The sequence below is a fragment of the Spea bombifrons genome, chromosome 5, assembly GCF_027358695.1.
Source record: "Spea bombifrons isolate aSpeBom1 chromosome 5, aSpeBom1.2.pri, whole genome shotgun sequence".
Lineage (NCBI taxonomy): Eukaryota > Metazoa > Chordata > Amphibia > Anura > Pelobatidae > Spea > Spea bombifrons.
The window spans coordinates 10,570,654-10,642,742 of record NC_071091.1 but is presented as its reverse complement, the minus strand read 5'-3'; the positions used below and the strand labels follow the sequence as shown (position 1 = coordinate 10,642,742).

Here is a 72,089-nt window from a genome sequence, read left to right as displayed (position 1 = left end):
TCCAGAGGCATTGGAATGCTGGACGTTTCAGATGAAATGACCTCAAAGTTTACTCGTCCACTCGATTTATTGAAAATCTGTCCAATAGAAAGCAGAGATCTGGGAATGGCTTTGGAGTGGCTTTGGTTCATTGACTGTTTAGAATGGTAAATGGAAGACTCATTGGGGGAAAAAGATTTGCTGTTGCTTCACCCTGTATGAAAGGGTTAATATTGGGGAACGGTATGTCTCCCCAGCTTCCACAGCAGTCTCTCAGCCATGTTACCTGGAGCTGTAGACATTATATTGTGTGTGAAGACGATACACTGAATGCAGAAGAGCGGATATATTGTGCATATATTGCTCGTTTTACTGATTTGTGCGTGTGCCGACTTCATGTATAAATATAATTAATTGATATATATTTAAAAGCAGCATTGTTCTCTAAAGCTTTGCATGGACGTCCATAGCTCTTTGCACCAAAGTTGTGCATTATAGACCCGATCCATTAGTGCACGTCCCAAGTATATGTAGGACTGTGAACTCTGGAGTGGTTTTTAAGCTGGGGGCAATAATCTATCATCTAAAAAAAAGGTGTCAGGACGAATTAATGATTTTTTGGTTGACTTGACCTATCTGGAGGCTAAACAAGTCAAAGTAACTACTGATCATATACTCCGGTGCACCTGGAAAAAAAGCCTTTTGACTAGTAATCTACTAGCATCGTTATGTAAAAGGATATTTGGATATTTGGATTGTCTGGGGTATTCAGTTTCATATATTTTTCCCCCCAAAAAAGTGATTCTGGCACAAAGTTAAAAAACTTATATCACCGTAGGAATAAAAAGATTGGTCCAAAAAAACACGAACGTTCAATTGGTTCCAAACTTCACTCTTTATATATAACCCCCTAGTATTTAGAGTATGGCCTCAGATCACCAGTGGAAATCAGTGAAAACCAGTGGAAATCAGTGAAAACCATGGCCCCCAACAGCCACCTCGCGGCGCTCAGATCTAAAGCATCACAAGGTGGCCACATGAGAATGACTTCAACAGCACAGACCTCCATATCAGACAATCTTCTCATGAAGCTGAAAATCAGGACTGCCCTGCACAACCTAGGACTGTTTGGAGGTATGCGGTATACCTGCGTATGTTTTTGGTCAGTAAAAACACTAATGGGTGCTAATAATAAATGAATTTCATGGCATGATAGTATGTGTTACATGTAGGCTAAATTATCTAGATATATGTCTGGTATAGGTATATATATATAAGGATTATAAGGAGGCGCTATGGAAAGAGAGAAATGAAAATAGATATAAAGTTTATTATAAACGGGCCAAAACCGCGATTTCCAGTTTGAAAGAGAGCCACGGGAAGTGTAGCCTTGCGATAGATTTTGTAGAACACGGTGGAGGGCGGTCTCCGTTGTAAACTGGATTAGGGTTTAATACAATTATCGGAATGGAATGAAGTTTTAAAGTGACAATTGTGTTCCTGGCGTTAGGCTGCGCCGGGCGTCCCTGACCTGTCTCTAATGATCTATTAACGTGTCTACAATGCCAGCTTTACAGCCAGAGCTGCCAACCGCAGAGGGATACATGAAACATGTGGGAAGGAACGCAATGGCCGTGTCAAAGTCTTCATTTTCTGAAAAGTAACAAAAAACAAAAAAATTTTGGCATCAAAGGGGTTAAATGCTTCATTTCTGCCCCAAGGTGTCACTTAAAACGTTTAACCCCACGTCTTCTTATTTCATATTTCTATCCTGACCCGCGGGGGGGCGGGGATCCGATTACAAACCACCAGAACGCTGGGAAAACAAATAATGAATATGAAGCCCCCGGCCCCATGTTTTTTTTTATTATATGATGTATGATGGGCAATGGATACAATATTAACGTAATTCATTCACTGCAGGCAGCCAGCAGCTGGCAAATTATCATGATTTAACCCATTATACGCTGGCAGTCATTGCATAACACAGATCTCAACATTTCAAGTGGCCAAAGGTGGGCTAGTAGTGGCCGGGCCAAGGCTTTATCAAGGCGTTTAAGTGCTTCTTACACAAATAATGTATTTCACTAAAACAAATGTATAAATATGTAATATTATGAGTCTTACGGTCACAGCCACATGTCCACCAAACATTCTGAGCGCCTAGAAAAGCGTGACGGAGGACAGAGGGACACAGGGATTTGGGTCCAAAAGAGGGACTGCCCCTCTGTAAACAGTGACACTTGGGAGGTATGATCTAGTGGGTTAATAAAACACAAGGGATGCGACTGTCCCGTCAGCAGATGCAGATAGCAGGTAGAAGATGCATGTAAGGTTTATTGGCGTGCAGCGCTATGGTATATGTCACTGATGAGTATGTAAAAACTTTACAGATGCAGTAAGATTATATTAGATTAGTCTGGTCTTGGTTCTCAGTAGAGACGGAGTAGCCACAGATCCAATAAACAAACTAGAAGAGAGGAGCATTCAGCGCCAAACTCTATTATACCGAACTATGTGTCTTTAAACCGAGGGTTCCGGTAACAAACAAACATCCGGGCGGCGAGAGGAATGAGTGTTATTTATCATTCACGGTAATATAGTTCGGTACCTGGTTGACCCATATTGTATTATTGAAGAGAAATTACAATTGTACACTTTTTCAGGGCTGATATGGATAACAGAAAGTTCCAATTTCCATACAAATAGATATGGAATCATGAAAAGACAAAGCCCAACAATACGTATTCGATGGACTTGGTAGGATCAGTAATCAGAGAGTCAGCTCGGGTATCTGATTGCTGTTGATGTTCCGTGGAGATCCCAATCACAAGGTGATGTGACGGGCAAACAAATACAAAGCATTCTCACGGGGAATGACCAATCAGGAGGACAGTAGTGGCAAAATATATTCAGTAATGGAATCTGACAGCCAATTACTATAGACTACAACTCTCAACATGCTCATCCTAGCAAGGGTCAGCATTGCTCTATCTATCTATCTATCTATCTATCTATCTATCTATCTCTCTCTCTATCTATCTATCTATCTATCTATCTATCTATCTATCTATCTCTCTCTCTATCAATCTATCCATCTATCTACTGTATCTATCTATCCATCTGTCTATCCATCTATCATCTAACTATACATCCGTCTGTCTATCTACCTACCCACTGGATAGACGGCTGTCTATATAGACTAGACTTGTGCATTCGTCTTCGGGCGAACATGAAAACGAACACGAAGAGTGCGTTTTCGTGTTCGTTCCGAAGACACAAAGAAGAGAAGAGAGCGGCGGTAAAACGTAGGCGAAGATGAAGACACACACCACGAAGATCTTCGTGATCGTCTTTGTCTAATAATCTCCCGGTCCCTTCCCCATCTAGCCTGCCTTATCTTCACGGCATCGCGGGAGTTGATGGAAGTGGAAATCCGCAGGTTCGCCATCAGGGGTTACAGGGCAGTGCAAGTGAGCCTATTGGTCGCCTGCAGGGACCTCCGCTGGCATCAACCAATTGGTTGATGTCAGAGGAAGACCCTGCAGGTGACCAATAGGGTCACTCGCGCAGGCTTTTTAACTCCTGACAGCGAACCTACAGATTTCCGCTCCCATTAACCCCTGCGATGCTGCGTTAGATAACGGGAGCAGAAATCTGTAGGTTAAAGGGCCATGCAAACAACCAATAGGCTCACTCGCACGGCCCCTTACCACTGGTTGCAGAAATAAATGAATAAAACAACCTGGGACCGTGCTGTAACAGTTAAATGTCTGTACCAGCGACCAACAAAGTTGCTGGTACGGACATTTAACTGACACAGCGGGGACACCGCTGGTCTCCCGACTCTCGCGGACATTAATTCTGTCGAACTTGCAAACTTTTTTTTTCTATTTATTTTGGGGGGGGCTTTGTATTAAACTGTTAGACGAAAAGATCATGGGAATATATTTTATTTGAATAAATGCAAATGAGCACACTAGCAAATATGGCTAATATATTTTCGGGCAGAATGCTGTCATCTATTGGTAAGATACATTGAGTAGCATAATAATTTTGGATTTCAAGCATATGGAACAATGCTACTTAATGTATCTTACCAATAGATATATTAGCCATATACGGCAGTGTGCTCATTTGCATTTATTAATTATTCAAATAAAATATATTCCCATGATCCTTTCGTCTAACAGTTTAATACAAAAAAACCCAAAATAAATAGAAAAAAAAAGTTTGCAAGTTCGACAGAATTAATTGCTGAAATGGAGCTCCAGAGACACCATTTCCAGTACTGTTGAACATGTTTAACCCTTCCCACAATTAGTTCTTTGCTGCATTATTTTGTCATTTGTTTTTTTTTAACCAGGAATATTTTATTGTCAGGTGATGTCAAAGCTGGCACTGATTGGTCGTTGCCATGGAAACTAAAAATACTTCTGAAATGAAACAAAATTTGGATATCTGCTTCTGGAAAGAACAAAATGCTGAGGTTTCCTCGCTCGACATACTAGAAAGTTCACTTATCCGAGGAGGACAACGCCATTAAAACAATAGTGATGTACAGCGAAGAATGAGATGCAGGTTTATTTATACTGGGAAGATTTTCATTCATCTCACATAGTTTGTAGTTTACAAAGTCCCCTGTTATGTTTAATTATTGCATGTAAATGGAGTAAGTGGTTTAGAACATTCCCTGATTGTGTGACATTAACGTTAATTCAGAACTAAACAATTATCCAGAATAAAGCTTCTTTTGGGGTTTTCTATTCATTAGTGCATTTTTAGTAACCTGTACTAAATCATCACTTCTGATGTGAAGCTAACTTTGTTATTCATGGGAAGCACCACTTCTTATAAGATGATTGCACATATTTTCATTCACAGATCTACTTTTTGTTCAAGCTGCCTCATTCCGGAAAATGTTTTCACAAAACACTATTATCGCACTTGTGTTTTTTGGCATTTATTCCCGTTATGCCACCTGCAACACGTTGGCAAATCAGCCCCTTGAATTGATAGTTATTGCAGCATCGCCTTGGCTTGTAAATTGTGGAGAAGAATGAGGAGCCGAGCCATCTCAAAGGCCTCCTTTCTAGGAGGTGAACATTTTTAAGGACCATCCCTCTGTTCCAGGTGAGCCTGATTCTGTGTGTTAAGCCCAGGCTTGGGTCAGCATCTCACTTGGCTCGGCTTGTGCCGGGCACCGTCAGGTCGGCCACCATCTTGGTGGGAACCAGGTAGATTGGAGGTGAAGCCCATGGCCACCTCAAATATCAAAGATTGCCCTCAGGCCTGACATTGAGCTACCCAAATTAAAGCTTTCAGTGCAGATCCTGAGTATCCAGGTGTAATAATTAAATGGAGGGAAAGTAAAAGTTTTTCAAGATGCTCTAGGGTTGGAGGTGGTAGGAGGCCAACGTGAAACCCTACCAAGATTGACTGGCCCGAGACATTGTGCTGCCTGGGACCAAGAACGAAATGATATCCCCTCAAAAAATACAAAATCCACCAAAATCCATCCAACCAACCCACTCGTACCTGTTATGTTACAGCACATACATTTCTCTGGTCTGGGGATCTACCAAGTGATGCTCGATGATGAGGAATGGGGGCTTACGAAAGCCATGTGCGTCAGCTTACAATCTAAAGGAATAATAGGGGTATTTGTAACAAAAGGTGGGTGAAAAGAGGTAGTAGTAGCAGCTCTGTTGTGGCAGTAATTAGGGATAAGTGGTTTCAGGATGCAGAAGAGGATGTATAAATAAAATGAACGGAGGGGAGGAGGGCAGGTTTAGTGCCGGGTTTCGGTGGTCTGCAGGGGGCTTGTGAGGTTTCAGGAAAGAGAGATGAAAAGGGGGAATAGTTTTAGGTTAGAAAAATGCACAGGGTTATGGCCGTAGGAGGCGAGAGGGGAGGGAATCATGACAAAGAAATGTATATTCTAAGGTAAAGAACATTTGGCCAAAAAAGAAACAATGTCCCCAAAATACATGTTTGGTAGATATACAGGAAGTCGTGCGGAATTAATAAACTTGCGCAGATCTGGCAAAGAGACCTGCCATTTTTAACCTGGGGCCAATGTGCCGGATTCAGCCTCTCACACAGCAGAGCGGAGCTCAGACCATGAAGCTGTGAACCTTATTGTAAAAAAACAACTTGTGTCACTTCAAAAATTCAGGTGCTGCGGACCGTCCGGCACTCCTGGGGTTAATAGCCGCCGGCCGTCTCTATTTATAAAGGTGCCATTTGCGGCTTTGCTTGCCATCGGCATCCTGTTACCTGACTGTTACTCAGTGCGTTCGGACAGCTCTCTGATCACTTCTGAATGCGTACGGAAATGATCACCGGCTTGCATTAATAGCAAACATCCTTCCTGAGCTCCATCGCCATTGTTAGCAGAGGTGAATGTCATAGAGAACGAAGGTTTAGCTATTATTCCCCGTGTAACATGCGCAACAAACTGCCTTATCTGCAGAAACATTTCCTGACCTGCATTTTCATCCCACCCTGGATGTATTAAACAATTTCCTGTGTTTTAGCATTCCCTCTCTCTCTCTCTCTCTCTCTCCCCTCTCTCTCTCTCCCCTCTCTCTCTCTCTCTCCCCTCTCTCTCCCTCCTCACTCTCTTGTCTCTCTCTCTCCTCGTGTTCTCTCTCTCTCTTCCTCTTTATATATATGCCGGTATATTTACTTTTATATTATACTCTGTGCATTAAAAAAAATTATCTTCCATTATTATTTATGTGGAACGCCCCAATTGTATTATTCTGAATATTTGGTATGAAATGGGGAGGATGTAAGGAGGTATTAGGGTGGGGGAGGTGGGAGGTGGGGAAGATATTGAGCAGCACCCCTGCGGATGCCCATGTCTGGTGGTTACCTCTCCTGGTACATTGGGAGAGGAGCTGGGATGATGGAGGACAAGCTGCGCTGTGATGGATGAAGTATTACCCCGAGCTCCGGTAATGAACGGTGATACCCGGAGCCTCCAGATCACATCCCACACACGGTCAGCATGCGCACCAAGGACGATGGGTACGACTACTCTCTCTAGACACCCCAGTAGAGGAACCTGCAGCGCCTTCACTTCTGTGCTACGAGTCGTATGATGCGGAATAATACTAAATAATGGCTAATGTTTCAACAAGTATGTGTAGTATGGCCACTGGCTCCAGATCGGGTGCTGGTGTGTGTGTGGCTGCGGGCTCAGCGTAATAACATAACATGCAGCCGCGCATGTCCATTCATTCACCACACTTATATCATCAAGTGGCCGCAGGTCTTAAAGTGACAGTCCCTGCCAACATGTATGTGCGTGTCAAATAATATAACGCATGTGTGTGAGTCACAAACATGCCTGTGAAATGTTCCACGTGTGGGGAAGGGGTCACCTTAACAAAGTCCGCACGGAGATTCCGTTACATTGCGTGGCATCACCAACAGAAGGCCTTAAATTGATAAAAAGTATGCGGCATTTAAGCAGATTGTAGCAGCTATACTGTGAATGAATGGGTTTTATGCCAGTTTGAGTTTCTCGATATACAATTTTGGTTACCAGATTTAAGAATAAAAACATCATCCTGAAAAAAAGGCAAAAAGTATCAAAATGGGGAAAAAACACTTTCAGAAATACACATTCTCTGATTGCATGCGTTATGCGTTTGAATGACATTTCGGATAAATCGCAGACTGGTTTTAATGGAATTTGATTGTCTGGAGGAAATAGCATTATCCCAACAAACCTAAAACAGAGCCGTGCGGAGCATATAAAACCCACGCTAAAAGAGAAAACACGGGCGGTAAACATCTCCAAACAACGGGGGGGAATAATACGAGCAGATACAGTAATAATAATAATACGAGAGATACAGTAATAATAATACGAGAGATACAGTAATAATAATACGAGAGATGCAGTCAGGGCCGGCCCTATAATGGGGCAGACTGGGGCAATTGCTCCAGGCGGCACTTTAGAAGGGGCGGCACTTTGCCGCCCCAAGCGCTTTTTTTTTTTTTTTTTTGAAGCGGAGGAGAGAGAGAGAGGGGCACCGAGTGGTTTTCGCTTACCCGCTCGGCGCCCCTCTCTCTCTCTCCTCTGCGGCGAGTCTCCCTGTTCGGTCCCGGTGCCGGCTTGTAATGCAGAGCGCCGGAAGTGACGTCAATTTCTGGCGCTCAGCATTACAAGCCGGCACCGTGGCAGAGCAGGGAGACTCGCCGCAGGACTGTTTAAAGGTAAGTACCGGGGGGGATCGTAGATTATGGCGTCGGCGAAGTTTAAAATGCACCCCGGCGTCGGCGGGGGGCGGCGTTTTAAACTTCGCCCCCCCCCGGCGTCGGCGGGGGGGGGCGGCGTTTTAAACTTCGCCCCAGGCGGCGTTAAGTCTTCGGCCGGCCCTGGATGCAGTAATAATAATAATACGAGAGATACAGTAATAATAATAATATTACGTGAGATACAGTAATAATAATACCGGTAATATTACGAGAGATGCAGGAATAATAATAATAGTAATATGAGAGATACAGTAATAATAGTAATAATATGAGAGATACAGTAACAGCTCGAGCAGATACAGGAAGAAGGATAATTACAAATATTTGGTAATTATATACATGGGGATATATTTATGGATTTATTGAATGGTAATATTTGCTTTTAAACTCATTGGGAACATGAAAGATACGATTCTGAGCACGCAGTCTCCGGGCGCATGTATTATAGTGTGACGGATTGGGAAAGGATTGATGGGAGTGGGAGTTTAGCCAGCTGCCTGTGATGAGTACATGCAGTAAAATGGAGAAGGTCGGTGTCCCTCTCATTGGTTGCCCTTTCCCCATAGAAAAACACATGGAAAGCAGGCACCCCTCTCATTGGTTGTCCTCCCTTTAGCTACTGGATCCCTGTTCCTAGCATATACCATAATCTACCTCTTCTGATCAACTGCCCAGTACGTTGGTTTATTTGTTGCCCTGTTACATCGTTACCTTCCGGCATGTCAAAAGGCCAAAGAGGGATACTTCTGATTTGGAGATGTGGCTTAAATTGTTATTTTTAATATTATTTAACCTTTTATGTGACTTTTGGACACACAGAGCCTATTTATAGCTGTTTATAAAGTGAAGAAAAATATTTAGAAGCAGTTTTATGGCTGCAGAACACTATGATTTCATTTCCCAGACACCCGGGGAGGAAAAACGAATGGAAGGGTCTGTTTGGAGGTAAATGTGGCAGACGTTCTTTTCCTTAGTTATACCTGATAAAAAAAACCAAACACCTGGACACCGCTGCACTTTATGTTTGTTGGCATCTTCAGAATGTGTATTTTTTATAACGCTTGTCTGGAATGCTTTCCTTTTCATATCGCGATGCGGTTGTCCTGATCTTACGATTGGTTTATACTGCCACCTACAGGCACCGTTGTGACAAGGATCGGAGGGGTGCAGAGGAGACTCTGTTCTCAGAGGATATTGAGAAGGAATCAACGGCTCCCTCACTGGTGGCTCCTGTAAAGCTGAGGGCCCCTGATCGCCACATCAGCCCCAAACTGGGTGGATGAATCTCTGGAGTTCCTTCTTATAAGAGCGCAAGTTACCGATCCCTGTAACCCGGGTTCTGCATAGAATTTCCGAGCCCTCGGCATAAATATCCCTTCCATCTTTAACACATTCGCTCTCACCTAGATAGTCTTGAAAGCTTGCAATCCGTTACATGTCAGCCAATAAAGAGTTTTTCTTCACCAACTTGTTAAATGTATTGAATGTATGGAATAGTGACCGATACTGACCCGATCTGTTGTCTACTTTTAACTTGAGAGATAAACAAATGTGGCGGAAATTACACAGAACTCCGAACAATAGAGAAATTAGCTTTCTCTCTTTCTATGGCTAACACGGAGCAACTCGGTATCTTAAAAAAAAAACCCATGATATGGCCACAAAGATTGGGGCCCCCTAAACAGCTGCCTAATCGTAAACAATTATAAGGGTGAAGGTCTGAAGATTCTCCTACTTTGTTCCTCCATTGAATTCAGGATAATTTTCGGTTAGAAAGCCATTTTGATTTGTATGACTTCCACGCAGTTTGCAGACTCTGAATCCTGAATCTGTCTCAGTATCATGCATGTAACACGTTAAGAGTACCGTGTGTACACAGAGGGATCATGTCTCTGCAGTGACACTAATAATCCTGCGATACAAAAGCACTACTCAGCTCTTACTATTTATCATCATATCTGCTCTGCTTAGCAAAACTAAAACTGACGGAACCTCCCTCCGTGTTTAGACATCCCCCTTAACAACAAAACAATTAATAGTATAAACGGAATGATACTAAGACGAAAATATTTTCATCATCCGTCAGACTCGCAGATGGTGAAGTGCGATTCACCGTTCCAGAGTCCGGCGGCCGTGCGCTTTACACGACTCCAGGTTATGCTTGGTTTTGTGCACAGTGATCTTCGGCTTGCGTGCAACTGCATGGAAACTCATTTCATGAAGCTCCCGACACACAGCGCTTGTGCTGATGTTGCTTCCAGAGGCAGTTTGGATCTCTGTAGTGAGTGAGGTTACGGAGAACAGATTATTCTTACGCTCTTCAGCACTCGGTGACTCCACTCTGTGAGTGCACGCGGTCTACCGCTTGGCTGAACTGTCACTGCTACTACTAGACGCTTCCACTTCACAATAGCACTTAAAGGGGCCAGGGCAGAAGTTACATGAAATTACTTGTGGTAAAGGTGGCATCCTTTGACAGCACCAGGTTTAAAGTATCTGAACTCTTTAGTATGACCTGTTCTACTGCCAATTGTTTGTCTATGGAGTTGGCTGCCAATGTGGTTGATTGTATACAAATGGGTGCAGCTGGAACACCTAAACTCGATAATTAGGATGGATGTCCCAATACCTTGAGAGAGAGAGAGAGAGAGAGAGAGAGAGAGAGAGAGAGAGAGAGAGAGAGAGAGAATACTCCAGGTACTCGAGGTCTCAACAGCGCTCTGTACATCGACCAGAGATCTTCTCTCTTTCTATCGCTAATACCTCTCCCTATATAACCCCGCATTCTGCTCGCAGCTCCTGCTGCTCTATTGCATCGTCCACAGCTCTAGTTTACTTAAATCATTAGCCATTTGGCTTCTCCCTCCAGGAACAGACCTTTGTGTCATCAGAAAAAAAGACAGACATTACCAGAGTAATACAGTAAAGGAACTTAAACATGCAGAAAACTAGACTGAGGACTGACTTTACCTCAAGAGAAACGGGCAGACTAGACGGGCGGTTATCTGCCGTCACATTCTATGTTTATATGACGGAGGTACATATAACTGAGGAAGCACATATTTTTTTTTTTTTATTGTTTTATATAGCGCCATCAAATTCCGTAGCGCAGTACAACAGGCACATATCTATATAGCAGACACCACGTGCAGACATTTGGCAATATATGTTTTGACATACTGGAATAAAGAGTCTAGAATCCCCGCTATGAAGAGTTGGATCCGCAGGGTGGGAGTTGAAGTCTACTACGCAAGTATACCAGAGCTTGCCATTGCACGCAGTATCAAGTAATAAGCGTCCATTTAATTACTAATATAAGCAGTGTCCTTAATTGGATTCTCCAGAGCCCTTAGGGATTTCTTAAACTTACGGCACAAATCCAGGTCATTCGTAGCATTTTTTTTTAAAAAAATAAAAAACATAGGCAAGTCAGCCGCTTGGTGTCAGCGCTAATTATTGTTTACTGATAAATCATCATTTTTCTATGCCAGCGATCATGGCAGTATGACTAAGTACTGGAATAAGAAACCCTGCAGCTTTCAGCCGTCTGGAACAATAATTACACTGTGTTCTAACACCTCCGGGAGTCTATCCGGCTTTATCCTCCGCTGCGAGGCTTCTCATTGGTCAAGGGCTGCACAGTAATCTGTATTCTAGCCAATCCCCTGCTTTGTTCTCTTGCATAGATGCGAAACAGTGAATAAGTGCCGGTGAAGGTTCCACCGATGGATTAATTGGGGTTAAAATGAATTTTAACCTGAGGAGGAGGAGGGGGAAAAAAACACAGGATTACTTTATCTTTTTCTATAAAATGGAGAGATACTAGAGGATGAAGAAAGAATATTAATTGACTCAAAAGGTTACTATGGAGAATAATCAACAGACAAGCGCTGAGTACTACGGCCGTACCTGCTTAGCATTTAAATTCTGCTGGCTAAGCCTGATTTGGCTTCGGGTATTTATTTTGCTTCTAAGGAAATCAGTAGATAACCTAATTCTTAACCGAGGATGCCAAAGGGAAGAGAAATCAATACGCTATTAATCTGCAGCTTGAAGGTTGTTTGCATTTAATGTTTTTGAAAAGCAGTTACATTTGATTACAGTTTCCAAGCCCAGCTAAGCACCGTAACCTTAATCCGGCCTTCAGTAATGCAGGACGGGACCGGCTGCGCTTCACCTCTTAACCATTCAAGTACCAGTGGGGTAAACATTACGTTCTGGTTCTTCAAGGTCTTGCCATGGATGTGTCTAAACCGTCTGGAATACCAAGTAAAAATATAACATATAAAAGATGAATATTTTTATGTGACAATTCATTTTGTCAGTTTAACCTGAAAAATATCTATACATATACATAATCTGCGGAAAAAAATAACAGCAAAGGCTATCACACCTCTAATATATATATATATATATATATATATATATATATATATATATATATATATATATATATATATATATATATATATATATATATATATATATATATATATATATATATATATATATATATATATATATATATATATATATATAGGTATATGGGTAGTAGAAGCATTATCAATTAAACACTGATCTACAGACACCAGACAAGCCCTTTACTTTTTAAATGGGTGGGGGAAAAATAGTCTTGGCTGGCAAAAGTTCATTAAGTAGTAAATATTGAGGACACAACAGACAGCGCTGCTAAGGAGACTACAACATCCGAATTTTGGGGGTAATCTCCCAAAAGAAGAAATGGCAGTTAGTGGACACCTTTACGAAGAGTAATTCTAAGACTATCTGTTAAATCTGGGTCAACACTATTTCATTGGTTTCCATGGTGATTGCTCCAGAACCATTCATAAATATTGCGCATAGCAATCATTAGGTGCAAACATAAAAATGTATGTACTTACGCACAGTATGTAAGTAACCATACCATCTACACATATATATACACACATATACATATACACATACTCTGTATGTTATCTGGAGTGTGGAAATCAGAGTTGTCGGTCCAGGTTTCTGATCCGCGTGTTAATCTCTGGGAGCACATATTTGGTCTCACACCTTTTGGGAGCAGAATAGGGAGAGCTCCGGGGGTCCAGCCATGGGACCTTCCCAGAAAGGTATACCGTATTGGCTCGAATATAGGCCGCACTTTTTTCCCCCACTTTAAGTCTTTAAAGTGGGGGTGTGGCCTATATTCGGGGTCTAGCGCCCGACGCCCGGGACATGCAGTCCCGGGCGCCGGGCAGGCAGCGGGGTTAAGATACAGATCCCCCGCAGCAGTGCAGGGGACCTGTATCCTACTCTCCGATACGCTCAGACAGCCTCCCCTGCCAGCACTTCCCACGGGGGAGGTGCCGGCACGGGAGGTTGTCTAAGCGCATCGTGCGGACCGCATCCCCCCCCCCCCCCGGACTTACCGGAGCAGACTCCCGGGTGTCTTGCGGAGCCGGCGGGGGACGTCTACGCAATACGCGTATACAACTTCCAGTGCCTGCACCGGAAGTTGTATTGTGTAGACGTCCCCCGCAAGACACCCGGGAGTCTGCTCCGGTAAGTCGGGGGGGGGGCAGAGGAGGACAGTGGTAGCATATCTCGGGGAGGGAGGACAGTGGCAGCATATCTCGGGGGGGGAGGACAGAGTGGCAGCATATCTCGGGGAGGAGGACAGAGTGGCAGCATATCTCGGGGGGGGGGGGACAGAGTGGCAGCATATCTCGGGGGGGGGACAGAGTGGCAGCATGTTTTTTTGGTGCTTTTTTAAAGAAAAAACTTTTTCTTTAAAAAAGCACCAAACTTTTAGGGTGCGGCCTATATACGGGGGCGGCCTATATCCGAGCCAATACGGTATATTTATTTTTTGGAGGCGATGACCGCTCAATGTTCAACAACATAACCAGAACCTAGTAAAGGCCGGCATGTTTCTCTTAAAATCACTGTACCACGTGTGGTTTTATAGACACCGGAGAAAACACAACACACAACAGGCACTGCTCTCCAAGAACACACAGTTACAATAACACACATACAGTTACAATTACAGAATCTTCAGTCACCAATTACTGTAACAAAATCTTCCAAATTCACTTTTATTTTACAAATTGGTTTACACTGTTAATATATATAAAAAAAAATTTAATTGACATATTTTGTTCTTTAATGCAATTACCAATTCATAGATGGGTACCCTTTACCAACAGGTATAGCAAAATATAAGATAACTGTATTTTTCTCTAAAATATACTATACATTTTAAATAACTCATTGGATTGAGTGGTTGAAGCCTATTAAATATTTCCAGTACCTTTTCTTTTTGTTTTTAAACGTTTACCAGCAAATAAAATATCTCAGAACTTAAAAAGCTGCCCGAATCTAATATTTCGAAAGATATGGAATAAAAATCACTATGGCCGACATACCGACTATGTTATATACAACGGGCCAAAGGCGGCACACATCCCGGGGCGTCTATTTACAGCAAACGTTTATAACCACAGAAGTCTGTCGATAAAAATACAGAATCCGTGTGTGATTAGGAACCTCGCCTTGCTGCTAAGAAAGAAACGAAAAATAATGAGAACTGATTTGCTCAAATAGTAACAGAAAACATTATTAAATTATCCAGGCTGTGATTTCAGTGTTTTAATACTAATGTGCAGTCCTGCGCAGCCAGGAGGACGTGGGAAAGTTTATTTAGCCACTTAAATAGTTAAGGAAGAAAAGAGTAAGGAAAAAGCATTCCATATCATCAGAAATACATAGAAACGGAGCGTTGTTAGTAATAGCTGAAGGAGTTTTACTGCAAGTCAGCACATATTCTTCACGCTCCAGTAAAGATACATACACACGTTCACTAAAATTGGCAACTGTTTCCACAAAAAGTACCAAAAACATCAATTTCAAACAGCAAATATCGATTAAAAGTTCATTTATGGCGTGAAATTAGTAGCTTTATTTTCCAGTAACTCCAGTGCCTACATTAGACTTTCGGTATCCGTTGATAAGCATCTGCGCACACACCTCGGTATACGATAACGTCGAGGGAGGAAGAAAAATCAAGTTGGAAACACGTTAAAAATGTTAATGTCCAAATGAAAGTGCAAAAGAAAAAAAAAAAGTCAAGTGGTTTCTTGGTCCACAAATGAAATATAGTGAAAATTGGGTGAGATGGTCGCGCGGCGGCTCTTCCAGGTTTCACGGCTGGTCTCGGCGTCCAAAGATTGTGTTGTATTCCAGTAGAATTAATTCCACTATCTGGTTCTGGTACACAGTGTGAATGGCTATATTACCCGTTTCCTTTTCCGGTTTCAATAAAGTCGGTCCAAAAACAATTGCTAAACTTTGATAAGTCATTCTGTTCTTTCCCCCAGTTTCAACGACGCTAAGGAAGACAAAAAGAATTTTAAAAAAAAATAGTACATACGTAGTTTACTTCTTTACCTCCATGCAACACTAAGAAATTGAATCAGAGGAAGATGAGAACCATTACATTCTACTAGTCTATTTATTCTCCAAGACCTTAAAAACTTGATTTGATCCTTCGGCTTTCCGTATGTCCCGTATACCCTGGAGTGAGTGTATGTTAGCATATGGTGTTAGGGAGCGGGTGTTTGTGAATGGTGTTAGAGTGAGTTTGTGTGTTCATTTATTCATATAGATGCATAGTGAAGGTTAGGGTAATTTTAAAAGGTTTGACACGATATAGCTTATTGGGGGTGCCCAACAATCCTCCACCCAGGAGGAACCCATAGGTTCTTGTTGGCCACCAGGTGTGCATCCGGGGTTACAGAGAAAAATCAATTCTGATGAAAAACGGTTAAAGTTGGGCAATAAAGCAATGGTATTACATTGGTTGTGGAGGTGACAGCACATACTTGCACCAGGATCACCCTTTAAACATAAACCCGTTTCAGATATGATGCAGAAGTTATAACACTTCATAAAAAGAATATCGATTTCTGTTTTCACAAGGAATGAGTATTGATTATAACACCCCATAAATGAATTGAACCCTAACTCTAGCTGAAATCTGTCTATACAAGTTCAATATCATACATGGTTACTTCCAAAAAACACCTTTTTTTGATGAGCAGAATAAACCTGCCTGCCTAACTACAAAACTTCCAGGGAACTCAATGACATTTCTATTTGTGTTTCAATCCATTACACTTACTGCTTGAGATGCTTGAAAAGTGCCTGCATTGTGTCTTGGTTTGGCTTTGGCAACTGCTTAATTAAATCTTTGACTGCTTGGACACGGAGTTTGGGCTCTTGCTCTAAAAAAAGAAGATACTTGGCATGAATGATGTCTGTAAACACACAGTACAGAATAAGTACAGGACGGACCACCTTTGTTTGATTCCAGGTATATAGCGCCCTCGTGTGGCAACATTTATAACTGCCGGTGTCAGGAGGTTCATTCAACACCTTGGGGTTTATTCCGGATGGAGTTTGCAGGAGAGTTGAGATTTCAGCTCCCTGAATTAACCTAGGCTAACTTATCTGCAAGAAAGCATATGACGACCCTGCATAATGTATAGTTCTATGAGTCAGGTGACTTTCTCTGGGTCAGACCTCATCTAGGTGTTTGTGTAGGCGAGGAGTTGGAGACCACACACCCAGAAGGATATTGACATTTCAGAGAAAGTTCAAAGGAGTGCAACCGAAATGGTGAATAGAATGGATGATAAAAAAAACAAACAAACCCCATCAAGGCTCTGAATATTTACAGCTCGTATAGTACTTTAATAAGCATTATTCTATGGCGGGAGTGTCGGGGATACTGAAGTGAAACCAGGCAGACAAAACTCTTCTACACAGTCTCCTAACAAACCCCGGTATAGTAATTTGAAGACACTGTGGTGCTAGTTTACAAAAAAAAAAAAAAAAAAAAGTTTGTGGACAAAAACAACAACGTTCTAAAGTAACCTAAAAGAACCCAAATGCGAGTACACATGCAGAACAAAGCATGTTAAGTAAACTTGTACTTACTGATCGCATCTACAAAGTCATTAAAATAATTGTAGGTGAATAGTGGTTCTGGCAGTTCTCTGAAGAACATCTTTAACGCTCCAGTGATTACATGAATATCTTCCCATTTGCTGTCATTCAAGTCTAACTTTTCATCTGTAAAATAAATGTAAAGAACAAAAATATTGCAAATAGGTATTAAAAACGAGGAGGATTCTGAATATTACGGACTAAAGGTTAGGAGGTACTTAGGGACAGAGTCATCGAGGACCAACTGCCATGTCTGAATAGCAAACAGTCAATCGTTGTTTAAGAATATATTGTTTAAATCCAGTCTTTTTGCATTTACCCCACTAGACACCATTCCGGCCAATGTAACCAGAGAGGAGATAAAAGCCGTACAATGTAAGAACGCAAACAACCTTCCTCTGTGGAAGAACTCACCGTGCGTCACGGCAAATCTCAGCTTCTGTATCACGGCAAGATTTCCACTAACTCTGTATAAGCCATCAACTTGCAGTCCTACCGCAAAACAGAGCAACGTATAAAAATAGATACATGTTTCTTTACAGAATGAACACGTGCGTGTACGACGGAAAAAAAATAGAGTTTACACCTTTTTGTTGCGCAAGGGGCTGAAATCCCACCAGCAAGAAAATCTGACTGGCATTTTCTGGCAATTCAGCCGACATTATATTAAACCGCATATCGTGTTCCGCCATCTTTCAGCAACAAGTTCACGTTAATAGTCATTGAGGACTAAACTGCAGCCAAAGTATTACAAAGTATTACATACCGTGTTCTTCCACGTGGTCAATGCACAGCTTGACAAAGTTTGGCACTGCGGTGTTCTCTCTCTGACAAAGACTCGCGAGACTAGAGCCAAACACAGGGTCTGCAAACACAACATAAATAGTTAACATTCGATAAGAAGCTGCGAGATATAAAATGATCCTAAGGGGCATCGTGTACCCAGTTTGCTGAGAACCAAGACCCCCTCATAGAGCGGTGCTGGGTACACGTCCCCCTAGGTCTTGTTACAGGCCGTTAGATGATAATGGAAGTTCTTTTCTACAGATAATGGCTCTTGTACGGTTCATCAAAAAGCCGGGTGCCGCTTAATACATAAAGCACTAAATAAAGACTCAAGGCTGGTACCTTTTGCCCATTATATATACCACGTGGAAAGTCACTTCTAACAGCAACACACCTTTGTGTAATGATTACCTTTTACACACCAAAAAGCGCGGCAGAGATTTGCCGTTTAGCTTTAAAGGGTCCATATATTTTAAAAATAACTTTCTAGTGAATGCCGCCATCATAAAAAAAAAAAAAAGTTTCAGAATACTTTAAGGCGATTGTCACAGTCTGGTCGCTCTAAGAACGGGAAATAAATTAGAACTACCAGAGAGGCCGTAGTTCTTAAAAAGTTTAGCGTATGTTTAAAACACATCTTAATTCACTCCTCTGAAGCACGGATTAGAAGTATAAATATATATATTTTAAATTTTCAGCCATTAGACCAATATTGTTACATTTATGTAACTGGAGATAATTACTCTGCTAGATTGCCGGCGTTGTGAGGCGTGTGAATGACGTGACTGCAAAACAAGGAAGAACCTTGACCCTTTAGAAGCCACGTACGTAACGGATCGAGTTACCGAAGCTCAAAGTTTGCCTTCCGCAGACAGGATGGAGAGTTCCGGAACTTTTGGTTTCATTGAAAGGCGCAGTAAATGAAGAAATATCGTAGTGTAATCATCAACACGATTTAATGACTAAATACAGGACGGATGTCTCAACGTATATTTGCACAATAAAACGAGTAATTAAAACCATGATGTGGCTTACAGAATAAAAAGGGGGGTTCTCACCACATTTAAATAAATAACGCAATGTAAAAAAATGGTGAAGTAGAACAGCCTACAAGTAAAAGTTTTTAGTAGTTTTGCTACTAAACGGAAGGAATTAACTTGAGGCCTGTTGGTTTTCCCAAATCTGATATTTTACAAAGAAACCTACCTTGCCCACGGACCAAGTAAAGCTTATGGCTTTGGGGCAGGTTCAAAAAAATATGGAGCTGAACCAAAAACCCTGTACGTGCAAATTCTATGTTTTATGTAAAATACAATTCTAGGTGCAACACGTGGAAAGACGTTCTGAGACGCGTGGCTTTCAAACGAAGCCGCTCCGAAGCCAAGGCGTCTCAAGAAAATTACCTTTAATGTAACCTTTCTCTCGCACAGCTTGCAAAGTCGGCCGTCGAGTCAGAAACTTCTTTAGTTTCGTTTTGGTCTTCTTCTGCTCTGAATTATCGATGCTGCCCGAAGGTTTAATCGCTTAAGAAGAAAATACATGAGCTACAATGAATATACATTCTGCGTAGATTTATTACAGATCCTACACGTTATACGAAGGAACTTAAACACCGTGCATATAGTTACTTGGAGACAAGCAGCATTTTATACATTTAACTAACATCAGAAAAACATTATTCATTACATGGAAAGATATCTGACACAAGAGCAACTTGGAGTGAATTTAGAAGGAATTAAGGTATTTATTCACTAAATGATGAGTTTGAAGGAGAGTTGTCATTTCAAACAACTGGCTGCGTATAATGGAGGGCAAACTACGGTGAGCTTGAAACTTCAGCTTTGCTGTAAACATTCACCTTATTGTATAAACCCCAACATGTTCATAATATGGAACCTGACTTTAACCAGAGAGGAGCATCCCCCGAAATTCTGCAATATTGGATTTCCACTATGAACAGAGGTTACTTTGTAAAGGATTTTTATGTTTCCATGCAAAAAATGTACACTAGAAATATACATTCCCGACACATCGCCGACTACATACACCGAGCGCCCGAGAGCAACTAGCACTGCGGAAGCTTCGTTCCATTGCTCTTAAAGGGAAATAGATTAAGTTGTAATTAAGGGATGTGTATTGAGATTATATAATGTGCATGACGTGGACTCACATCGGTTTTTCTTAGAATCTCGGTCATGCTCCTTCTCCTTGTCATGCTTTTCTTTGCCGTGTTTCTCTACTGGGGAATCGGGCACATTCTCCTCGCTCGCTTCATCCGGCTCTCCTACCTGAAGACAAAAAGGGGGGGACATCAACAAACAAAATAGTAAATTATCGCAGTTGGCGGATGAGGATTTCTGCTAGAAGCCTGTTTTGCTTTGACGGGGTTATAAAAAGGAGCCGCTAAGCAAGGATGCCGGATCCCACCTAAAAGCACAATTCATGCATGTAACTCTTTCTGTGCCACAGAAGCGGAGACCAGCCCCAGCGATCCACGCTCTATAAAGGAGCCAATCGCAAAAGAACATGTATAGACTAGACTAGAACAGTGCTATTCCAGAAATCAATATTCAGAACGAATACGCACGCTATAGCTATTCAGAATCACAAGCATTAAACAGTCATTACACTTTTACATTTATTTTTGCTTTATTAAGGAAAGAAAGGCAATTTCTATGCTCTCGGTTTTTATATGCAATTATTGTTAACATAGCCAGCATGTCAAGGCCTGGCCACTTAATCAGCTTTCAAATGAGATAAATTATCCTCTATTGCTCCATCAGCTGAGAGCTTCCATGTAGTCAACGGTTTAGTCTCATTGTGAGAAGCGCAGAATCGCTTAAACAGGAGTTAAGATATTCTGCACTTATTATAAGTGTCTGAGAAAATCAGCGCCGAGCACTTATTTATACGCCGATAGACCAGCGGTCACAGGCAACAAATCTTCTATCTTATAATAGCGCAAATTTCTGAAGGGCACTCGAAATAATCTTCTTCCACATAAAACATTCAAATATATTTTGAGTTTAGTGGCCGATTAGGGGAAAATGTATTTACATTGATGCCCAAAACACCGTAGAACGTAGAGACGTTGTGGATCTGTCCAGTTACTTTAAACCAGAACACGTAACGTACCGGAATGCCTATTGTGTTGCAAAGCGCCGTGTACCATTCTTTGATCAAGCCATCGTTGTCAGATTGTAACAGCAGATCCGTCCCCGTGTGGGTTTTCAACTGTTAACAAAAACGCTTAGATTTATTTACAATAATCGTGTTTATGTGACCCAGCACAGGGCTGGAGCTTCAAATGAGGCATGCAGCCCGGTATCAGACGCCTCATACAGGAGATTGTGTGCGGCAACTGAGAACCCCGACCCCCCCCCCCCCAGCAACATCGGATATCCACAAAATGTCAAATATTTTTGATCAAATTTAATTTTTACTTCAATATATTTAAACACTTTTTTTTTTTCATGAAATTAAGGATTTCCAGGATCAAAGTTTTCATGCCTACCCTCAAAATATATATATTTTCGTTATGTACTTTAGGTGTTCCTTGTGCGTAATAACAATCATCGGCACTGATGCGTTACCTGCGTCTGGTTAATTCTTACCTCTAGGACATTCTTTTTACTGGATTTATCCTTCCCAGCCCACTCCAGAGACGCTCCTTTTAGGTCAACTGTAAATTCCGGTTTGGACTGGTTACCACCAAACTTCTAGATATAAAGGGGAAAGGTTCATTAAAAACGATATAATAAAAAAAGCCCTACAGACTCCATTTCTAAACCCAAAATCCAATATAGAAGAGTAAACCTGCGCTGTCTGCACATTACATTACATGAACGACCGGCATCACAGAGTATTAGCGTGTCTATGTGACTATGGATGTTATTTCTTCACTTTTTTTTTCCTAATTATTAAAAAAACCGCTATAGAGTAAAAAATTGGCGCGGCGAGGGAACGGCCAGACTATGTGCAGAGTTCAGAAGACATTTGTTATAACGGATACTCAGGGCACGTCAAATCCACATGCATGAGCTTATGGATTGATTAATTGTTATTAGATTGTATTAGTCAGCGATAACAAACCGGGATCATCAACAGAATGAAAAGCGATGAAAATGAAGACTGAGAGAAGTTCGATAAAATCCCACGGGTCTGACTAATTGGAACATAGAAAGCAAGCGGAGTTGGATGGCGCACTCCTCACACAACATCTTACAAAGCATTTAACTAGCAGGCCAACAAAGAGTGCCTTCCAATAGTCCCGTAACAATCCCGGGGAAGCATTTCATAATGAAAACTATTTAATATTTACTAATCGTTTGCATGGGATCGCCCGAGCATTAATCCAGAAACGGTAAAGACAAAAGGGTAGAAGATCAACAAGGACCCAAGTAACCGCGGCTCCTGCACTTGATGAGAATCAAGAATCAGGGCGGCACTAAAGTTTTTGCTTGCGTTGCCGGGGGACGGCATTTTCACCGGACCGTACTACCGAAAACGCTCTGCGGTCTTCTGATCCGGTCTTCCTGACACCCTAGAAAAGGTAAAAATGCTAGACCCCGATTATACGCCGCTTTAAAGATTTAAATCATGGGGGAAAAAATTCTGCTGTTGGAACTCACAGGATCTTTTAACTCTTTCGATCCAGTAACGTATTATTTGAAGGCAGCAGCGCTCTGGCAAACGCAGTTTAAACGGACAGTGTTTGTGAGTAATTCCGCATTACGTCACATCAATACACACACCTGATGGGTGTCTTAAAACGTTAGAAATGCTACATATAATTATAAGAGTAGAGCATAATTCTGATTTAACCGATTTCCCTTTTTCCTGCCTTGTTTTTGGAAAAGGAGAAATAAAATGGCTCCATCAGAGAGCGGTACATCAAAAAGATTTAGCAGAATGCCTTAAAAATACTTTTGCTCAAAGTCTGCTTAACTAATCACTGAAACGGGAAAATGAGGAATACATTCGCATATGCCGGGAGCTCAAGTTTCTCCAGGAACACAACTGATATTTCCGGCCAAAACTTCCCACCGGTTAACTATTTTAGAGACCGATATATGAGGAACGCTTGGAGTACGCCCTCAAATATATACAGAGCACGAAGATATATATATATATATATATATATATAATTTATTTATCTTTTGAAAGGCAACAGATATACCGGTAATTGTGATATTATCTTTAATTCCATAATCTGTTACAAGTTTATTTAATATGGCTACATTGACATTCATGGTTCTCGTTCTGAGCCCAGAAGGGCAGGCTGCTTGCGCATGTTGGTTAGCTGGGGGTAGTTATCAGTCTTTGGCCCACCCCTGCTACAAATAAAACAATAAATAAAGCCAGAACGTTCGGGGGGGGGGGGATTACTTTTTAAATGTTACTGAAGAATTGGTTCTTTTTCAGTGTGAAGACTTACAAAAGTCACCATTCACAGGGATGTCATTTAATCAAAAATGGACAAATAACTTTAGGGGGGGGGATTCCGAAAAGGAACCGGAACAGCAGCTTCGATAACGTACACATAGGGAGGGTTCGTATCACCGGTGATGATTATTTTTATCAGTAAGCGGCACTACGTTGGTTATTTGTACCGAGCTATACGACGCAGGGTTTGAGATCAGCTTTAAAAGCTTGTTTTAGTAAAGCCTGGTTAGGACGGCACACAAAATGTTTAGTGGAGTGAGTGCGAGGCGTGCAGAAAGGACACATACGCTGACGGGAGACACCGGACCAGGGTTTACAGAGGTCACAGCGGGCCAGCAATGGGAAGGTTTGTTCCAGGCAGACAGCAGCGACAGGAGCAGCACAGGGATCGAACAACGTGAGCAGAGAGACTTCATATGGAAATGGAAGAAAACAATGCAAAGCTTACACAAGACGACAAACACGCGATATATAAAGCAGACAGGTCGATAAACATGATATAGCGCGCGCTCCGTGCAGGGAGACTTTGGGGGTTTTCATCTTTAGGTCATCAGGTGCAAGCAGTAAATTCAAATCCAGAGAGCAAGATATACTAGACTAGAATTCTACAGACCAAAGTAAATAAAAGCAAAATGTGATCTGCATGAGTGTGTTTGTCCATCTGCAGGCCCGTGGGCCGCGTACCCCCAATCATCGGTTAAAAAGGTTTCCTGTACTCCATCATTGTCCAACAATCTAGACTGGGGCTCCACAGCCTGTTGGACAATGATGTTCAAAAAAGGGGTATAATACATTTAAATTATTATTATTATTTACTTAATGAGGGACATCCTAGCAAGATTGTGATCTATAAAGAAAAATGCAACAATATATGTAATCATACACATTCAGGGCTTTCCATTTATTGATCAGAGCCGGTCAAGATCATCCTTTTTTCATTCTCCCTTTCAGCTAATCTTTTTTGTTATTTCTTCTAACTTTGCCCTTGTCTCTCATACTGTTCCATCAACTCACCAAGAGTCACACACGTGATTCAGGTGAAGAACAATGAGATGCAATGGCGTCTAGCTTTATATATATTATGATGCATCCATTTATATTATATTTTTGCATAATAAAATGTGTAAATGTCAGAAAACCACGAAGACATGGGAGAAAGAAAAAAAACTTGTGAACAATGTATTTATTGTGTACAAACCAGCACATCCAATGGAGGATTAATAATTGGCCAAAAGGGAAGCTTGCCTATGGGGGGCTTTAGTATGTGGGACCCCTGCCCTAGTCTGTCATGGAATCGCAAAAACATAGGATAAACCAGCCTGATTGAGCTAGAAAAGCACGTTGGCTACAAGAGATTATTCTTATAATATATTGGAGGTGGTCCATTCATAACCGACCCCGACACATACACATTAAACGAAGATGTTACGTTATAATCAGGACATGCAGAACTCTAAAATAAAATGCTATTGTGTTCTAAATCAATGAAATCCTTACATCGACTTTGCCTTTGTAGCAAACGAGTTTTTGAGAACAGTTGGCCCATAAAATATTTAACTGGCATGTATTAAAGAACAGACCTTTCTAGCCCGCCAGTTATCTCCACAAGAACTACAAACCACCCCCCTCTACGAAAACGCAGCGGGAAAAGAGTGAAACGCTATTAAAAAACATATATATATATATTATATATATATATAATGCGGCTGTCTTACCCAGCTGGCCCCGGTGGTCTGTAACAATAACGAGGAGCTTTGCAGCACAGCCCAAGATGAAGTCCAGTTCTTCCTGCAAACACAATAAACATCTCAATAACCGGCCGAGAAATGAAGAATGCGAGCGTCTCACACGTGTATACATTACGGATTACAGATCACGATTGATCATTGAAGAGACAGCACTTGCCTAAGTTTCTTCCCATTCTCTGTGATTTTGGTTACGTTTAATACACCGTACTTTTCTTGATCCTGCAAAAGACGCGACAGATTACATGCTGCGGATGCTGAAAGGAAGTGCAGCACTTTGAACGGGGGGTATTAATATTCTTAGGGTCTACTGCGAGTCTAGAGGAAAACAAAATCTGGTCCGGTCGTTGCTGAACTCGATCCCTAAACACAGCGCGTGGTTTTAACATCCGCTTTCCACTACGTGGAAAAGAGTTAAAAACGGGCAAGAATAAAAAGACAGAAGCTCTACCGCAACCCATCCTTAACAGGACGTCTCGGAGCTGGCAAGGGTTGCCTTTTCTCTCTTTAGTACGTCTGATCTTATAAGGATGAAGCTCTCCCTCTTCCATTTGAAGCTCCTTTATTACGGCCCCCATAGGTGTCGGGGTGCATATGGGACCGCCGGGGAGAAAGCACTGGGAACTTGCAAAATACACCCCATACAACCAAAAAAGCAATGTTTCTGAGTAAAATATTTTTTTTATCCTAATAAAGCTGAAAGGGTATCACGGCTCCTTTAACTAATAAAGAGTCATCTCTGGAAGCCCCGTCCGATGCATTAATGCGAAGCAGTGCAGAGAATGTGGGTCACATATTAAAATATGATGAATGTTAATACCTAACAGGGCTAAAATAGCACAGAACAATGGGGAGGGATAAGTGGATCGGTTCACATATTGCTCATTGTGGATTCTGATGCTATAGATAAGGAGAGATATAAAGTTGGCATGCGGATTGGTCACATAACAGCGTTAATAAAACCAACACAAGTCATCCGCTGCGGTTTACTAACAGTGGAAAGGTGCTTTGGAGATGAAGGCGACGTCTCGATGTCAGGGAAGATGGGTTTAGAGGCAGTCGTGGAGTCCTGTGAATTGAGAACAGATTTACACGTTTAGAGAAAATTCAGGTTTCAGGGATCCCAAAGACAGCTTCCAGATGCATCATTGGGAGCGAGGGAATGAACGTATTAGTCTGGATTGGAATTCAAGCTGTGATATATGCAAAGCAAAAAAACAGATAAATTACACAAAAGATGAATCCACCCATGAGATACGGCCCTGAAAAAGGAACCCTGTATAGATACACGGGACGTGGTTACGGCTCCCTTCCCTCTCGATGTCAGCAGATCCTCGATAAGTTAAAAACACGTTCGCATCTCCCTCTCCTTTACGGTTTAGAAGTATCGTGACCTCTACAGGGCAAATGAATTTGAGAGCAGATAAGGAAGCATTCGGCCCATCGAACCTGCCCGTTATACTCTGCCTATCGCCTGTATTCCTTTGCAGTAACGCCGCTGTGTTTGCTGGAACCGGCCCTTAAATAAGCAGGAATTTCATGAAAAGTCCGGGACGGATAGTTAATGATTTCACGGAAACGACAGCAGTGCAAGAAACAATTACAACTCGCCATAGATTGTAAGCTCACGAGAGCAGGGCCTGTTAATGCTGTCACCAATTGAAATCGTCCGTTAAATATTTTCACTGCTGCCTATTGAAACAGCGCTACGGAATGTGTCGGTGCTATAAAAGTAAATGTAATCCCTTATCCTTGTAAAATCTATCCATGAACGCTCGGAAGATCCCTAGAGAACACGTTCCTTATTCAGAGAGTATCTCATGTTGGGAAATTCGGTGGGAAGGAAATCATCGCACTGTTAATATTTCAAAAGCAAATTAAAAATGTTACTTTTTGTTAAAAAATAAAATTAAAAGTAACTCCAATCAAACCAGATCACTTCAAACGCAAGAACACAAATCTTTATATATTTTCTGATGAAACTTCTGCCCATGACGCAGGACCACAATTCTCTATTCTTTTGGGGTTTCATCAGAAAATAGATAAAATATCAACTGTCAAGTATAGCGCTGGTCCATTAATAACATATACCTCAAAATGGTTTTATATGTTATTGAAACAACTCCCAGCAGTTCCTTAAAGACCCCAACTCCCCCCCCACTTAAAAAAAAACTGCAACAGGCAAATTAATCCAAGAAAAGAGATTTTCTGATAATAACAGACAACGGTGAATGTGACCTTCTCCTTATCACACCTCAAACTGTAGGTTATGCTTTTTAGGCATGAGGGGAAATAAATTATCCACTATAATATATGCTAGAAAATGTTTGGGGTTCAGTCAATAAAGAAGGAGCTTGCAACCCGGTGAAGAGTTATAAAGGACCAACCTTGGCGAGAAGGGCTGTGCCGACCCTGCGTAATGAATAGATGAAAGGGTGAAGAGACTTTCAAAGCATCTCCCTGATTTCACTATGCATTATACAGGGCCCAACACGATGTACTGGGAAATCGGTGCGCTGAAACGACACTCCTCCTGCAAACTCCCGCTTTAGTGAATAAACCCCTTTTGGCTCGCTGAACTCAAGCTCCACGCCAAGCTGGAAGGCCGTGAACGATATATCTATTCAGAGATAAGTCTCCCTCCCAGTACACCTCATCGATCTGTTATTATGAATCCTTTTCTTGTCGGTGACAGGCAGACGTTGTCAGATTCGCTGAAATAAGGATTTGCGGAAGGCCGATCTGTCTCGGCGAGCGAGCGGCTCGTATACTAACTTTTTCTGAATAAGGTGGAATCAAATAACCGGGATTAGGTACGGCGTACGCGGAGGAATTGCGCTTTTGCTTGAAACGTGACTGTAAAAATACAATACGTACCCGTTAACGGCTTTAACATGAAACGCGCACAAATTACACAGGAAAGCGGTATTTCACCCTTTCAGTGCCAGCGGGGCATATAAACTACTCAATGCACAAAGGGTCAGGGGAACTGTGTAATTTAAGCACAATTGGGGCTTGTCCACTAAATGACTTCACTTAGTCGCCACAAGTTAAAAAAAAGAAATGATGTAATAGATTTAAATATTCTACCCAAGGCTTGTACGGCCTTTTAAATTGGAGTTGGGTAAACATTAGACCATTAATATGCTTAACGAAATTAACTACTGGTGGATCTATTGGTACTTAAAAATGGATTCATTGGAGAAAACGAACATCCTTGGCGGTGAAAACCAAATTTAAGACTTGTTCGGTCCATCTAGTCCGCCATTTTGTTTTATCTACCATGATATTCTATGTTAAATTCTATGTAAGCGAAAGGGTCCAGTTAGGAGTTTGGGATCAGCGTGACTATAGGGAAGGACATTCGGTGCGGCCTTAGGTTTTGGAAGGACAATCACTGGAAAGCCTAGGGCCGTCATGACGAGTGAATCTCTACGCACCTTGTCATTGGAATCTAGAAGATATGTGCTGTGTCTCCACTTCGTCAAAACGATGGGTTCTTGAAGCTTTCTATCAAGACTCCGGCTTTTTGTGATCTCTCTCTGAGGCTGTAGCAATGCGTTATACTGCAGAGGGGGGTAAAGTTACAAAAACGGTAAATTTAGAAAAGCCCTTTATATACGGCTGGAAGGCAATTAATAATAAGGCGGCGGCAGTCATTCCATGTCTAGAAGTGCAAAGCATACAGAAGAGCAATAACCCATATACACATTACTCAACACCCACACTACCTGCGCTCGGTCACATTAGCACAACAAATTATGGATTATGTACCCAATGCAACCTTTATCAACTTCCGATGCGGCTTTCAGGTAAGAGAAGCTATTGCGATTTCCCCAGAATGCGGCTAAAATAATTTGCCGCTTGGGAATACATTTGTTTATTGACCGCTTTAAAACGATTCCTTCAAAGAAACAGTGAAAGAACGACTAAAACCTCCCTTTCCACGTTACCAGTAACAGATTTTAATCAGACAGATACAGGTAGCCTTAATAGTAACATCTAAGCCAATTAAACCGGCACGCGCTTCACTGGCCCGATCAGAGGTATCGCAGCCGGGAACTGACCCCGCCGCTCAAAATATTAACCCCTTAATAGCCAACCACAAAGATTATTTTGTAGTGACTTGCCAACGGTGCTAACAGAGTGGTTCTAATGACACCCCTTATGAAAAGACGCATACGCTTTGCTAAGATTTTATATTTCGTATTCATGTAGGGATTTAAACTACAATATACTAGCAAGAAAAGCAGCAGTGCTCAGATATCATTCAATAAGAGTTGCATATGGAAAGATCAGCTCCAGACTGCGTGACCCTGAAAATCCGCCCCTTCATCCTGAGACGGGAGTAAAAAAAAACCCGTGTTTTAGAGTAAAGACATCAGCGTTCCCAGAAATAGCCATAAATCATTATACGATTCACACCGGAATGTACGAGTTTCAGCAACAAGTTCCGCATCTCCTTTAATAGCGTTATATTACTATATAGCGTCATCCTTCCTTTGTGTCGCTCGCACAGTAACACGTGTCACAAACATTAACAGGAAACGCTCGTAACAAAGCAAAGCATTCATTCCAAAGAGAATAAATCATCTTTTATTACCTTTGGCAACTCCCACTCCGAGCGCAGTCCATCCGCGCTGTAATAATACGGTCTACCTTGTTCATCCACATGTTTTATCCACTGCAACAAGAAACGCTCATATATATTAACTGTGCGGACACACAAGTGTACAGATAAATTGCATCGCTTTGTTTTTGCGCATGTGAACTACTTCAGATCCCGCGAATATAATATTTTAATATTTAAACATTTCTTATAAATCGTATACATAACAGGGCTTATATTACCCACTTTCTAATTTTGAAAAAACAGAACCGCGATGAAGCAAAAAAAAAATAAAATAAAATGTAAAAAAGGCGAAGAAAAAAAACCCTACATTTTCCAGAAACAATGAAACGCCAGGATAATCTACTCATTAGCGCACCAATAAACACACAGGAGGATTAAAAGGAAGACGTAACTACGCGCACGTAGAAAGATTTGCACTTAAATCCTTCTAATCTTTTAGCCCCGATCTCAAGTTACATCACTGCAGACTAACTTACAACTCATAGCCTTCACATCATACTTCTGACAATTTAAAAACACGGCCACGCCGAGCAACAGTTGGATACGTGGCTGGCCAAGTCGATTACTTTTGGTAACGTTAAGGCATACAACCCTCTTATATGTTCAAACCCTGCTCAAATGAGCTTACAATCTAGAAAAAAAATAAAAATAATTAATATATATATATATATATATATATATATATATATATATATATATCTTTCACACTATGTTATTGTGGGGACAAGAGAGGTGTTGAAAAGCCTCATCTATAGCGCACACATACACATTCGCCTCCGTATACCTTTTCATTAGTTTGATCATTGATAAAGAAGGTATGCCCATGTTGATCCAGTTCTTCTGACCAGCCCCTCGGAGGAGACCCACACTGACTATCAGACTGGTTGTCAAAAGTGCTGTGGGAATGTTCTTCTGACGGAATTTGCTAGAAAGAGAGAGTTTGAAAAGAGCGATTATGCAAAGAAAGGGTTTGATCGAAGCCAGCAAAGAATCGTCGTTACAAAGATAATTATACAGGAATAGAACAGAAGAGAATAAGAACGAGTCACTGAGAGCGCATGTGCAGGGAGGCGCGACTAGAGACCGAACATTCACAAAGTGATCCCGCTTAAAACGAAGCCACGTTTCCATAATCCTGCGGGGATGAGCCTTGTGTATGTAATGACATGCCCGGCACACACACACACGATTATTTAATGTCACTGTCCCACCATATAAAACGTCCAAGACCTCAGAAGCTCCATCTCCAGATGCCAGGAAGAGACCTCAGAGGCTCCTCTCTGTTTTAAAAGTGACAGCTACCCAAGTTTGAAGCTGTTGACATACGCATGGGATGATTGTGTTTGATGAGAGAGATCAGCAGAGGGAGAGCAGAACGCAAACATTGCCATAACCTGCCGAGCAGACGCAGCGTGCGACCATCAACCGCAGCGCACCGTGGCAGGCTTCTCGCTGCTCTCGCTCACGGCCCCTGGTTTTGCTTGTAACAGATATGAAAAATCGGGTTAATATTGCCTCTTATCAGCTGAGGGTCTCTCCGTGCAGAGGTTTTAGGAGGTTTAGTTGCCCTGTTTTTACGTGGAAGACGGGCCGCAAGAACGCGGCTATCAGAAGTGCCTTGGGGCAAAGACACAGGCGGCTTGGCTGGCAGATGGCAACCCTGCTGGAGTATCTATATATACACAAATAAAATATTCATGACGGAGCGCTCACAGACCCGTCTACAGAGGGCAAACACTTTTACTTATAGAGATATCCAACTTTGCCCTTCAAATCGCGCACACACTGCAAATATTAACGTGCCGATAACTTCGCTGATGGTCACAGTTCTATTAATAAATATAAGCAGAATGGAAATGTTTGTCTCTGTGAACCAATAGCACATATAACACTGCGTAATAAACACGGCAATGACAATGTACGGCATTCTATATAAAGGAAAATTATATGTATGCGTACCACCCCCTCCGCGGTCCTATTTTCATGTCACTTTTGGTGGCTTAAAGCCCATGTGCGAGGTTGAGGACTCTCTGAGTATACCGTACGTGTGCTTTGGTGAGAAGGACGTGAAGAAAGCCCTGCTTTCAAGGGGACACTTGGCTATCGTGTGCTTTAAACTGTCCCTTTAACTGACCCATGCCGTCAACTTAATTTAAGTCAATTGCCCCACAGCCGGCACTTCCAAAAGAAAACGGACATTTGTAAACAGTAATTTTAGTTCAGTGCTGCGCAGATATTTAATAACACGGTTACCAGTTTATATGTCTCCAAATATTCCACCTGCTAAGATTACAATCTGCCATCGTGAATCCTGCGGCTGTGCGGTGAAACGGGCGACGTGAAGTACCCGGCAGGTCTCGTAGCGTGCATCATGTCACCCCGATACATGCCTCGCGGCACCCGCTACACCGGATTCATGAGGCCAGCCCTGCAAAAGCCTAGGTGTGGGTTCTAGTGGCTGCTGTGGTGATCCGGCGCATGTCAAGTCCTGCCCAGCATATACCTTTCCAAGATGTATTTTGCCCCACCGAAGCACAATTTCATTTTAACGGATACATTTAATTGAAGGACACGGAGACAGCCGTGACGCAGGTATACACGCGCACACACACACACACCACTGCTGGAGAACAACGGGACACAGACAGCGGGAACGGTTTGGTCCATACCTCGTGATCCACTTGATTAAAGGATTCCCCCCGATTTGGTTCTTTTGTGCCACGAGGCGGCTTCCACGTTCTTTCTTGCGTCGCTTTATTAAAGTAGTAAAAACGGCCAGTGTTATCTCTATGGGTCTCCCAGTCCCCGGACACCTGGACCGGCGGGGCGCTCGGGTGAGGGGGGAGAGCAGATTGAGAGATTTTCAGTTCTTGTAAGTTTGCGTACACGGGAGAATCTGATCTCGCAGGTGCAGGAGAAACGGAAAACTGAAGAAACGGAAAAGAAGAAGAAAGGAGGTTATAAGCCACAGCCGGTTTCGGATTACGCCGTTTAGGCCACATATTCTGGATATGTGGCCAAAATTTCCAAAAAAGTATAATGGAAACTTGATTATGATTAATTTTACTATGTAGACAATATAACCCAGATCTGTTATCAAGAAGGAAGAAAACCACTTTAAAGTATAATTTATAACATATAGAAACATAAGGTAGACGAGGGTTCATTAGGAACAGAAACCCAAAAGTGTTCAAAGTAGTAAAATTACTTAAAAAGAACAGGCAGCCACAAGTAGGAAGAAGATTTAAACGGTAAAAGAAAACCAAGAGTATTAAGATGAGACCATCACCCGCTCAACTTAATACATTATCCCCTTGAGGTGTGTCTCCATGCGCAGACAAGGGTGGATTTAAATTCTTACACTCCATTAACATTACTGTCCAATAGTTTGGGGTCACCATTTTCATGGAAATGAAGTAAATTTCTAGCTGTAACATAATTGCAAAAGGGTTTTATAACTATCAGTTAGCCTTTCAAACCTAAACTTGGATCAGCAAACACAGTGTGCCATCAGAACACAGGAGTGATGGGAGTGATAAAGGGCCATCGGAACACAGAAGTGATGGGAGTGATAAAGGGCCATCGGAACACAGGAGTGATGGGAGTGATAAAGGGCCATCGGAACACAGGAGTGATGGGAGTGATAAAGGGCCATCGGAACACAGGAGTGATGGGAGTGATAAAGGGCCATTGGAACACAGGAGTGATGGGAGTGATAAGGGGCCTCTGTGCGCCTATGAGGATATTCCATTAAAAATCAACCGTGTCCAGCTACAATAGTCATTTACAATATTAAACCCCGTCTGTGCTGGATTTCTGATCCATTTCATGTTATTTTAATGGACAACATTTTCAAGTGAACAATAGTGTATATAATATTAATAAACTTCATTTGACCACGGCGTTCTAAATCAGAACACACATTAAAAAACACTTTTTTTTTTTTTTTAAATGACAAAATAAAACATCCCAGCCATCGTAATCCAGCAGGTGTCACCACAGAACATTTTATTCCAAGCATTAAGAAGAGCCTCACTTAAACACTTTCTATGCAACAATCCACGTGGACGACGTTTCAACAGAACATGAATACTTTACTTGAATCAATAAAGCAGGAGAGTAAATACCGAATAGAGTTTCAGGCAGATCGGATTGCAGTTCCAGAAGCCGGTCATTACATTTATTTATAGAGCGGATTCCGCAGCACTATCACAATAGCAAGACGGTGAAAATGAACAATAACATTAAAATATATAAATATACAACCCGACTATAAGATTAAACATGTTAAGGCGTGCTGGTACAGAAGGGGGACGAGTTCTTGCTTTAACAGTCACTTCAGGTTTCAACAAACGGATTTAACTTTACATCGAGGCAGACCAAGCGGTCGGTAACGGTCGCGTTCGGTGTATATTTCATTTTGGTCTTCACGAGTTAGTACCTTTCTCTGGACAACAGACCACCCGTACTGGGAAACACGCACAACATAGAAGCTCTTGAAATATAGTAGGGTTTTGGTTTAATATAGCCACAGTAGAGCCCATTTATAAGAAGCTATTATGTTTTCTGAAGAAGCCTCCTTACGGCCCCAACGTGCTCCAGGGTTGGGCACTGATAGAACATAGACCACCACCAGAGTCTTCTTTGAAAAGCTCCTATACTGCAGGTTTTCCTCCTATACTGTCATTTTTTCTAATTACTTAACATGACTGGTCCAATGGGAATGAAATAATCGATTACACTAACCAAGTTGTTTCAATTATTTTTTTTTTATCACAAATCTTACAATTGGCCAGAGACCCAAAGGAACATCGAGGACGTTACACGGTCTTGGTCAATGAATCGGTGGCACTTCACCATATCACGGTAGATGTCTATCTTTAGAGGCTGGTGTTGGGATGAGGGTTAGGCGCTCCTATAAACACAATCTATTTCTTAGTTATAACCACAAAGAAGCAGTGTTTGCATTTCACTATATTGTTAAACTGAATCCCCACCAAACAAACACAGAAGAAGGCATTTAGATCAGCAAGCTGTCCGTTTGATGAAGGAGACATGAAGAATCGGGTAAAAGCACACATTTATTTTCTTAATGGAAAAAACGTGGCAGAGAGGCATGAGCGGTGAGGTCTTTTTTGTTTTTTTGCTTGGTTTACGGTTACCTTCCAACAGTTTTTAGGACAATAATAGTAAATTTGCGGTAGATAAAAGTAAAGTGAATTTCCTGGAAAACTTCCAATCTTTGCCACTTAAAATGGAAACAGCTGGTTTGACGTTTGCTTTGAAAATGCTCTATAAAAACACCTAGTCTTAGAAAAGGTGGATGAAGTTACACAGATTTAGACAACGACAATACAGCCAAATAGGACGCGTGCCCCTGTGGTCTTAGAGACCCCCATATGTAACAGATATTGTATCATGTGCAATCAATTAAATGCGCAATCACTGGCTCGATAAACGGCCGATATCGGCATCATGTATCAAACTGTAGAGAAAATGCTGTTAAGTCTTTAAGGCCAGCGCTGAGGTCTGCACGGCATTTCCAGCCATTTCTGCACTACTACCCCTAATCTACCCCTCCAGATCGGGTAAGCTTGCGGTTCTGTTGGCCAGCATTTTGCCGATGTGCCAGATCACGGCTCCAATCCATCCTCAACATTGCAGCTAGACTAATCTTTCCCTGTCACCGTTCCTCATCCGCTGCTCCTCTGTGCCAGTCCCTCCATACCAGCCAGACACAAATTCAAACGTCTCATCCTGACCTACAGAGACCCTAATAACTCCGCACCCCCTATAGCTCTACTCTCACATCCACTCCTAACCGCCCTCTTCATTCTCCTTGTGACCTACGTCTCTTCTCCCATCATTACCTCTTCAGACCTCCTCCCTCGTACGTGGCTCTCAAAAGCTCTCTGAAACCCCCCCTTTCCTCCTAACACCCTCAACCAGCATCCTAATCAATCTGAACGACCAACAACCTTCACAGATCATCCAGACTCGATCAACTCATCCCCATCCAAGTCACCCTCTCCTTCACTTCCCCCTCATCCACCGACTAGATTGTAAGCTCACAAGAACAGGGGCCTCTTCTGCTTTTTGTTCCAGTTTGTTATTGTATGTGGTAAATTACAATAATTGTAACAGCGCCATGGAATCTGCTGGCGCTATATAAATAAAATGTAATAGCCAGTCCAGGCCTGGTACAATCAACTTTCCGCACCCCTTACATATGACCCTAGAAACTCAAAACGGATACATCATGTGCCACAAATATAGAAGACAGAATCCCAACTTGTTTTACACATTTTCCTAAAAAATTGCATCCCATCCATTAAAAAAAATTAGTTTTGCTTCAGCCTATTTACATTTTTATTACACTTTTGCATCGATCCTTCACAAAAGACGTAGAGAAAGAGAACACTTCCCAACCGGAACACTCCGAGAATAGTTTGGGAACGCGAAGTAACCGGGCCGTGCTGCGTAACGATTAACAAATAAACCCGCCGCCGGCTGCTACAGCGGAGATAGCAGGAAGCACATTTTAGTTTTGTGCTGAGAAAGCAGCATTCGGTAATCTGGAGCTTTGCCATTAATTATAACAAACACCTCCCGTCCCACAGCGCCCAAATATAATTACAAATCAGCATTTACAGGACTGGTGTTAGAGATTTATCACCGTGATACATATGTGCACTAGAAAAAAAAAAAATGTAAAAAAATAAATAAAAAAGGAATTTACCACAAAAAAAAAAAGACCAAAGAAAAAAGAAAAATTATAAAAAGAAAATATTAATAAACCAAAGAGTAGTTATACCGGTGTTATATGTGGACCAAATGCAATACGAGATTAATTGAGATAAAACCCTTACTCATATTACTGGAGTAGTTTTAAAAAGCTTGAATATATTTTTTATGAAAAACTCTTAATACAAATTAAAAAAAGGGGTTACGTGTTGTATGAATAAATCTCTACATTAAGGACTCAGAAGCTGGAAACTCATTAAAACCTTGGCCACATGAACTAATATTCCATTAGTGTTCCAATGCTGGGTGCTGTGATGGCAGGCACGTCAAGAACGTTTAGAAATGGACTTATTTGGGACACATTCAATCAAAAATAGAACTACCTTAAAGCAACACACACACACATATATACATATATATATATACACACACACACACATATACATACATACACACACACTGTAGGAGACGTATACTACAACTCAGTCTGTACTTCACAACTGGTTGCCCTGATGTCTCCTGTAGATGTTTCTCTTGCACGGTACGGCTGCACTGATGCCCCACAAAAACGGAGCACAATATCATTGCCCACCATGCTTCACACGAATGTTTTAAAACATGTTCCATGCAGACGCACCAACAAACAATTCATATTAAAGTAATATATATATATATATTTTTTTCTTTAAATATATGACATAGAAGAAGCTGCAGTGTTTTGGGGGCACTGACAGCTAAATCATTAGCAGGAACACGCTCCCACTGAGATAAATTGGGGCATTTTCTGGGCATTTACACACAGGGGTGACATTAGACCTTCCTCCGCTTGCTGAGCCCGTGCTGGAGCCGACTGGCACTGAGTACACAGATGGAAGCAGAAGATATGTTCTGCGGAATCCCTCCACGCATGCGCAAATGGGACACAACAGCACTTTCAAGGGGACACTCAGCCATCACACGCATTAAAGCGCATATGATTCCAATACAACACAATTGTTTCTATTCATATCGATTACCTAGATTAATATCCAAACGTGGCAAACCAGAAGCGTTCCCTCAGCATTCAAAGCGTATCCAGGGGAGAATATTTAGGAGAGAATGGTTTAAAGGGGGGGGGCGCATTCGATGATACCCAGCTAAGAACAAAGCACAGGCTGACCTTCCGCAGGAACAAAACCCGAACACAGAAAATGATATTTTTAAAAGGCCTTTGTCAACAAATTCTGAAATGGTCAAAAATATGTTTTGTCTGACATTTAATGTGCTGACTTTACTTATAAATCAGGAAGTACTCCGAGTCAGCAGGCTGTTTAATTCAAAAACTGTTTTTATGTTTTATTAGGTTAACCGACAACATTGTTACTTTTCGTCAAACCGTTAAACTACTGACCTTCCGTGGAGCAGATGACAAAAAAACTACAGCACTGGGAGGAAACTTATGACATCACATTCATGGATAAAAAAAAAACCTTGACATCACAGCACATGGTAATTAAGGTTCGAAAATTAATCCTAAATTCACCAAGTCCAACCCTGCTACCTGTGCTTTTGATACAAAAGGCAAAAACGAACAAAAACAACACCAAAAAAAAACAAACAAGTAAGCTTTTTTCGGATTTTGTCACTTACAGAAAAAAAAGTCCTTCTTGACTCCAAAAGGCAATCTGATTTCTCCTTGGATATTGATGTTTATTCTATCCTTTATAGCCCTGTACGTTCTGCTTTTTACCCTCTTTGAAGGCAACGATTGTATTTGATAGCACCACCTGCCTTGGCAGTGAATTCCGTACCTTTATTGCCCTCACTGTAAAGAATCCCTTCCTTTGTTGTGTACGAAATCTTCACTCTGTATCAAAGGGCGACCTTTTCTCCATTTTAATTAAAGGTTCAGTCCAGCCGCTCATAGGATAGCCGAGTGTTTGTTTTCCAGTCTCGCTGTGACGTATTTGCAGTACTATGTATTCATATATGAATTTTATTTATCACGCAACATGTTTTACGATAACCCAATAAAAATAAACTCGCCTGGGCCGTAATCATATTTTGGATGACACTCTAGCCATCATATACATTTTAACGCAGAGCGATCCCATTACATTTATGTGGCGTTCCCTTTGATTCTGCAGAATCCCCCCCCCCCGTATGCATCGGCTTCTTTGCCAGATCTCCCACCATGAGATATACTTATCACCGGTCAACTTCAGTGCTGCCACGGCAAACACGTGCGGACCACCAAGAAGCGGGAAGATGCAGCACTGCAGCTTCTGCCTAAGGTAAGATTAATTTATTTAAAGTACTTCTAAATGGTTGGATGCTCACCAAGAATAAAACCTGCTGCAGGCGAGAAGCAGCCGCAGGGTAACGCGGCATCTCCGTACCGCACGCTGCAGTTATACACCAAATCTAATTTTTACCCAAATCTTTAAGCATCGGAAACGCCGCCAAATCTCATTTAAAAGTCTCTAAGCAACAGAAAACAAAAAATATTTAACACTGAAAGCTTTGTTCGGCCACGAAGTCTGCCTCAGTACACGCGATTCACAGAAACGCAATCAGTAGTCAAGCATTTAATGGTCTTTATTTTAAATGTGGGATTAAAAGCGTCGCCTCGAGTGCTTCCCAATTATACAGAGCAAACTAAAATATTTACCGACCACCCGAGAGGAACGAATTGGGTACTTTGCCCAGTACAGGGGGCATCTCGTTACGCCCCTTACAGAATACGAGTCCGCGTGAAGACAGCAATCCAGCGGCCAAGCTTCGATTATTCAAGTATCACGCCCTCACTAAACAGGAGCTAAAAAGAGTGACTAATGGGTTATATAAAGAAAGCAAACAATAAGAATGGAACTTGATCCTTTCAATCAACACTTTCAACCATGCAAGAACTCTGCCAGTGCGCTGCCATACGCCTATACATAGATCCTGAGCTCCTTGGAGACAGGGACGTCTTTAAATGAAACCGTGACGGAAGGGGTTAACATAGCAAGTGTGCATGAGATGGGCATAAGGCTCAGGGGAAAAGAGGCAGACGAGATGGGCTGAAGGGGTCTTATCTGTGTCAGGTTCTATGTTTCTATATATTTTTAATGCCGGTTTCAGCAAATCTCTCTTTTAGAGTCTATTCGCTATTCTCATGAAGACATTGATTTTAAACCCTAATACTGCACCGTATGAGCTGCCACAGAATGGACACGCAACACGTGAAACAGCACAAAACGTAAAGAAGTCCTTTTGGTAGAAAGTTTGTACCATAACATGGAGTGGAACAGTACAGTTGCTACAGCGATTAGAACCCTTTCCCTCATCGTATGGAGTTACGAATCTCTCTTGGAACTGGATGGCACCCCTTATGACGTCATAGTGACATTACTATTCACTGCCGCTGATTACAGAGTGATCAGGAAGCAGGGCTCCATTGCCTTTCACTGCTGATCGCAGTACCTGGGGTCAGCCTGCAGGTGAAGCTGTCAGAGCTCTAAGGAGGGAATAGAGAGACCCTCTGGGAACATTTTTACTGTAAATGTTTCACTACCAGCAGAGAAGTTCAAGCATCATCCTGCAGATAAAGGATGTTTATTGTAACAAAATGAGATAAAATCAGGATTTTGTCACCCATACTATAGTTTTACACTCAAGTAAAAATATATTTTTTTTTCTATAGGACTTTCCCTTTCAGTTATTTATTCATATCGCTCTCGCAACTACACCAGAGACATGAGGATAATAGTTTTGTCTGAATTGAGCTGAATTCTGCTGCTCTCTGTGTATCGCAGTTAAAAACCCAATATAGCGAAACTAAATAAACTAAATAAGGGATCCCCCAAGTGCACACTCCTGCCCAGGCACTCCGGGTAATCGCGCATCGGCCGAGTGCTCAAAGGCAACATAGAGATCAAGTTGCACTTCAGCCAGATCCTGCCAAATTTTAGCTACTTCACCCTGGATTGGGAATTTTTCCCAATATACAAACTACATAAAAGGAAAGTTTATTTTTAAATCCACCACAGAGGGGTTGATTTAAATCATGAGGCATATCTCCCAAGATGTGCACACAATTTAAACAGCATTAAAAATAAAAGTACAAAAAAAAAATGCACTCAATTTATAGAAAGAGAACATGACATCACATGAGAACCATTCGGTCCATCTAATCTGCCAGTAAAGACAGAGCGTAATCAGTCCATGGTCTTGACTTATGTTTAGCATTTGCCTGTACAATGAATGTTTAAAATTCCCTTACTACCTTAACCTCCACCACTCCTGCTGGGAGGCTGCTCCACTTAGCTACCACCAACTCTTTTACAGTGCCCCGTTTACTGGCACCCTTGGTAAATTAAAAAATGGTGTGAAAATGTGTCTATTGTTTAACCCTTTGATCTTTTCTTCAAAAATAAAAAATACACAAAAACCCTGTTCTAATGGACAAACAATTTCAAACACATCAGAGGTTAATGCTGCATGCGCCAGAATTATTGGCACCCTTTTAGTCAATACTTTGTGCTTTGGGTCTTCTCCTATAATGCCCGACGAGGTTGCAGAATACATGGCCGGGATCTATGGGGGTTCAAGTCAGGGGATTGGGATGGCCTTCATTTTGTGGTCAGTAAACCATTTTTGTGTTGCCTTTGATGCATGTTTTGGATTATTGTCCTGCTGGAAGATCCAACCACGGCCCAAAGTTAAGCTTTCTGGCAGAGGCAGTCAGAGGTTCATTTAATGTTGATATTTGATAAGATACATGGCATCAAGGACTAAGAAAAACAGCCCCAAAACATTAAAGAGCCACAACCACATTTAGCCGTGGGCATGCGGTACTTTCCTGTATGGCTACCTCCCTGTGTGCGGCAAACCCACCTCCGGTGTTCATTGCCCAAAAAAGCTCTACCGCCAAAGAGCCATCGTTCCATTTTTAGAGAAATCAGCCTTTCTAAACGGGTTACGTCATCTTTAAAACCAGCCTTCGTTTAAGCGTGGTGCAATGAGACCTCTGTGTATTAAACCACACTGATTTGTTTGTGGTCAAAGAGGAATTATCTTCTGAAAGGTCAGGGCACCAACAGTGATGCAGCTCACATTCCGGTAGAAGACAAACGGTTTCTACCACTAGCAAGGAACAAATACACATTTTGTTACACGAAGCAAGGCAGTCATTGTAACACGTCCTACATTCTTCAGGAAGAGCACAATTTGATCAGATTGCTAAACGCACTCAAGCAGTTGAATCTGCCTTAAAGCCCCATACAGCCATCCCAACAAAGAACGCGCATGTTCTTCGTAATTACTTTAATTTGCATTCTTTACCTGCACACAAAAGAGCAGCCCATAAAGTAAATAGAAGCATTTTCTGTGTATGAGCAGGGGGGGGCTCTTTAGCGCCCCTCGAATCCTTGCTCGGGTCAGGCTGGGGCTAGCAAAGCCAAGAGTAACATCTTGAGATACTTACTGCTCAGAAGCCATGTTATCTGGGATGGGTCCTGCTGAAAGTAATTTAATTATATTATGAGCAGGACCCTCATCACCTAATGTGTCGATATCTTATTCCGCCAGTTCTAGTTCTGTCAGACACTTTGAATGTATGGACTGTAAGAAGCTCTGTGTGAACCGATGGCGTTATATATACATGATAAAAACAATATGTTCCCAAACAGTCAGGGATTATATGCAGCCCAGGAGGACATCAATCTGTTGCTCTGAAAGCCTCCCCAACAGTACGTATTTCAATTAGACAATCATAGCTTTTTCTGCACAAATCATACATCCGTTGCAGTAAAAAGTCTGTGGGATGGCAGAACAAATGCCAAGCGGGGAGCCCGAGAAATTCTGCTACAGAACCCCGTGTTTGATTTATTTTAATGGACCCGAAGGACGCATCGGGCCAGCTCTCTGCCGCATGAGTCTGGTGACAAAACGAAAGCGAGGAAGAAAAGGAGCTTATTAAACGGTTCATATTTTTCACAGCTGACTCGCTGTGAACAATAAGCATTATTGAAGGATAACAAGCATGGGGGTTGCTACAGAGAAGAAGGCTGGTACTAGCCGCGCCAATACAGCACAAGTTACTGACATTGTAACCATCTTTATATTTTATGCCATGTTACCGGTGGCAGTCTATAGATGTCTGTACGATTAACGTATGTAGAAAGGGGAGAGACGGCGCCATACATAGCTGCAGGGCTTCTATAGTGATGAGATTCTAGCTGAAAAGGTTGGACGCTCCCCTTAAGAAGTGGGTTTTGAGGTTCTTGTAGAATAGATCACGTGAGGATACGTTGTAGCAGGACATCCAGCTTTAGTGATTCTCCTGCCATAAAGCACCGACGCGGCATGGGTTAAACGAGTAACGGAACTCCGTATACAGTCATTTACCTTGACATTTACAGTCGCCGCTCATTAAATAAATAGAAGGTATGTGTAACGCGGGGCTAGGCACGGCCTTTGCATCACCGAACTATAAAGCTCAGAAAGAATAAGTTACTTTTCTGATTTGTCTCCTTGTGCCGTTAGGATCTCGGCTGGTTAAGGGACACAAGGAACCCCGGCTGCAGGAGACGAGGCAATGCCACAGCTTTTAGAACTAAATAACCGGCGTTTATTTACTGAAGGCGTCACGGTTTTGGGTTTAAAAGTAAAAGGACTTTATTCATTATAAAAGCTGAGATCTGTGTCAAGAATTGGCAGAAACCAGCCAGTTAATGGGACACTCCAGCCGCGGCGTGCGCTTTAATCCATATGATGGGCGCGCTGTCCATTTACATTTCTGCGTAGCCCGTTTTGCAAATGCATTGGGGAACTTTGCAGAATTGCCCCTCTCCCCTGCTAAAAGCCCTCCAGGAGATGTATCCGGCACGTGATGTATTCACCCCATCAGCAGGGATCTGTTTAGACCGCACGGCGCATGTGCAAGGTCTGCAGCCAATCAGTGGCAAGAAATAATACATTTTTCAGAGCATTTTAAACGTGCGTTCTCCTATTGCAGGGGTGTCACGGATATTAAACCGTACCTTTAATTTCCTGTTCTAACGTTATCTAATGCTATCTCCACTTCACAGAGTCTGCCAGAACACATAACCTTTCAACAAAGTCAGACAACACGCTTAACAACAAGGAATACACGTCTGAATGGGGAGGAATAAACATGCAGATACTGCTGTGATACTATTAAAAGGTTATTATGTTAAAGAAACACTTTTATTTTTAAGAGCGTATTACAGTCCATTCTGCGTTATTTAGTTACTGGATCTATCTTAACGTCTCCCCTGGCTGCCTTTACCGCAGCACTTTAATGCGTATAACACCCAAGCGTCACCTTTAAATTAATGTAACGCGTATAGAGATTCAAAGGAATCTACGCACAGACTCCCCCCTCTCCCCCCCGAAGACCGGGCAACGAGGTCAGAGCATTATTATTAATAAAATAAATATCTGATGGGACACACGCGGGAAGCTACTGGGCTCAAGTCCTAAACCGCTGTCTCATTAAAGAGGTCTTCATACTTGGCAGAGAAAATTAAAACACATTAAAACCCCTGAGTATCCAGACATGCGCCGCTCGCAGGCGTTGAACACTAAATAGCTCCACTAGACTTCCATTTCTAAATATGTTTCATCAACATGACATTTCACGTTTGCTGATAAATCTGAATACTTAGTAGCCGATTATTCTAAAGCTAAGCCATTTCATTCGTTAACAAAACACACAATGAGAGATATGACTGAAATGAAACATTAGTTTGATGGGGTTTTTTTTCTTAATTTGTACCCAGGTATTTTCTCTACTGAGCCAGACCACAAATATCCCATCAACCTCATGCAGCTCTCTGCTTAAAGGGTAAGCGTGACTTAAAGGGGAACGAACACCATACCTGTCCTTCCATTATTGCACGTGTAATATCTGACGTTATAATGCAATTCTATGTTTGATACGAGTACTCGCCTACCCATGATCCTTTGCCATTCGAGAGGCTAGCTGTTAAGTGGCCAAACTAAAAAGTGCGAGGTCTCCTTAAAAGCGTTAATGACCTATGAAATGATTGAGTATCTAAACATCTTTTACCCCCCTACACGGGTCAAGAAGCTCCAGCTGAGCGGGGTATCTCCCACGGTGTATTCTACGCAGATACGAAACCAAACACACAACACTCCCAGCCGGGAACGAGAACATTGTGTTTGGTTTCACTGCAAACAATAGCCTGAAAGTCCTTATCACACATCTGACCGCGGCGTTTCCTTAAATAAGACTGAAGCAGCAATAAGTGTTTCTTTAACGCTACAGGCTCTGCTCACCAAGCATTATTATTCTATATTAAAGCACCAACATATTCCACAGCGCTGTACAATACGGCTAAAGCAGCGTCCAACGAAATGAAGCTCAGCACATCAGAAGCGGCTGAACAAATTATCAGCCCCACTATGACTGAAACAGAACAGGAGTCCTTGGTCCAGATTCTAAGGAAGCCTGCGAGGAACATACTTTTGATAAACACAGTTAAAGGGCTTTAGCAAGCGGTGACAGCAATAACAGAACGGCGGCAGATACCGTAACCCCCATTACAGCGGGGGAGGGGGAAATATTAACAGCAATAATAAAATAACGAGAACACCTTACATATACTGGTGCAGAAGGCAACGTTTTTAATCACTTATTTTTTTCTGTATTCTGTCAGAACAAAAAAGAAGCCTTAGTTACCGTCCCGGAAATCAGATTAAATGTATTCTATAAAGCAACCTGTCTCCTGACAGTCGGAAGATCCACCAGAACATTACTGCGATTGGATTTATTTTAAAGCATATTGTCCATATTAAAAAGGGAGTAGAGGGAAGGGGTTAAAAAAAAAAAAAAAAAAAAAAAAAAAAAGTCACCACGACTAACCGACAATATTCCTGGTCTTAAAAACCTCTGGAGCTGGATGTTAGCATTTTCACATGTAGTTAAATAATGTTTCAATATTTTTTCATTTTTAGTGTATTATGTACAACACAAGTTTTTTTTTTCCTTAATTTTTTTGTAAACAGTATACATATTACCATTCAAAAGTTTGGGGCCACTTTGTGGTTTCATGGAAAACAGACATTTCTAGCGGTAACATAACTGCAAATGGGTTTTCTGATCAATTAGCCTTTTACACTTAAGCTTGGATCAGTGAACACAACGTGCCATCGGAACACCAGAGTGATGGGAGTGATAAAGGGCCATCGGAACACCAGAGTGATGGGAGTGATAAAGGGCCATCGGAACAGCGGAGTGATGGGAGTGATAAAGGGCCATCGGAACAGCGGAGTGATGGGAGTGATAAAGGGCCATCGGCACAGCGGAGTGATGGGAGTGATAAAGGGCCATCGGAACAGCGGAGTGATGGGAGTGATAAAGGGCCTCTGTACGCCTGTGAAGAGACTCCAATAAAAATCAGCTGTTTCCAGCTACAATAGCCGTCTGCGTTGGATTTCAGATCCATTTTTTGTCATTTTAATGGACAAAATGTGCTTTTCTTATAAAAAACAAGGAAAATTTCTTGGCGACTCCAAACTTTTGAACGATAGCACGTGTGTGAAAGAAAAACAGCACATTCACTAAAAATAAACCGATCTCCTTTTGTATAGTTATAATAATAATAATAAAAATAAATAAATAAAAAAAATAAAAAAAGCAAAATCCCCAACCCCCACCACCAGAATTTGCTTCATTCTTCGTAGCCACAGATATAGGTTAAGCCGTTTATAGGTAACAGAGCATTTAGTCCTACAGCGCAGTCCGGTTCAGTCCTACAAACCACTTGTCGAGACCTGCTCGTGCCTGTTAATATTTGGAGTTTGCTAGATTTACGGTGCGACTGCAGTGGATTCCTAGAATTTTGCAGCGCTTACACACAAACCATTCGCGATCTTAGTCAATGAAATCAAACCATTCGTGATCTTAGTCAATGAAGTCAAACAGCGGGCTGGCGGCAGGCGACCCGATAGATTTTTGAAGGTTAGCAAAATGTAAGATCGTTTAAATCATATTTTTCCTACAATCACAAGAACCTATAAGATTTCCAGGTTTTTTCATAGTCCCGATTGGCCCTTTCAGGTCCCTCTTTGGGGCCCAAATCCTAAAAATCTATTATTCATTCCGTGAAAACTAAACTTCGTAAGACATTAATAAGAATAAAGACGTTTTTATGTACAAAGTCAAATAAAAAGCTACCAAATAGAGCATTGAGCAGAAGCGCCTTTAATTGACCATTTACCATGTCGGGAGACATGCGCTACCGGGTCTCCACTCTTATTCATTCATTTCTCTCTTTTGTTTCCAGCTTCATTCATTCATTTTCTGTGCCACGTGCCTCTACCTCTCCTGTTCTTTTGCCACTTGCCCCATGATATATCTGCCCCCCTTAATTTGTTTGTATTTATTACTGCATATCACTGCACAAAAAGGATTGCCCCCTGCTGCCGGGGGAAAATGCACATAGAGGGGCTGCCCTCCCGCAAGTGGGCAGCAGCCGCGGGTAAAGAGGCGTTTCTAAGTGAAACAGATCGTTTGGGGCAAGTTGGAGCAAATACATAGGAATAGCCTAAAACGATACCTGCACTTCTATGCCCGGATCATGTTATGTTACTGAGAAAAGGTTACCTAAGTGATAATTTCCCTTTAAAATGCCGTTGCTCGTAGCAATGAACGGTATTTCTGCATTGCGATAAGATGAGTCAGAAAGGTGAATCAGTTATGTTTCATAGGGACAGATGCAGCATACAGCGTACACCTCATCAAACAAACAAAAAACAGGATTACTGAGATCAGTGCGTTACCCACAGCAGGGAGGATCAAAGGATCATCAACAGCCGTCACCCTCCATCGCTTACACTCACTGCAAGTAGTAAGCATCACGTTTAAGTATATTCACTAAAGACAGAGTTGATAGTAGAGTTTTGGTTTAACTCTGTGACTTCGCTATGCATTGTGAATATCCACACCCAGTGAGCGCCTGCTGCAGGAAAACCATGGCTGGCCCTGTATAATGCATAGTTAAATCAGTGAGATTTCTGAAAGTTTCCCTCATCCGTTGAACTATACATTACACAGGGCCACAGGGAAAAAAATCCAAACAATCGATCTCAGAAAGACTGTACGCTTAACCGCACGCTACCACCGCGGGCGGCTCCACACCCTACCACCGCGGCCCCAAACTTTTGACCGGTAGCTGCATGTGAAGAGAATCATACAACACCAAGTAGGACAAACCCTTTTAAAAGCCCTTGCATGGTTAGTGTATTACTGGATATATTCTTCTAACATGTCCAATAACCAAATTCCAACCCCGATGAACAGAAATTCACTAAAGTTTTGACTTTAGCATAAACTAAGCTGAGGATTCAGCTGTGTCACCCATATCTATTGTTAACTACAGCTTTACGTCAGAGTTGGTTCATATCATTTTCACTTGGCATAAGTTCTATATATTCCAAGGACCATTCATTATACATGTTATACCACGAGGCAACATTTCGAACCATTAAACAAACCCATTAAAAGCATATTCTACAATTGCTCTTAACTTAGATCGCCATTTAAACTCCAGCTACTTTACAATAATAAAATAATGTTTTTAATTTTTTTGTGGCTCCTCTGGGGTTACAATCTTACCTGCAGTTGTTCAGTTGAGCTGCTACTAAGTTCATCTCCAGACTCTGAATCCAGGGGTATCCGTTCCGAACTTTCTCCGGCTGAATCACCAGAGCAGTCATTTGTGAAACCAGTCTTTTCTACGTCCATCATGTCCGGGCCGGGGAAGTGAAGCGCAGAGGGACTCCTGCTCGAGGCCTTCGGTGAATGCAAATCACCGCTTAGCTTGCCGTTATTGTGCACGAGGTCCAACGTCAGTCCCCTCGCCTGGCCGGGGCTACTGCTAGGTCCAATGTTTTGGTTGGCATCTCTAAATGAAGAGGATTTCCCAAAACTCGAAAGCTCCGGCGATTTGTTGATATTCTCCGTGGACCTCTGCAGCCCTTGCATGACCTTCAGAGGGCTGTTTGGCAGCACTGCCTGCTTGACCGGAGGCATCAAAGCTTTTCGACCAACTTCTTTCACATATTGAGCCGGAACATAGAGGGGTCGGGCGTTCTCCTCCTTTTTAACTTGCCACCAATCTTCATTTGACTTTTTCATCAATATGTATTTTTCGCCTTGTTTTATAACTATCTTTTTGCCTTTGTACTCGTACTCATAATCATATTCTACTTCGACAAATGCAGGTCCAGGTAACGGCTTGCCACTTTTGTCAGCCATATTCACTTAAAAACGATTCACCTCTTTAGACAAACAGGAAGAATCATTATGATCGCTGGTGTTGGAAAGCGTGCAAATCCTAGGGAGAAGAGAAGAAAAAAAAAAAAAACATCTCTTAATATTAAACAAGTCAATCTGTCTGAAATTCAGGACATTGTGTATTTGTCCTCAAACGTGGAAGGAAGAACAGTGAATCTGAATGCAGAGATTAACACGGAGCAGAATGTTCGTGCGCTCGGAATTCTAAAATATCTCGAGCACGAAGAGCCAAAAAACGCTGCATCATACAGCCTACACCCCAGCAACGCACAAGCAACGGCACAGCCGGCGAACAGTCAGTCGCTAGAGATCTGCTTAACCGGGAGAAGCGACCGCAGCGCTCATCGAGAGATTTTCACTAAAGGTCCAGATCTACATTCTAGACCTGGAATGAATGCAAATAAACATAACATGCAGAACACGCAACGGATTAGGTTTATCGCTGCAGAATAAAATGCGGACTGAAGTGGCGTGTTTTGCACAAATCGGCAGAAAGAAAAAAAAAAAAGACTGGCTCCATCGATTCAGTTCAAAAGTTTGGGGTCACCTAGACATCTCCTTGTCTTTGATAGAAAAGCAAATGTTGTCAATTAAAATAACATCAGTATAGACTGCGTTAATGTTTTAAATGACTACTGTAGCTTGGGAAATTTTTACGGAATATCTTTATAGGCAGACAGAGGCCCTTTATCACTCCCATCACTCCTGTGTTCTGATGGCCCTTTATCACTCCCATCACTCCTATGTTCCAATGGATGCTGTGTTTGCTAATCCAGGCTTACGTTTAAAAGGCTAATTGATCGTCAGAAACCCCTTTTTGTTACAGCAAGAAATGTCCTTTTTTCATGAACAGCTAAGTGACCCCGAACGATTGCTCGGTCATGTGTGTGTATGTGTATGTGTATGTGTATATGTATATATATATATATATATATACATATACACACACACACACACACACACATATATATAACATCACAATATAATGTATATAGGTGACATAGGCACAGCTGATTTTTAAAAACCAGGATACAATGTATATTCAACACCAACACTGGGAAACCTTCACAGTTTCTATTGGAAATATTTGTTTATCCAGTAAACCCCAGGGCTAATAGCTGTAGAAAAATAAGATTAAAAAAAAAAAAAAAGAAAGCCACTGCCACACCATTAGCTAAATTTATTACATCACAGCAAAAAGTATTAAAGAAGGATAACGAGACAAAACCAAAGTGGACAAAACATGCAGCAACTCCCAGCCGTAATAATCTAATCAGCTTAAAGGATCACATTTGTGTTCCACCAAAGGGCTATGGGGCTCTGGATAATGTGCTGTCCATGAAGCACCAAGTCACCTCCGTCTGGGCTACCACTTCATGCTGTGGGGCATCTATGCGGTGCCCTGTGCAGCCAGGGGTGTGTGATGTCATTGACAATCGGGTATAGCTTTCATTGAAAGGAAGTTATTCTACATCTGCAAACCTGATTCCTAAAAGCATCCGGGTGACCTACTGACATGACAAGTCCATGCTGTCTTTATGGATTTAATGCAACCCAAAAAAACCTCTCATTATGGATGCCAATGGGTACACTGGCACCAGACACCCTCACAACAGCAATCAGAATAAATTATCAGGAAAAGGAAGTATTTTGGTGGTTAAAAAAGGAACCTGTGAAATAATTCTTTGATTTAGTGAGATTCAAGCGATGATAGAAAACATTTAGCGATCCGCATTGCCTGGCCCCTTTTCATTATTTTTTTATCTCTCATTTGCAGGAGGCAACGGCTTGATGTTAAAGAACCGCACAGCAGCAACGGCTCATTTACAAAAGAAGCACCAGAAGCCGGAGGGCCACCCAGCCCGGTGCTGCAACAGACTATAAACCTTTATTTTTGTGACTCCGTAGACAGGGAGGCTGAAACACAGATGGGGCTATACAGTGACATGCGCTGATCAACTAAATGCAGCGATCTCTCTGTAACCAAAGGCCAGCGAGCCTCATGGCGACATTTTGAACTTTAACACGGCCAACAAGCTCTTTGGAAATCGTCAGTGTTGACGGATTTAAGTGTTTTAGCGCGTTTATACAATAATGTCACATTATAGCGCTGTACGTCCTGGCATTATGACCAAGGAAATGCTTCAGAGAATTTATTTGCGCCGGCCATCAAGAGCTGTATTCACACAATAGGAGTTCGCAAGTTATCTGAACATTCTAACTACCTGGTCTCACATACACTTTGTGTCATTCCCCTGGAAGATTGCAGCCTTTTTCTCACAAGCCTTCCGGTTATTATTAATTCTGTATTCTCCCTCACTGTAATATGGAATCTGCTCACAATCTCTAAGATACAGTAGTAATAATGATCATAAATAATACAATTTAAGCTTTTCTGCACAAGAAAGGACACATTTAGAATGTGAAGAATCCGTGAACGTCATCTCGCCGAGTTGCTTTGCATTACTCAGCTCGCTTGGGTAGAACCCTCAATCAATGAGTTCAATTGTCCCGAAAACTCCGGTTGGAGAACACTTCCACAAGTTGGCCACGATATGGATTTTAAAGGGAGAATCATTCAGAACCCTGTAACCTCATGAAAATGATGAGTCTAAAAACCTAATTATTGGCTTTTTTGGACAAGGAAATTAAACTACCCAGATTATGTGTCTATAAAGCAAAGCTGATTATGTAAATAATCCACTACATTTAAAGAGGAAATCATATTTTTTTTCCAACCAAACAGCATCTTACAAAGCATTTAGAGTGCTTCCAGATTCTCTCATATTACTCCATTACAGATGGAGGAATGAGGGCACTTTACTGTTGGACCTTATTGTGTGACCATTAAAGTTGCTACAAATTTCTGCATAAAAACCCCCGCAAGATCATTACACAGGCTGTGGATGTGAAGGTAAATTATTATTATTTATAGTTTTATATAGCGCCATCAGATTCCGCAGCGCTGTACAATGGGTAGAGAGGACATAACTAGTATAACATAACAAGATATAGACATACAGAAGCAACAGGTGTGGAAGGCCCGGCTGAAACGAGCTTACAATCTAGATAAACGAAGACCAAAGAGTATTCTACAGAAGTAACAAAGTAATGCATAAATTAGGAAAGGGGCACAAAATAATAGCTAAATATTTGGATATCCTGGTGAGCTCATTGGGTCAATAAACAGGTAGCTCATCCACTGCCGAGAAAGGACCGGCCCTCAAACAGAAGCCAAGAGGTCAGCAAGCACTCTGAAGGACCTGCCGAGTTCAGTGGCTGGGAGTAGCATAATGGCTGGTCATCCCTTTGTTATATAGAGCGAATATATATATATATATATATATATATATATATATATATATATATATATATATATATATATATATATATATATATATATATATATATCACAGGTCTTTATGCTTTATGCAAGGGTAGCAAAAACAAAAAGCAGTTACTGAACGTGTACCACCGGAGCACGCCAGAGAACTAGAGCGCTCCCCTTCTACAACGTGGGAAAAGGTCCCACAAGACCAATATAGAGCGTTTTGGCCATAACTCAAGCGCTATGTATGGGAGTGGCGACAGCATGGAGCGCAGGATGCTTTCCAACAGCAAGGCCTGAGCATCTTCCTAAAATGAAAGAATAGCCTGAAGATATACAGGGAAACGCTGCAAGAGAACCTACGTCACTTCCCAAGCTCAGGAGGAAAGTCACCTTTCAACCGGCCAACGATCCCAAGCACAAGGTCAAGAATACATCTAGCGGCTCAAGAACAAAAAGGCCCAGCCAATAGTTTGATCTCAATCCCATTAACAATCCGTGGAGTTATTTGAAAATTGCTGTTCATAAGAGATATCCATCTAACCTTAAAAACCTGGAGCAAATCTGCCAAGAAGAATGACAACAACCCAAGAGACGGGGGGCTTTTACTGTAGTAATGACGACTCTACCAAATTTTTTTTTTTTTTAAATTAAATGTCATACAGATCATAATTGCAGTGTTCCATTTGGAATTCATCAATAAAAGAGAATTGGTAAAGCGCCTTAAAAGACAGATTAATTAAATAGATTTAATTATATGAAATGCCCCAAATTTACTCCGCAAAAAATACATTAAAAACCCTAAATGTTTCAACAACAAAAAATAAAGAAATGAAGTATCCAGTATGTACAGATGATAAGGTATGGCTAAGACGTGTGCCCATGGTGGCATCATATATGACACGGCGAAGCATGCGCTTCCTGCAATAAACCTCACCGCTGAAATTTCAATATAGTCCAGAGCTCCGGACAGATGTTTTCATTACAGCAAAAGCACAAATTCGTTGCAGATGTGGTTCAGACGAGCCGCATCCCTTATGTAACTTTTAAGTCCATAGAATGTAAGGGAATTTTTGTCCCCCGGAGCTCGCCACCAAGATCAACGTTTCAAATGTAATGCATATGCCCCTGGCATTCAAAAGGTTAACATACTGGAAACCAACTGAAGCAAACAGGAATGACTGCACCTCCTTCTCACCACATGCTGCTGTTCAGCTCTCCGCACGGCGCATTGGCTTCCATTATAGATTATAAGCACCTTGCGTTAGGATCCCCTCCCCCCCATCCTATAGAACACATACATGTCAAGAAATATCAACAGAGACCCCGACAGTTCCGTTTAAACTCTTCTTACAGGAGAATGGATTTTTAAATCTACCTTAACCCCTACATCACATGGCAACAAATATCTCCTGCTTACCGAAGAACAGAGCAAAGAAAATCCCTTTATCCTACTTATCGTGTATTACATCACAGATATGGCTCCTTCGACACACGGAGATTATCGACTAATTAATAGCCATTGAAGGGACGGGCAGCTGAACACACGCTTACATACTTACACCAGACAGTTTTACACAAAATAACGGCGTTTTATATAAAAGTGAAGAACTACAATGTTTCAATCAAGGCCCTCAAAAAAGTTACAAAATGTAACTAACCAATTCTACGGCTATTAAAGCAAATTATCATTTTTTTTAATTATTGCCTTTTATTTATAAAGCGCCACCAATTTCCGCAGCGCTTTTTAACATACATATACTCCAGGGGTCTGATAAGATAAGAATTGACAGACAAACCGATACATTAGGTAAAAAGGACTCGGCTCACAAGCTTACAATCTATAGCTAAACAACAAAGATGCTTAGACACAGAGATATATTAACCAGAGAGCGCGGATTTAACAGCAGATACGTATTTTGGCTCATCCGTTTCGAACGTCTTTTTCCATTATTGGCTTTTTTTATGTTCCAGGTAGCCGTGTACCCAAAATTATTATTAATTGATATAGCGCCATCATATTCCACAGCACCGTACAATAGGCAAACCGGACAGAACACCAATTTGGACTTACAGAAACAGAAGGTGAGGAGGGCCCTGATCCATCGAGCCCTGATCAATCATGTACCCACCGCCATCTCTAGAAAATATTGCTTTGTCACTTGTGGCCCTATACTCTTAGAGTATCACCTAATATATAAGTATATCTATATATATATATATATATATAAATATAGATCTCTCCTCTATGTAAAGGATATTTCCAGTGTATGGGTGCTGTGTTTATAGGGGGTTTGGAAACCTGTCCGCCTCCAGCAGTTGTGGGTTTCTAACTTCCATCATCACCTAGCAGGCCTCAGGTTGCCCAATTATAGGATTTGGCACCAGCAGAACCATTTAGCCCATCTATTCTGCTAATTCTTCCTGATGTGGAGTCGTACGACTATGCCATGCTTGTTTTAAACTCCTTTACTGTGTTAACCTCCCCCACGTCTGCTGGGAGGCTGTTCCGTTTATCAACTGCCCTCTAAAACAAGCCCTCATTCCAGAAGCAGAGTTCAGCATCAGAGCCCCATGGTTGTAATTAATAAGGCAAGTTAAAAGACGGACCTATAACTTTATCAACTGCTTTGGGACAGAAAAAGAAAAGACCAACATAAGAGGTATTCTCTCTGTATTAATGATTGACAGAGAAAGAAGTCTTTCTGGGGAGAGCTAAAGAAGCAGGGACGTGCTTTATTGTCGCTTGCCCCCGGGGGTTTCACATCTGCTTATCCAGTAGATAGCCAGACAAAGAATGCAGGTTTGGTGGGACCCTGACCCTGGGAATATCTAACCCCCAGTCCCAAAGAGAGACCCTCATACCCACGGCGAGCGCTACCTGCCAGGTCTCCTCACTCCCGGGGACAGTCTGAAGGTGCAGAGGGGTCACCCAGGGACATGCAGACAGGAACCAAGATCCTGGACCTTACAGGAGAGAGGAAGCAGCAGCCCCAATCCTTCCCACAACTGCAGTGTGAAGGAGGAGGCAGATGGAGGGTGGGGGCAGATGGGAGGGGGTAGGAGCACAGTGACTCTGCCCACAATGTGGGACACACAGGAAGAGGGTGACAGCTTGACTATTGACAACATACCCCCCACTCTCACCATGTTAACCCTTTGTGTGTCAGAAGGGGTGGGCAGAGCATTAGTGCTTGCATTTTTGTGTGTGTGGGGGGGGGGGGTGTACTTCCCAGTTTGTTAGGGAAAAAACTATTTACCCCTTGGAATGTGACAGATGTAGCAACTAGGGGCCAAAGGAGGGGGCGTCTAATACTTTTTACCACCAGCTGGGGTACTCAGGGGATGAAACAGCTTCAGACTGCAGAGATGCACAATAAGTGTGTGTATGAATGCAGGACACCCCCCTTCAGACTGTAAAATGCCCCACAGCACGCAGACACAGAACTAACCCTCCTCCCCGAAAGGGTTAAAAAAAAAAAAAAAAAACTTTACATTTATAAGAGCTGATAAAAACCTGGTATCACACACCTTGCAGGCACCCACAGGGTTAACCCTCGTCACCCGGAACTTTTAGACAAGTGCGGCCGCGGCCACCAGGGAGTTAATTAACCCCACCCCACCTTCCCGTACAAAGAGACTCCTGGTCTGTCACTCACCGAGTTCTCCCACTTCCTCCACCGGGCAGCGGGCGAGCAGACAGCGCGGTCAGAGCGGCCGTCAGCCACAGCGACCACTATGAGGAAGTGGAAACGGAGCCGCCTGTGTACAGCTCCGGAGAGCCCGCCTCCCTGCCACTCCGGGAGTGGGCGGAGACCGCGGCCTGTGACGCGTTTGTCTCCGGCAGCTTCCGTCCTATCAGCATCTGCTGCGTCACGGCCGGGTGACATCACTACTGGCAAGAATGAAAGTTCCAGTAGTTCGATTTCTGCCCGCGCTGATGGACTTTTTGTGATGGTGGAGCCGGGACGGGGGGACGTGTCGCCTGGGTGTAAATCCTGTCCTGGATTCACCTTCATAGGAAGGGGTGTATTTTACTGCATGAGCATCATTGGTATTCCGGCCTCAGAGTTATAATCAGCCCCATACAGTGCTTTATTCGGTAAAGGAGACGTTAACAGGTGGGGTAATAGGGAACACGTTAACATACCCATTATACAGGGACGTCCAAACCATAAGTGCTGGAGAAATTTGGCTTGGTTGGCCCAACCGTAATGCTTTAGTGAATAAACCTCAATATGTGAAGCTAAGAATGGGAACCTGATCTAACGGGAGGTCCTTGGCCGTCGTTGCCCACTTCCTCTTAGCCTAACGGCTGCAAGAGGATAGTCACTCCTCTGAGGAAAGTGTGCCCTCCGCAGAAAGTCTTCCAAGGAACCTTACTGCCAGTCACGACATGACACGCCAGTCACGGCATGACACACGAGTCTGGATAACAAACACATGATAAAGGCGTTTTGCGGAACAGAACTAATGGTAATTCTGAACAACGCACAAGAACACAAATCGAATCTAAATACAAAGCTCTAAATACTGTTTGATCCATACGCTGTCTAGCATAATGCATGGAGCAAGTGTAAGCTCTATAAAGAAAAGAAGTCACATTTACGTTTATTGTGGCAGAACGTTATAAAGAGTAGCCGCTGAGTTTGCCGAGTCATGCTTGAAACGCGATAACAGATTTATCAGTTTTACACCTGGTTTAGCTGCGTAGACTGTAAGCTCTGAGGGGCAGGGACTTTCCTATCGCACCCTGATCAAAATATTTGTAAACCATGGTACCTGTTATATGACTGCTCTTATTGTACCTTCCCTTTTGTTACTTGTAAAGCACTACGGGCGTCTAAAAATAAAAATATATACAGGCGGATGAGTTGCTTCGCGGTACAGCTACTAATTTAGGCCCCCTAATGTGCTGGCTAGTGTGTTGCTTAGTGAATAAGCCCCACGGGGTATACATTTAGTAAACTACATGAAGGGCGATGCTGAGGTTGGTTACCTTGGATATACGTCGGTGAGTCATTTAGGCCATGCAAGAATTACTAAAAAAATCTCCCAGGCAACGCTCGTTTTCACGTTGAAACCATGTACACAACACACACACTGGATTCTTGTATATTTATGACTCATACAGTAATCTCTGTGCTGTAAAGTTATACGTACAATCTAGTAAACAGCCTGCAAGGTCGGGCCAATCTCTTCTGTAACGACATCGGCTCAAAAGGCAGGAACTAAATACCAAAAATGTTCTTTCCTTGAAATTACTGATGAGTAAGTGGCACGTGTCATGCTTAATATATATATATATAGTTATATAGTTATAGTTATATACAGGCCTCAGCATATAAAGTCACCTATCCGGATGGCTTTAGTTAATGTACCTTATTCATTTATTTCATGTACTCGAGAGTGTGGAGCTTTGAAGATCCCATCAGTCTAGGGCGCATATACATTTTACATACAGCTGACCGGCACGTGTTACCCTGCAGTATTTGGGATGTAAAGTAAAAAGTTTCTTCCTCCCATGAGCTGCGGGAAAGGACTTTCTATATGCAAGATAGCAGTATGCAATGTATATGTGCAGCAGTCTATTTAACTTGGCTGCTCCTCGTCCTCCTATGGAGGGTGTGCCGACTCGACACGGCTCTCCTTATTGTAAATTGGCTGTTTGAAGAGATTCGAGATCTTCCTTGTAACTGACCCATTGAGAAGCAGCAGAGCAGAGGGGCAATCGCCCCCCGGGACCGGTCACCCTAGTCCTAGTTAGCCTAGGCCACAATATGTCAGTATATGTAGCCCACTAAGTACAATGCTGCAGAATATATTGGTACTATAAGAAGAGGGGGAGCATGGGGGAAAGGTAATAGACTTTACGTGACGCAACAGTAAAAGCAACTGTGCAAGCGGAGGAGGGGGAGGGATGGGGTGTAAGTGTGCGTGTGTTAGAGGGAGTGTAAGTGTGCGTGTGTTAGAGGGAGTGTATGGTTACTCAGATGTGCCCAGAGTGCCCAGATCTGCAATGTATTAAATATGCAGATAAGCTGTGAAAAAAGAGCGCTGACAATTGTGTTCGCTGCGATTCTAGGTTATTAATTTATATAGCACCATCCCATTCCTTAGCGCTGGAATACCAAGTAATGCATCACATAACAAGTTGGACTTACAGAAACAAGTGATGAAGGTGGTGAAGGGATGAGTCCACTTTAAGAGAACTTCTAGCGCGTTCTGGAAATTGATGTTCTTGATTTTAGATCAAGGAACTTTCCTCCAGACAGAACTAATGTCAGCGCATGCTGATGTCACCATGATCTATGCCAATGGAAAAATAATATTAGGACTTACTTCATACCGGATCATCTCATACTGACATTTATAATCCATTACACATTGGTCATCTTTAAAGGGGCTCTCCCACCCCTTTTTTATTATCCTTATCAGATAAAAATACGTTTTCAAAAGTATTTCTTAAAATATTTCTAGTTCTTGTAGAATATAATGTTTTCAGGCAGCTGACCTCAATCTACTAGACAAACACCTTGACTTGTGCTGAACAATAGAATTACTCAGTCTTTATCACCCAGTCCGACTCACAGACTAATGAAAGCCTATAGGGTAATGGACTCCATTAGCATTACCATAAAGAATCAGCTCAAATCAGCTCAAAGAATCAGCTCAATGTGGTTTGGCAACAATGGCGGCCGCCAGGTCTGCAGATAAAGGGAGTTTATTGGGGCAAATGTCAATGTAACTTACATTACTGTATAAATCACTGCGGTTAGACGTATCAGTAATAAAACCATGATATTTACCCTTTCCTATTCTATTTATTTTCCTTGGTATTAATCTGTAATATGCCATTTCCACGATTTCCTTCCTGTAATGACTGGGTGTAGCAACCGACGTGGAAAACTTATATTTTTTCATGACAGTAAGTGTTTTGATTGCAACCATATTGTATCTAATGTTCCACAACTAATCCTGTTTAGTAACATTTTAATTGAGAATTATGTCCTCGAGTTTTCCGCTTTGTGAATTGGGACTTAATAAGCTGCTGTTGGTCGGACTTTGCTGGACATACTAAAGTCACAATATCGACTATTTTAGGGAATTACCATAAGACTTACTGCAAGTTTCCAGGGTACATTAGATCATCAGCAATAATGGAATGTTCACTTTTATCTAGGTTTGCTGATAATTTGAAAGGCAACGGTTAAAAAATCTAGAAGATCTGACAGTTCTGAGGCCAATGTTGGCCATAAGAGTTCTCCATAAGACTTTGACTGAAGACCCCGTAGCTTCCACGTTTCTTCAGAGGTTTTCTATAAGTTTGTGTGTGTGTATGGTGCCCGGCAATGCCAATGATCTTGAGTGATCCTAAGAACGATCAGGAATTACTATCCCTTCAAGATATGGTGACCCAATGGCACCATAAATGGAGAACTTTAAAGAAAATGCATGCTCCCAGGATACATTGAAATCGTTGTTGCCCTTCATGATACATTTTTCATAAGTATCCCTGGGTGAAGAAGCCATCTGGTTACCGTACTTCACAACTCCAAACAATACTTTAAGACACAGGGGACAGTCACTCATTCCTGCCGGGTCTCATAAAGTCTTCCTTACACAATATTTCTCATATTATATTTTTTCTTACTCGATATTTCTCATATTATTTTTTTTCCTGACCCAATATTTCTCACAGAACAGATGTCAAGAGCTGAACAGCCTCTAGACATCTGTTCTGGAACTGTTACCACAAAATAAGTATACCTTCTGTAGATAGAGACATGGAATGGTACCATGCGAACCATGGAAAGAAAATTAGCAAATTTGGTCAAATTATTGGCTAACTGAATAGCATTAGATTGTAAGCCTTCGAGACCGCTTAGTTCTCCTTTTCAGGCATATTGTTGCCTTGTACTTAACCTCACCCCGGAGTGTCATTATTAATGTAACTGTACTGCTCAGAGCACCGCATATCCTTCATGCTGTTACATATGGTTGATTAAACAATTTATGCAGTTTCCCAGAGGAAATTTACATTTCCCGGGGGAAATTTGCTTAAAAGCTTGTTTCTAGTCGGAGCTTCCGCTGATGTATACGTCACACGTATTGCAACACATACATCATATGGCTGCTTATGATGTCACAACACGCTTGCTTTACCTGGCAACTTGTGCAAAAGCAATTTTGAATATTTCTTCTAGCTCTAACCATTATCCTTTAGTCATTTTTTTGCCTATTGTATTATTTTTTATTTTTTTTATTATTATTGTATGTGACTTTAACTCAAACATTTTTACTTCCTTTCTTCTGCACATACATGTTCAGAGTGTTCATTGGCAATCCACCAAATCCACCGTGACAGCATTACTACTGTACAGCTGCACACAAACATGTCACAGCTTGGGTGAAAGTGGAGAAAAATGCTGTTTTTTTTTCCCTCTCCAAATGCATGAAATCGCCCTAAAACAAAAACCTAAAAATGTCAATGTAAATAAATTAAAATAACAAGAAATGTAATGCATTAGAAAGCTAGGATTTTTCAGCACAGTTGAAAGGGACTCCCACCATTTGTAATACGAATATTAGATTTAAAATACATTTTCAAAAGTATATTATGTTATAACTGTATATTTGTATCATTTTTGGACAGCTGCATATTAGCCATTTATATGAGTTCTAGCTCTGTTATCTTGGCATCATTTACTGAACACACTGATTCCTTATCACACTGCCCTGTGGTAAGCAATTAAAAGGCTTCATCTTAATTACCCACCCTGATTAGTGAATGTCTGGGGAGGAAATTATCTTATTGCGCAAACATGATTGCCATAAAGAATGGGGTAAGTGTGGTATTTAAATAGGGAGAGCCGTCCATATCACATGACTGACAACAATGGCAGCCACCTGGTCTGCAGATAAAGGGAATTTATTAAAACAAAATGAAATAAAACCATGATTTTTGTAAATACAGCGCTGACATTTTGTTTTCCATAGGACTTCCCCTTTAAGTAATGAGGGCTCAAAACATTTAATAAGTCTTAAATGAGCCTAAAATATGGGAATAGTGAGCTATAATCACTGGTGTAACTACAGATCCCTGCGGCCCCCTGTTCCTGTCTCCTCGTACAGGTTCATAATAGTTTAGAAAGGGCCCTTCTGACCTGGACTGCACCATTCCAGGTCAGAGGGACCCTTTCTAAACTATTTTGAGACAGCACGGGGAGAAAGAATCGTATTCAGGTCACGTTACGTCGCGTGGCCCAGCCATGAAACCGAGGGGACAGCCAGACAGCAAGCCGCAGGAGCGGTGAGAGGTAAGCGGGGGCGGGAGGTTGTTTGTTTGTATGTATGTATGTATGTATGATTGTTAGCATGGATGTGTAATGGGTGTGTGTGAGCATGGATGTCCAATTGTGTGTGTGTGAGTATGGATGTGTAATTGTGTGTGTGTGTGAGCATGGATGTGTAATTCCGTGTGTGTATGTGAGGATGGATGTGAAATTGTGTGTGTGTGAGGATGGATGTGAAATTGTGTGTGTGTGAGGATGGATGTGTAATGGGTGTGTGTGTGTGAGGATGGATGTGTAATTCCGTGTGTGTATGTGAGGATGGATGTGAAATTGTGTGTGTGTGAGGATGGATGTGTAATGGGTGTGTGTGTGTGAGCATGGATGTGTAATGGGTGTGTGTGAAGAGCTGCTAGAAGTTCTGTTACCCACTTGTATTCTGGTTAACGCATCCCTCTGGTTTTTGCCTTTCAATATATTAATTAAACATTTCTTGTAATAACCCATGGGCAGAGTGACAGCAACTTATTCTTAAATAGCTTTTCTTAAGCCTTGGAGGAAGAATTATCTCTTCTCTCTGGAACCTAATGACATTATCTTCCCCTCAGTCTCTTCTTAACACTTAACACTTAACTGACCAGCACCATTTCCTTAAAGTTGAAATCCTACTTTTTTACAATTCTGGACAATACTTTGACTTGATATTTACGCAATAAAATACATAATGTGAATGCATATGAAACCCGCCACATGTGTTTACCATAAGACTTCCTGTTCTCAAGATCTACATGATTATTCCTCCCCGTCAAATTACTACCCCCTGTTATTATGTTGATCATTTCTTTAAACAGCCGATCCTGGCTGAATGGAAGCGAGATAACGCAAGGACAGGGAATTGATTGGCCATCGCATGTTTACCACGTTTTGCCATTAATCTCAGTTTACCTTGATCCAACCTAGTTTCAATCCAAATATCTGCAAAACAATTTGATGGAAAAACAATAAATGCATGCTGCGATTAGGTTCGGTAAATGGATTTAGTTGTTGAAGCCGTGCAGGGTACATCGTATATTGTGTGAATGCATAGAAATCTGTTCGGAATTCTATCAATGTCCTATGCCATGAGTAGGCAGTGGAGGAAAAGCCTAAAAATCCCAGATAAAAGAATAATTGGTAACAGGAGGATATTAACCAAGGCCACGCACTTGCACAACAGTCATTTGTTGATGGAAAGCTTCTGGAAATAAAGTCTGCTTTGTCTCTCCTTATAGAAGTGGCTTTGTCAGTTTGTCGCTACTGTAGTTAAAAGAAGCCCTCTTCAGGATTACCAGTAACATCACGTGTCAGTAGTATGGTGACCGTACCCGGGAACGTCCCATGGTGGGCTACCTGGAGCTCTCCCTCTTGTGAGTATGGGTTTATGAGGAGCAGGGCTACTTGCGTGTGAACAGGGCCGGCCCTACCATGGAGCAGAGTGGGGCAATTGAAGAGGCGGCCCCCAAGCGCCTAGATAATAGGGAGGGAGGGGGTAGATAATGAGAAGGTGGAGAGGAAGGGTAGAAAATGAGCGGGGGGGGGCGGCATTTCAAACTTCGCCCCAGGCGGCATTATGTCTCGGGCCGGCCCTGCGTGTGAAGGTGTGGACTGGCCCATTGTCCTGGGAGTGGGCATCGCCAAACACTTCTCTTCTGCCCCGGAGAAAGAGGAAACTGACTTAGAGACCCAGGGAAGCAGAGCTTCCCCCAGAGACTCCGGGCCTTTCCGGGTGTAATGAGGACCGAACATCTGGTGTTCATGAGTGTTTTTTATTGTGCTATTTTTCCATTTACAACGATTGAACATTGAAAAATAATTACTGATCTGCTTCAACATATGTATTCGAAACAACTCAATATCTCTTTGGCTTTAAGCAGCGGTGAAATATTTTCCATTTCATTTTTGTAAAATTACAAATGAAGGCGTGGATCGCTGTTGAAGGACACGTTCTGATGGCTTAAGGCTATTGTTTTGTGTTCTCTCGAAGTCTGTCTACAGCTTTTAACATATTTTGTGTAGATAAACCAGAGACGAGTGAACAGTATTTCGGTACATAAGCAACAAAACTGCAACACGGGAAAAAGGATTAAAGGTTTCATTGTTTTCTTCATTATTATATGTGTACTTTGTATGAGTTCATATTAATGTACATGTCATAAATCTGTCTTTAACATTATTAAAACACACAAAAAAAACAAATATAAGGTGTGAACATTTTTATCAAATATTTATCTCACTGACGGGATAAGGAATCTTATCTACACTAATCCGCTACTGCAGAAATAAGTGATTCGTCAAAATATGCAGAAAAAACATGCTTCTCGCTACTGCCCTCTATAGTAGGATATGTGCCTCTCGGAGGAGGTGGAGGTGATCCTGGGCAGGGACCTGCTGGGATGGACCACTGTGTTTGGAGAACATCTGCTAGCACCATTAGAGCAGCGGGTAGCGTGGCGGTTTCTGCAGAGGCACATTTATCTCTACCCTGACCACAGTGTGGATCAACTCGTTGCCCCGTCTGCGTTATGGACCAACATACTTTGCTGGGCAATAAGTGAGCCCCTGACCTAGACCAAAGTCTGAGTAACTGCAGCCTCCAACTGCTTTTGGGCAACTTCTCCTTTCAAGATTGTGCAGCTATATTTGCCATTCATAATTTTACATTTATTTCCATTAATGCACTCCATGCTGACTGCAGATTCCACTTACATTTGTAGAAACATTGACTCCCCCCCACACTCAACCCAAGGCCCTGGCTGATAATATTCTGTGCATTCGGCTGAGAATGGTATGTGCGTTTGACTATACATCAGCGTGGTGGAGCGTGATCAGTACAAAGTCTAGTCAGGCTGAGTTCGCATCAGTCTGGATGAGAGAGATCATTATGCGTTTGTGTTGAACGCGCCAAGTATCTTCAATGTGGTTTAGAATGGTTAGTTTCTTCTGGGTTTGGCTGAAAGTGATCGGTGGGGTTAATCACGCATCAGTGAGCTTGCGCATGCCTAGATCAGTCTTACAATATAGTCTCATCTTATAGGAAAAAAAATACATATTTCTAAACGCAACCATAGTGAAGTTGTGGCCGTGATCATAACAAGAAACAGAAAACATAGTCAGCCTCCAACATATAAGTAACTAATCAACATTTTAGATATATTCAAAAAAATAAATAGCATATATTGGCTTTATCTGTTTTATGAACATCTTAGTCCATAGGCATGAATTAACAAAATTGATAACATTTTAAAAGAATCCTCCACCTCCATACATGCAATGCCTGACATACCAAACCCCGAAACTGGGTGCGCGCATGCGCAGTTACTTTTATGTAGAAGTGACAAGGACCTTGGTTACAAAATAAACTATATTTAAACAGGAAAACAATCTTTAAATATGATCACACTTTATCGTAATATTCTCATTCACACGCTTTTTGATCTGCCCGTTCTGGGGTGACATTGCGGCGCTTGGGCTATAGTGCCATGAAACATTCTGTAAGCTCCATGGCAATCCTTTAGTATATGTGTTTGTTTGTTTTCTGCGGTTGTGAAAATCATTAGTAGTTACTCACATGATGGTGATTTAATTAAGGAAGAACTAAGAACTGGAATATTTCATCCTCTGTTATTTAGATTTCCAAAACCTAATATTTTAGTCACAGGGAAAATTTATTTATCACAATTAATTTAGAAAAATATCGTAACAAAGGGAATTCAAAAATAAAATGGCTGTGCAGATGATTTTATCAACACAAAAGGCACAACTTTCATCAAAATTCAACAGAAAGAATTTAAAAATTGATCCGAGAAGATTATTTTCAGGGCAAAATACCCTCATGGAATTAAAATACAGTGTTAAAGCAAGGCTAGGATTTCTGGTCTCACTTTGCCTGCAAAATCCAAGCCAGATTAACATTCCATGCGGCCCTAAGAGAGATAACAAATTAAGATTGTTTTCTTAATCACTTTACATACGGGTCATTTTTCCCGGGCTGCGTAGAGTCCGTGGCCGGCGCTTTCAATGTAAAGGATACATACCATAGCAATGGAGACTCCCAAGCAACCTTTAAAATATATAGGTGCCTAGGGTGCTTTGTGCTTAGATTGGGTTTCTCTTGCCAATGCCACTGAGGGAAGTGATGTCATACAATATTCACTTCATGTGGACACTGTATGAGCATGACATCATCTTCCTGCCCAGCAATGATGTCACTGGCACATTTAATCCTGATGGCGCAGGTCTCATCTTACTCCATTTCCAATAGTTGGCTGCGCGACAAACATAATTCATTTACAATTCAACCTATTTCTGCTTGATTCTTCATCGTGAACTACATGCTTATATCCATCACATTCAAAGTAATCTATTTATAAAGAACCAAGAATAATTTGTAAATGAGCTCACAAAGCCATGAAACAAAGCCATGCACCGTGAAAACGTGAGTGGGAAGATATTCAATTCAGAAAACAACTTATGTTTTCTGTACTCATTAAAATTCTCAAATAGAAATCCCACTTGAATAGAACTTCAAAATCGGTCTTTGGAAACCAAATTTTGCATATTAACAAAGAATTAATCACTGGGCTTATTTTCATATTTTGATCTAGCTGAAAATAGCTTTGTTGATTTTAGCCATATTAATTAATTACACCTAAAAAATAAGTTCTGCTTTCATCAATAATTTGCCTGCAAATAACTTTATCTGGAACATGACGGGTGATATAATGAATATAATTAAATTGTTAGTAGATGTAAGAATGAGAGTTTGGTTTAATATAGCCTCAAATTCATAAAACTGCTTTTTCCAACCACACACCCTCTATATTTATAGATATATATACTTTTCATTATCCGCCCCCTCTTATTACTGTTTCAACAACACAACAGATATATTGTAGCATATAAGTGAGTATATATATATATATATATATATATATATATATATATATATATAAATATACGTACATAGAGAGAGTGTGTCCAGTGGGCTAGCTCTGGGTCATGCATGTAATATGTGCAAATACGTACTTTTAACACCACTGTCTAGTTATATGTATAGCTATGTGTATAAGTTACACACATTAACAGCAACAATACTGTCATAATAGTAGCACTCGGGGTTTCCCAACTTTGCACAGAACATGAAAGCGTTATTCTCAGTTTTGTCACAATACACTTTCAATATTCTGGAACTGGGTATGAATAATTTCATACTGTTTCATGGCACCGTACTTTACACAGTAATTATTATGCTGTGAAAACTTACAGCGTCAACAACTCTTTTCCAATCCACCTACACATGGCTTCCATAATCTCTTATTACAAGAAAATATATTCAAAACCAAAGTAAAAGAGGTATTAATGCACAATAACTGGCCGCAATCTCACCGTCCTGACATTGAGAGGCTTATGTATATTTATTATCCATGTTTAGTATTTGTCTCACTTTATAATTACCCCAAAAGATGGATACCTTTGCTATAGCAGCATGTTGTGGATGTAGCGCCGCTTAATAAGGTCCATAGTTTATTAAAAAAGTATACTTGGTAATTTGAGGGGAATTACTTATTTGAGGTTTAACTGAAATGGCCTATATGAAGTTATAGGAAACACTGTGTTCTGGCTCTAGTTGTTACAGGCTTTGTGACAACAGACGTTGTGTCTAGGCTGTGTTCTGTTGTGTGACTGTGAAGGTGTGAGTGTGTGCACTTTCAAGACTGTTAGGTTTAAGTGCATGAAGCAGTCATGTCATAAAACGACTCAGTAACCTCAGATCTCAACAAATTTAACTTCACTAAAGAGTTTCTGAATTTGTGAGGAAATCACACAAACTCTCTCTATGGAGCATAGTCAAAAACTAAAGCCACATTGGGGAATCTAAGATATACACAGACTGTACCCATGTTTGGAGAAGACACCGGCTTGGAGCCTCAGCGATGTTCTATCCAACTCAAGGGTATACCATGGTGACATTTTTTGGGTACAGCCTTGCTGTACTAGCACTATGGTGGAGGGTTGTCTGAGGGTATTTACTTAGCCCCTGGTGGTCCATCCTAGAGGACTAAATCTATGCCTCCATTGCTTGTAGAGATATAAAGAATGATGGGTTATGGATATAACCTGATTCATCCCATGTTCCTGGAAATTGAAAGGGGCATCTAGACCAGCAGGAGCTCTACATTGAACAGCTAAATCTTAGAATGTCAGTGCAGATGAGCCCTCTGACACGTAAGTCCCTCTGTTCCTTATTCCTAAAACATCCGTCAAACCTGAACATCTTGTTACTAAATTAGAGAGTTGTATTTATATGTTAACTAAATTAATATAGGTTAGTGTCCTACTGGTGAGTGTTATTAATGTAATTTAAAATGGGTTGGAATTAGTTCTTCAAAGTAAAATGAGATCCCCAGAGATGTATTTACACTCACATAATGATATTCTTTAAAAATGTTTATTAACATGATTTTGAAGACCCCAGCTCACAACTTCAAAAGAGGAATTCTGCTGCCTGCATATTACCCAAGGTTATATATCCATTTTTGAGTCAAGTAAGTTTTCTTTTTGAATTAACTTTTCTTATTTGCATGTCTTAATATATTCTTTGAACATTAAACCAGTTACCCTTTGGAGTAATAAAGAGTGCAGTGAACATACAAGAAGCAAATGGAGTCCAATATGTATTTTACTAAAATATGCGAGTGGAGTGGTTCTTAAAAGGGTACAATTACACATTTTATATAGACCTTAATGTATCACTAATGATATAAAAAGTAGCTATTTTTTAACAATCAACACATCTTAGACATGTCTTAGCTTTGGTAGCCTGGCCGTCAGCTCTGCAGCACATCTTGCAGGGGAAGGTTGGCCCAGTAGCCAGCGGGCTGGTCCAAAGTTCTTTACAAAGGGCCAGTCTGACCTGGACTGGGCCACTTGTGGATGCGAGAACACAAGAGTGTAACCTAACATGATGTTACGTGACACTGTGGTAAAAGTGAGACTGCACACTAAGTGTGCAAGCAGCCAGAAAGAAAGCTGTGGGTGAGGGTTGATGGAGAGAGTGAGTCAGAGGGAGGAGGAAGGAGGTAGTATGTATGTATGTATGTATGTATGTATGTTATAGTGAGAGTGTATGTGTGTTAGCATGAATGCATGTGTGTATGTGTAAGTGTGTATAAGAGAGAGTATGTGTGCATGAATGTGTATGTGTTTATGTGTTAGCATAAATAGTGAATGCTAATAGTGTTAGCATGAGTGTGTTTTAGTGTAAGTATGTATAAGCGTGACTGTGTAAGTGTGAGAGTATGTGTTGATAATTATGTGTGCTAGTGCATGTGTGAGTTACTGGGGAGGGGTAAGAGGCCACTTAGCTTTACCTGCCCCCAGGCCAAAAGGTGCCAGCCCTCCCCTTGCCCTCTTAATCTGTAAAGTGGATGAAAACAGCACTCCCAGTGCAGATAGAGAGACATACGCACCATTTACTATATCATATTTATGCATGTACTTTGATTTTGTTAATAAGTCAAATGCATGAATTCCTCCAAAGTGCAACATGTCATCCTTGCATCCTGAAAAACTTTAACCCTTTGCCCACACAGGTGTGTGCAGGCTTAGTACGGTTCATGATGCCAGGGCAAATAGGTGACATCACTGCTTATCCGTTAACTGTATGGGACAGGATATTCTACTCTTCAGTCCATGTTTGATTCTGGATAGCAGGTTTATACTTAGGAGGCAGGGTGTTTTCTGTTTCCATTTACTGCATTCATGTAATCCAGAAAACGGCTTTTATCCGTAAATCTATTCAGCCACGCACTGTATCTGCAGTATCTGTATTTTTTTCTGTAGCCTTTTGTTTTCATTCTGGAAATCACACAGGCTGAAACCATAACTTTCGGTACCTTCCCTGCTTTGTTATACTTTGGTTGATCAATGATCGGGCATTTTTATTGTTCTGTGAGCTTTGACTAAACAAAGGTGCACTAAAGCATAGAACAGGCTTCTGTGTTACAAAACATAGAATGAAACAGATGCGGAAAATAAAGAACCCAACTGCTTGCTGAAATGTGTTTAATGTTTTAAGCGTCTTAGTGTTGACAGGGTTAATGATATTTCAGTATTACTGATCCAGAAAGCAGGGAAGGGTAATATAAAAGAACAGCTGTCTTGTAGAATGGAGTTGGACCCAGTACCTGGAAACTGCCCTGCTTTTCCCGTGAGCAGTCCCTTTTATAGCTGGATGGGAAGTGGGTATTAAAGGAACAGACGGATCTTTTTTCCACAATCAGACTCATCCTTTATCACAGATCTTGAAGGACCTTAGACCTTCTAACAGGGCTAGAATGCCATCGTGCCACTGTTTCCCCACCAAAAAGTGAGTCTTATATTCCAGACAATACATTAACAGTATAATTATTTATACACGGAAGGTTTGCTTTGCTGAGCAGAATTGCATATTTTTTTTTAGTTTTGAAACAAAATAATGGCATTCCAAATGAATAAACAAATGTTCTGAAGAACCGGTTTATAAAAACAAATTGCCTGTTCTTTGACAATCACCAGAGGTCTGTTCCTCAAAAGCCAAGTTGGCCCTCTTAAACTACAATTTATCATCTTCATAAATCACAAAATTGGGACCAATTTGGTGTCTTTATGTCCAGCGAGCTGGATGGGAAATGGCCATAACATTTGCCCTCAGATGGAGTGTCCACTGAGAGAGCTGGTGCTTGGTATTGAACACCAGGCCAAGTTTTATTTCCACTTGAGGTGAATGGTAACTGTTATAAGACGCTAGTAACTCGAAGGCAAGACTTCAGGATACCTCTTATATGAAAGCACTTGTGCTTAAAATCTCACCATAGATTATAGGTGGGTAGCGCTCGCTCTGTCCTTTGGCAGGACTTAATAATGGGGAGCCTCTTTGATGATGGGATTTGGGCGTTTGGGTCATGTCCACAGATGCTTCCTGTTCCTATTGATAGATATCTTATGCTTTTTAATGTAACCCACTCAACCAGCAAAGATAAAGATACTTATATGTCAAACATCTGGTACTACAGGGAGAAATCACTTCTACTCTCCCAATCCAGCTTCTCATAAATGTAAGTGAAGACACCTGGTCAATCTCCAAAGTTAATTTTGATAAGAATTTCTGACAAGAACGCTATTCTACAGTTGTGAAGAAACCATTCAGTACGGAAGAACTTGACGATGAAGTAATATGGATTTGCATATACGTATGTTTTTTGGTAGGCCTGGGCATATTTATTTAACAATGAAATCATTTGGAGCTCTTGAGTAGGTCTGAGACACGGAAAAGCATGTGTGGCTTACGTTACACTTCCAGCATCGTGTTAGACATCCTTGTTAGGCCAACAAGGGACCCGGAGGGTGTGGGAGCACAAAAACCTGTCTGTGGTTATAATAATGCAGATAAATAAAACATAAGCCCAGGGATTTAAATAAGCCAACAATAACTTTTAGTTACAGCTTAGGAACTATAAAAAGTCTCTGAAAGTTATTTGTAGTCAATTTGTTGCATTAAATATAAGACCTTCTAAATCTCATTTCACAATACGTTTTAGGAGCACCATTCATTGTTCCCTTCGGCGCAGATGTTAATGTTTAGGAGATCATAAACGTTACATACACGTTACAAATCATCCCACCGTCCGGGAACCACATATATGACAAATTAGGAGATGTCAGTGAACATCACTTGCTGTCCGTGAAGACAAAGCTAAAATTAAAGCTGCTTGTATATTAGAAACTAATAAAAGTCAAAGGAGGCCTGTGCACGCAAAACACGGCAGCTTTGGTTGCTTCTTTTGAACCAGTCCTGAAGCAGAGCATATGAATCTGGGTGTGGATATGGGGGAGCGAACAGCAACCTATATTTACAGATGATCTAAAAATGAGGTTTAAAGCACCTTATAGGCAACTAGACTCCTGTTTCCATGAGGACATGGCTTTGGTTTAGTTGAGCAGACTATGCCTCCAATCTTGGGACAGTCAGTAACAATAGACTTGTGCATTTGGAGTCATATGAATTGCAAATTTCCCAACATTTGCATATTTCATCAATTTGTACGAATTTCCAAAAACAAGACCCCACAAAACCAACGATGCAAAAAGCTACAAATTTCCATCCGACATTTGTGGGCTCACTCACACTCTCGTTCACTCACTCTCATGCTCTCTGAATGTCTCCCTACCTTCTTCGCAGACCGCTTCCACTTCCGTGTCTCACAGCTCCGCTTTTTCTCTAGCATATATACTTGTTCTTCATCTTTTTGTTCTTCTCACTTCTGTCTCCTTTCTGCATCCTCATCTCTGCAAACATGACTTCCCTGTGAACTTCTGCAAAAATGGCCGAGCTTCCAGTGACGCCCTCTCCCCGATCCGGGAAGCTCTGACATTTTTGCAGAACTTGACAGGGGGTTATATTCGGGTAAAAAATCAGCACTTCCAGGAACAGCTTCTCAGTAGATCCTCCAATCAGAGTAGAGGACGCCACTGGAATTTC

General features: G+C 41.6%; 1 protein-coding gene and 1 non-coding gene across 13 annotated transcripts; both read right to left on the bottom strand.

Annotated features, from left to right (window-relative positions):
• Positions 1-14,309: 14,309 nt before the first annotated feature.
• On the bottom strand, positions 14,310-56,033 carry ARHGAP12 (Rho GTPase activating protein 12). Of its 12 annotated transcripts, XM_053466530.1 has the most exons (20): positions 55,898-56,033; positions 48,230-48,950; positions 32,529-32,786; positions 30,644-30,784; positions 29,830-29,910; positions 28,667-28,792; positions 28,002-28,082; positions 26,221-26,295; positions 25,383-25,448; positions 25,197-25,265; positions 23,769-23,891; positions 21,651-21,755; positions 21,172-21,270; positions 20,207-20,324; positions 19,440-19,559; positions 18,017-18,115; positions 17,665-17,742; positions 17,242-17,376; positions 16,424-16,526; positions 14,310-15,631 (listed from the first exon to the last, which is right to left on the bottom strand). In XM_053466530.1, exons 2-20 carry the CDS (start codon positions 48,869-48,871, stop codon positions 15,445-15,447), a joined length of 2,706 nt encoding a protein of 901 aa, XP_053322505.1. In that variant the 5' UTR covers positions 48,872-48,950; positions 55,898-56,033; the 3' UTR covers positions 14,310-15,444. The 12 variants fall into 12 exon arrangements, with proteins under 12 accessions (XP_053322505.1, XP_053322507.1, XP_053322508.1 ...); XM_053466532.1 differs by lacking the exon at positions 23,769-23,891; XM_053466533.1 differs by lacking the exon at positions 23,769-23,891 and having other exon boundaries at positions 21,651-21,752.
• LOC128498574 (small nucleolar RNA U109) lies at positions 37,061-37,202 on the bottom strand. Its single transcript, XR_008354787.1, has one exon. It is a non-coding gene; the product is annotated as a small nucleolar RNA U109 (small nucleolar RNA).
• Positions 56,034-72,089: the final 16,056 nt, after the last annotated feature.

Coding starts and splice junctions, on each gene's coding strand:
- ARHGAP12 (XM_053466530.1), bottom strand. CDS start 48,871: ATGGCTGACAAAAGTGGCAAGCCGTTACCTGGACCTGCATTTGTCGAA. Junction 25,266..25,382: donor ATGGGAAGAAACTTAGGCAA/GTGCTGTCTCTT, acceptor GTTTGCAGGAAG/AACTGGACTTCATCTTGGGC. Junction 20,325..21,171: donor GCAACACAATAGGCATTCCG/GTACGTTACGTG, acceptor TTTTGTCTTCAG/GTAGGAGAGCCGGATGAAGC.